Source organism: Sturnus vulgaris, chromosome 1 (genome assembly GCF_052056855.1).
Source record: "Sturnus vulgaris isolate bStuVul1 chromosome 1, bStuVul1.hap1, whole genome shotgun sequence".
Classification (NCBI taxonomy): domain Eukaryota; kingdom Metazoa; phylum Chordata; class Aves; order Passeriformes; family Sturnidae; genus Sturnus; species Sturnus vulgaris.
The window spans coordinates 99,194,957-99,266,893 of record NC_142243.1 but is presented as its reverse complement, the minus strand read 5'-3'; the positions used below and the strand labels follow the sequence as shown (position 1 = coordinate 99,266,893).

Sequence of the window (71,937 nt, the reverse complement as noted above, 5' to 3'; positions counted from 1 at the left end):
TCAGCACTTTAGATATGTAGAATAATCTGTAGTTGACATATGCCATCACTAGAGGGAAATCATCACAATGCTGGTAGGTACACTGTTCTCTAGAGCTGCAAGATGTGCAACAGGTTTCAGCTGGGATGCAAAAGTCAGCACCTGCCCCAGGTCCTGCTCCAGTCCTCACATCCCTGAGGGTGATCTACCTTCCTATGAGAAAGATAGAAATGAAAGGGAAATGCTCACAAGGGAGCAAACCTCATTTTCAGTGCTGTCTCTTTGGGATTTTATAGTACATTTTACCTTTGGCTTCATTTGGTAGAAGTCAATATGAGTCAATGAGAGAATTTCTAGTGTAAACATTTAATTTCAAGATAATTTTGATTTCTGTCTCCAGAAACACCATTGACACTGTTTTTACAGTGATCCTTCTGAGTTGAAGCACTACAGAAATAGGTATTGCATATGTGTCTAGCATCAATTAGGTATTTAGTCAAATACTCATTTTTAAGGGAAGAGTTGCCATAATTCTATTCTTACTTTTTTTTCCTTTTTAAATAGTTCTGTGTTCCTTACCCTTCAAATATTTAATCTAAATATCAAGATATTTCAAACTCTGAACTTGATGGTATGAATGAAAGAAATAATAAAGAAATATCTGAGTGATTTCTTGATAGACAAATCCTTACTTTCCAATCCATGCTTTCATGGTTTATGTTTTGCTTTGCTTTCCTCTCCCTTGCAATACTACATAGCAGTAACTACTTTGCTGCTCTGGCATCCTACTCACAAATGCTGAAAGATGGAATAAATCTTTGGATTGACACATAGTTACATTGACTTATACTGGGATCACCCTAAGCTCTGATCAGGTTTCTATATAATTTCCCAATTATATTGTTCCTTTAACCCACTGCAAAGTGATTTTCATCTTCTTACACAACTCTCTTTGAACGCAGCTGAGCATTACATTTCAAAATTTTCAGGCTTCATGGATGACTGCCTGAACCTAAGCCTCATTAAACCCTCAGAGATCAGACTGAAGAAACACTTGCTATAATTCTAGTTTCAAACAGCTGTCAAAATCCATTCAACTTTCAAAGTTTCTTATTCTGTTCCAAAAACCGGAGTAGCTCTGTGCTTGCATGTTGAAAAACCAACACACAGTAATACATCATGTGTCCTAGGAGGCTTTTTCTCCTAATGGTGTTTCATTTCCTATGAACAAATACTTCAGCAGTCATGCTACAGCCATTTAAAAAGGACTGAGATGGGTTTAGGGCTCTCTTCCTAGATAACTAGCAGAGAGAAGATGAAGGAGAATGAATGAGAGATGAATAAAAAAACTAGGGAGATTGCAATCAGGTTACCAGCAATGGTTGATCAAGAAACACTGGTGGAGACACCAACAACCTGCCTCCACACTGTCTTGGGCCACCACCTCTGTCTTGTTGCTGCAGGTCACTTTTTGCTGTGCAGGCAAGCAGGACTTCTAATTTACCTGTTTTGGAGTGCAAAATACCAAAAAAACCCCACAAGAATTCAGGACTGTTTCTAGGTTTTTTTCCTCCAAGAAATAAGTATCTTGGGAAAAAGAAGTTTAACTTGCAGAAATCTTCAAATTCACTCACATGGGTCGGCTGCTCTCTAGCTGATTTAATTGCTTTTAATGCTTTAGAATTTAATTCAGAATTTAGAATTTAATTCAGAATTTAGAATTTAAATGCTTTGGAATAGCAAGATAAATAATTTTCTCTACTCACTGTTTAGCCAAAGTGCCCCATGACAAATTTCATGGTGATGCTTTGGTATGAAACTTACATCCTTAGCCTGGAGCCAAGGAGTAACCTCTTTCAGTAATTGTCTGCATACACATGTATGCATGTATACACATACACAACCTCAGAAAACCTCAGTCAGAAGTCAGTCCTGATCTCATTTAGTCTGATCCCTGCTCAAAGCAGGGCCAACCTTGAAGTTAGAGTCAATGTTAAAATTAGATCAGATCGCTCAGGGTCATGTCTAGTCAAGTTCTGATTATCTCCAAGGATGGAGATATATGCTCTTTCCATAATAAACAACTGGCTTAGATTTAGAGCACAGACAGCTCAAGGACTTAACTTTTGGGGGTTTATCTGCAAAATAAATTAAGGACACTAGTGGAAGGGATCATGTAAAAGCATAGATACTCATCCCATTCACTAGGCCCAGACCTGGGCTTCAATTATAATCTATTGTTCAGGTGATTAATTTTGCTTTTTCAATTCCAGCGTTTTACTCTCACCCTAGTATCACAAAAATCATAAGTATCTTTCCCCTTAGGAGAAAAAATTAATTACATTATATACAGGTGTGCAATTTAAGGGCTAAAATTTAAATTGTATCAAGATGTTTCCTTTTAGGTTCTCTCTAACCGGCAGATGCTAAACCACTTTCTTTTACTGATTAATACATTCTGGCTATCAAACAGTCCAAAGTTTTATTGGCAGGACTGAACTCTTCTGCACTTTATTAATGATGAACCTTTTCAGAGAGCTATAAAAGTAATTAGTTAGGGTTTTTAATAAATTACCTGGGAGAAAAAAATCTTTTTCACCACCCCAGAGTTGTCAGTAAGCAAAATAATAAAATAAATTGGGGAAAAGAAAGGTTTGTTTCAAGGTAAGATTCAAAATGTGGCATTTGATCATTTCCACATTTATTTTGGAAAGCTATGCAAAATGTCGATATTTTACATTATAAAATATAATATAAAATAAATTATAATTACTTAAAAATATAACTGTTTTGAGAAAAAATAGCACAGATAATGTTTTAAACATGCAAAATATTAAATAGTTGTGTTAATTTTTTCAGATAGGTAGGACCCAAGTGAAATATAGGATGAGACTGGAAAACAAGGGCTGCTGTAACTTATGTCAAAGTAATTTCAGATGTTCTTTATCCTGCTAGGATAAAGGTCTCTCTGTTCACCAGCAAAGATTGCTGAGCCCATGGAGACATTGCCATCTCCATTCTTCATCCATCACAGTCATGGCCACTGCAAAACTCTCACATATGAAGATGGGCTTGTACTAATGTGCTGATTTGTAAACTGGGTTATATACCAACCTGGCACGAAGCTGACACCTCCAGCAGAATGGGGCTAAATCCACCAGTCCTTGTCTTTCAGAGCTATTAGGATCAACAGTATGTTTTAAGGCATTTTTCCCCAAACGAGAAAAAAAACTCCAGATTCCTTCTCCCTTTACCTGCCTCTCATCTCTTAGAAGAAAAGTTTAGCTCCACCTGTGTAGCACACTGAGCCTCAGCCTGCCTGTGCTCTCAGAAGATACCAAGACCATTCCTCCAGATCATACCCTCAGGGACTTTACACAGAAGAACATCTATTTTATGGTCCCTATAATCAAGGTGTCAATCTGCTCAGCCTGGTTATTCCTGGGAATTCTCTGGATACACATAAAGATGCTGCTGCAGTCATTCAGAAAACTTAAGTCAGATGGGAAAGGTTTTTTTAGATACTTAGAGGAAACACCTAGGCATGATTTTTAGGACCTTTAGTTTTGGAAATACAACAGGATCAAGGCCCAGGCCCCCACTGCAGAGCCCTAGTCCAGGCTGCTTTTTTCTCAGGGAGTGTGGGTGGCACTGCACCCACAGCAGCAGCCAGACTACCTGCAGAGAATGAGCATATCCAAGGAGGTTGGACACTGCCCACTGACACAGCACTCCCTGGAGTGCTCACTGCATGCTCACTCCTTGGAGCAGTGCCCAAGTGAGACAGCTTTCACAATGAGATGACTGCAAACCAGGGGAGTCACTTCTGTAACCCCAGCTGGCTTCTCTCTGCTAGCCTGGACCTCTTGTGAATTGGAATTGCAATCAGCTTCTCTTGTCCTGCTTTCCAGGCAGAATATCAGCACACCAACACATCACTACACTGAGAAGCCTGATCCTAAATCCATCCTTTAATAAGGCCTCGTCTCTCATTTACCTGAATAAAGGCAGCACTTTATCTGAGAACCTAACCCTAGCCCTAGCTCCATCTGTGCCATACTGTCCTCAAGCTGTTTGTGTTCCATTTTCCTCTTGGGACATCAGAAGGCAGCTATAACTCACCAAATCATTTGTCATGTGCTTGATCTCCAGCTTCCTAAAGCTAAAACCACAAATGCAGCATCAGTTATAATCTTACTAAAATATCCCCCACTTAGAAATTGGGTTGATCAAGAAATAAAATGGGTTAAAGTTAAGAATGCAAGTTACTGAAACAATAGCCAAGATTGTTATTAAATGAATTATTTTTTCCCTCTTGCACAACTTGCACAAGGCTTTCCTTTTACTTTGTTTGATTTGTTGCTTTAACAGCCATTTTTCTAATAACCAAGTAGCTACACTGAACTTGCATTGCTTACCTTCCAAAGGTATAAACATAGCTTTTATACAGAGAGTGGCAACATGCAGCTCTTGTGTGAGTATGAAACTTCTACAGTCTTAGCAGAATGATGCAATGCAGGGCTGGTATGAGAGCAAAGGCTGCAAAGGTGGGCTCCTAAGAGGCGCTGTAGAGGAGTACAGGAATGGGATGTTGGAGAAAGGGCATGGGCTGATGGTGAGTGCTGCAGAGCTATAACCAGTGGTGAGCAACAGAAGTGCTGACCTGGAAGCTGAACAAAACCCATCTAAGGAGTAATGAAAATATTTTTAAAAAGTCCCTAACATAGCAAAAAAGTACTATACATGGTAAATTCAGATATAACATCAAAATGCAGATCAATGAAGGAAGAAAAAAGCACAAAAGGTATTGGGAAATATGAGTATGAACTCAAGTGGATCCTAGAGGAGGAAGAAGAAACCACCACCACCTTCACCATACTTATGCCAGTGAAGGACTCCAAATGCTGTTGCCTGGCTGTACCCACTCCCCCCAGGCTGAAGCCATTGGCCCAGAGGAATGGTGGAAAAATGAGTGGGACACCAGAGGAAAGGGAGAGTGCCTACACTGCGTGTGCATTAGAGTTTTGACTGTATTATTATTACTGAGGCTTTTCATAAATAATTTTGAAAAACAAACAAACAAACGAACCTGCAGAGTAACAACTTTTCTATTAGTCTGATAAGACTTCAGTTACACTAATGCCAAATTCTTGGCTAAAGCTGGAGTCAGAGTTTGGTTTAAGGTTGGATTCATAGCTCAAGTTTGGAGGGTTTTTCCAGAAGAGCTTAGGCTGCAAAAAGGCTGTCAGGTGTGGCTGAGCTAAACCCATGTCATTCACTGTAATCCCTTCACATCTGTAGCTATGTTTTTGCATGTATTCCCCACTCTAACAAAAGCATTGATCCCTGTTCAGTGGCCCTGTGCAGAGGCAAAACTCAGCGATCCTTGCAGGCATCAGCTGACAACTTAACCTACCAGTCTTTTTTAACTTATTAGCTGCCTTGGTATGTCCCAAATTCCAGCTATGGCCAGGTTGTGGGTAAGGATGATGGCTCAGGCTTGCACATACCTGAGTAGCAGTAGGCTGGAGCCGAGTCTAACTGGTACCACCAGCATTCCCACAGCTTCCCAGCTGCTCTGTTGCTTCTGCCTAAATCTGGAGGCTTGGAGCTTAGTAAAGGCTGATGCTGGGCCAACAGGCAGGGAAATGGAGAAAGGCTTCCCATGGAGACCCCAAAACAGTTCACTGTCCCCAGAGCAGTCTCAGTTTTCCCTTGGGCTTCCTGCTCTCTGGTGTCTCTGAACTTGGCTTAGGTCTGAGTGAATACATAACTCTGAACATTTTTCCTTCCAATTTGGATACTGGACCATGACAATGGCTCTTAGGCAACAGAAATAGTTAATTAAGCAGTGAACCTCTGAATGGAGTTGTCATGCAACAGGGTCAATTTAACTCTTTTGCCTTGGACTCTGTTCCGAGACTGTTGCCTTCACATAGTCCAGAAGGACACAAAGTTTAAGTAAACAAAAGATTATTGGTCTGCTTGGGCAACTGAGAAGGACAGGAAAGATAAACTGCCTGGATAACCATAAAAAGATTGATTGTTGCCATTAGTGCAGGGCAGGGATAAAGAAAGGATAAGAGGTTTATTCAAGTTTAATCGTGACAATAGATAGAGAAGGCAAGAACAAAGCCTTTTCCACTTTTATTTTAATGAAAACTATTCAACACATAGACACTGAGTTAAAAAAATTACTGAACATGTAGGAGGGAAAAGTTTCTTATCATTTCTTCTCTTTTTAAAAAGAAATCTCTTTTTTAAAAATCAAAACCAAATGTAAAGATCATGCTTACTTAAAAAAAAGATCAATCACCTTATATTCTTTTCTATTTATACCCTTCAGGTTTAAAAATAATTTTTCTAAGATTAAAAAGTATTTTTGACCTATTATTACACTGATCTTAAGGGGTTTTCCCACTTTTTTTAACATTAAATATTTTTAGTAAATAGTAATTTTTTATAGAAGAAAACACTAATTCAAAATGTTAGCTTCATTATGTCTCTGCAGTTAAGCCCACAGCCTGACATAACTATATTCCTCATTCCCCCCAGAAAACCTTTCTGACAGTTAATCAACTTAACAAGACTCCTGCAAGGATCCCAACATATGGTCCCTTAGCACAAGGGACATCAACTTCGTGATGCCTTGCTTCTGAGGTCACTGGATTTCTCCTCATTAACATCTACTTGCGTGACACAGCTGATCCTGGCACATCTTCTAAAGAACCCCTCACAGCCCTCGGGCAAGTGTTTGCTCTGAGAGCTCAGCAGCCTTCCGAGGTGCCTGTGAAAGGAGTCTTGCAAATAAAGCCATGCTAGCAGAAAAGGAAGAATTACAGGAACACAAGAGGCAGCTCTGAACCATCACCCCTACAACCCAACCCACTACAGCAAGGCATATTTAAAAACCTTCAGCTGTAGCTTTTAAACCCTTGGCCAGAGAGGAGTCAGCAAATGCCTTCAGCCAACACACCAGCGCTGGCAAGCGTTGCGAAAACACAATACATGGTATGAACCTTCCGTGGTGGGCGTGAAACACTTTTTTCCTCCTCTGAACCATGAGTACTTAAACACAATAAAATCCACTAGGAATCTTCCAAAACCTCCCCTGGACACAGACCAAGCCCCTCCATGGCTCAGAGCCCTGTTATTTCAGCAAGGTCAGAGGGAGTTAGCCTGAACTTGCGGTCAAGAAGCATTCGGCCCAACATTTTTTAATGGCAGAGTTTCCTTCTGCCTCTGCCTAATTTTCAATTAAAGGCACAGCAATAGTGGGGATTCAGTGGGATGTTTATACAGATCCCCCTGCTGCCCCTGATGTGCTCTGAATCACCCTGCTGGGGACGGAAAAGCTTTGAAAGAAGAAAACACTACAGCAGAACTCATAAAAGCCATGTAATCCCATATGGTATAGATGTGAAGGAAAAAAATTAATGAATCAGCTCAACCTCTTAGAAAACCTTTTGTCCCTTACTGCTCACATTGTCTGGCAACAGAACAGCTCTATGTTTGGCCTCAGTTCTTTGTCTTGGCTATATTTTGGCACTGCTACAAAACTCAGACATAGATTTTGCTCCACAGAAGGCATTAAAGACTCAAAAGAATGTGGGAGAGATAATCATTCTTAAGTAAAAGTGTGAACAGAAGTTTTCAAAAAGAAAAGAACAATTCAGTGCTCAGTACTCAGAGATGAGCAGCTAAGTCTGAGAATTTGATTTATAATGAGAGCTTTCCCTTTTTCAGTTGTTAACATTTATTTCCATATATGCAACTAGATAAACAATTGGCAAGATTTCAGCAGCACAGAACAATAATCCAGCTAGGCTTTGGCATTAAGCAGCCTTAGGCCTGACTTTAGCTCAGTGAATCTGTTTACTTTGTTCAAGTGTTTCTAATAAATACTGTCTCTCTTTCATGTCTGTGCCTCCAAGAACTGCAGCTACCTTGGCACTAGGTTTCAAGAAGTTTGGAGCATAAATGGAAGAAAAAGGTGAGTGACCTTGTTTTACCAGCACAAGGCATCTCATGAATGCAGCTTCACTGGTAAAAAATATCTTTAAACTGAGCCAGTGGTGCCCATTTCAGAGGGACCAGCACGGTCAATGCAACAAAGCACTGCCAAAATGCTCGACATGAGAACATCTTCTGATGTCTGAGGAGGCTGTAGCAGCCAGAGCATGGCGGCTTAGCACAGTACAGGAGCAGTCAGACAGGAAGACTGTCACTGCCCAAAGGTAACTGCAGAGATCCTCTGCATTTGAAAATCAGCACCAGTGAAATGCCACAGGACATTCAGAAAGTGGCATAAGAAAAGCAACTCCAACTCCTATTAATTGAGAAGAATTTCTAAGAGTTTTCAAATCCACGTGCTTTGTCATTGATACCCATTGCCTGGAGCAAAACTTACTTTCATTTTACCAATTAAAAACTGTTAAAATTGCCTTTACCTTCCTTATTTTTTTCTGTTGCCAGCAATTTAAAGAGCTCTGGTGTGTCTCATGCACTTTTCTATTTTGCTATGATACTTCTAATTCCTGAAATGCCTGGTGACATGTTAACTCATAATTGAAAACCAGAGAACCTTTTGGATGCAAACCTCAGTATTTGAAGTGTTGGCCTTCCTTTTGTCTTGACAAGTCAAGTTCTCATCTTGTAGAGTCATAGAATGTACCCTATGAAATTTTTATTACTAGGGCAGAGATATAAAATGCCTGTACTCTGACTTGGGCACATTAAATTGTAGTAAGACTCACCCTATTTCATGAAATGGAGGAACTGGGAGGAGGATGAAAACCAGGGTATATGGTATACCTTCCACTAAGGTCTGAGCCACCTAAACAAAAGCCACCAAAACTTGGTTTGATAGTACTTTCTGTTTATAGTCTAACACAATGACAAAGATAGGCTAATTTTCTTGTACACACAGGAGACAAAATTTGTCATATGCTGAGCAGCTGCTTGTGGCCTCCACATCCTACAAGGATTTGTGTCCTACACATGACTGATTTATGCAGCAAGATGCTAAAAACACATATACCTAAGCAAATGTGTTTCTGGAAGAAGACTGTTCTTTTCCAGGGTATTTTGATGGCATGTTGCGGCATAGATGAGGGTGATCCCTCTGAAATGAACACTGTTGCATGAGTTTAAAGTTTCTTTGAAGTTTTAAATTAAAAATAGAGAAAGTATGTTTATGATATAGAATATAATTTTTGTGGAAATTATATTCCTGGTGACTGACCTCCAGAGTTAACATTGAGCCAGGATACGACCAATGAATAATAGAAATCATGATATTTGTATGACATTTGCAAAATCTCTAAGTCCTTTCTTATTGTGTTAATAAAACAAGTATTAAAGTAAATTTAGCCTTCTTCTAATAGCATTCATTGGATTCAAAATGAGAGTATTAAGGGAAGTTTTCCCAGAAGGCAGAATTACCAGAAGGCTGTGTGCCAGAAGGCATAGGATGCTGACACACAGTCCCCTGGCTTGCTTTTCAATAACACAGCAGAGCACAGCTGCAGTGCCTCACAGCACTCACACTCCCGGGCTCAGTCCGTGCTCAGTTTCAAGTCGAAGTTTGTTGTCTTGATTCATTCCATGCTTCCAATTTTTAATTGTGCTGGTAGATTGCTTAATAAACAAAAGAAAAATCTAACAGATGAAGAAATTTGTATTTATGAGAAAATTTACACTCACCTGTTTACTTGCAAGCTACATTACTGACACCCTTTTCAACAGTGTTACTAGAACTCCTGAGCACTCCAAACAAAATCAGAATCTGCACACGGTTTTCTTTTACACACAGGAGTGAAGTCCCTGCAAGAAGGGATTTAAAAGATGTGGATTTTTAAAGTACAAAAGGAACATAGGTTGATGACTTGCTTTTTTAACCCTATGCTGCTTTGTTATTTCTTTTTAATTGTATATCAGCAGCTGGAAGTAGGAAGGCTATCTATTTTTAAGGGAATCATAAAGAGCTTGTGATGACTTGAAGAACAAACTGAAAGGTTCCCACATGAAAGTGTGTGACAAGTTTGGAGCTGCATTCTCATGCTTCATGCAAACCAGAAGCGAGGCCCAACAGAAACCAGTGAGGTTACGCCTACAGGAATGATGCAGACATATCCAAACTCACTCTAAACTAGGCCACAGTCTGCCCAGGCTGTAAAACTTCGTCCAAGAACCAGGATAAATATTCAATCAGTTCATCCATTCCAGTAGAAACAACAATGCTGGATTCACAGCAGAGAGGAGAGAGTAAAAATCTCTGCACTTAGCAGTTATGGCACAGAGCTCGGAAGGAAGATTGTGGACAACAGTCCTTGTTTCAGAAGCTGTTTCTCTTTTCTTCAGCCACCGTTCCTGCTCTTCCTCACCTCCTCACATTTATTTGAAGACACCAATTTACTATATGAAAAAGCATGATTTGTTTCAAAGAGTCTGATCCTGTAGATGTGTGTTGTATGTGATCTGAGACAATCCCAAGATCAAGACTCCCCTGGGCCTTGAGGCAGGATGATCTTGTCTGCTCAGGCTGACACATCCAATAGATGCTGAGCTTCTCAAGCCTATGATTGTCTTGCCTTCAGCAAATGTGCAATAAATTATCTTGCATGCAACCAAGACTAAGAGCCCACCACCAGGAGCTGCCTGAGAGCAGCTAGTTAGCTCTAAATCTGCACACCCCAGCTTATATTCCACTTGTTCATCCATATCCTCATGCCTGAAGATCTCAACATGACAATATATTAAAAACCCTGCATTCTCAAATGCCTTTGTGACTTCCATAGGGTCAAAAAGCAGTTCTACAGAATCACTTAGTAGTAAAACAAGGTTTTTTCATTCTGACCCCAGAAGCTGTGACGGCTCAAATACAAACTCCCCTTGAGTGTTTTTCAATTGCTTATCCTCCTCAGACTGATAAAGAGAATGTTATCAACTGCAATACCACTCTGAAAATGGATCCAAAGGAATAAAAATTGTAAATCCACTCAGTTTACATATGAAAGGATATATTTTTTTATTTCCAGGGACCAGCCCACCACCCTGCTTCTAAGGCTTCTAAAACCACAGGTTAAACTCTCATGCCTACCCTCACGCACCTATGTAGAAAACACCTTTTACAGATATCTCTGCAAGTCATGCTGAGTGACACTAAAAGCATCAACTGCCTTCAGAAGCCTGTGACAGGAGAATGTTTCTTTGTTGAAAAAAAGTCATTTAGGAAAGCATACCCCTTGCTTGGCTTATCTTTTTCTCTCTATTCATGCCCTCTTAAACCTTGAAGCAGTTTCCAGAGCATATTTCCCACCACTGAAAGGTAAAAACAACTATTAATTTCAAACAATACATGGCTGCATTTATTCAACACCTAAATAAGTGGGATTCCAGAGACACAGTGGAGTGCCCTCACCCTGCAATGGGGACAGTCAGGTTTATCCACAGACCAGAGTCTGCAGAAAAAGCAAAAATTTCTGTGGTGGTTATGCTACTGGGTACAATTCCTGGATTCTGGAGGTCTGCAGGAGTTCTGTGTCCAGAAACACCAAAAACCCTTCCCTGAGGCTTTCCTATGTGTAACTCTTCTTGCCTCACAGTGCTACTTTCAGTGAGCAGAACTGACAGCCATGGGCAGTACTTAGTTTGTGTTTGCCTAAGTGCAGCAAACTAAGTACAGGCACAGGAATTACATTACACGGGATAAAAGTAAAAATCTATTCCCTTACACATGAGACTGCAGTGCAGTTGTGTCTATTCTGAGCTTTGTTTTAGCAGCATCAATATGGACCATTGCATGTTCCCACTTTGAGAAAGTCACATTTTATGTCTCCACTTCTAAAAAACTTGCAAAGAAAATGTCAAGGATTGCTTTATGCACACTCCTACATGTAGGAAGATTAAGAACAAGTCTAACTAGTTTTCAGAAATAACAGAAAATCCAGCATTAATCATCTACCAAGATTCAATGTTCCAACATTTTCTCATTAATTCACGTGCTTGTCTGCCCACCTACTTAAAAACTCAAAATATTTCAACACATAATGAATAAATCACAGGAAGAAAAGTAATGAAGCATGAAGTAAAGTGGAATTCAGCTATGTCATCCATCAGTTACTAGCTTCACCATAGCTGTGGACAGGCATTAAGAGGTTAGCATAGAGGAGCCTGAGTTTCCTCCTGCTTCTTGTTCCTCCTATGCCAATTCTATATGCAGGAGAAAATGCTGTAATACTACTAATGTTCTATATGTTTTATGCACACTGATATAACTTATTCATTCCCACTGAGTTTCAGTTAAGTCATTGCCAGCCTTGCAGAAAATACAGGAACAGTTTTGATTCAAATGCCCATGAGTTTATAAACACTGTTTTACCCTCAATAGTCAAACATACAGAAAATAAAAATAGCACCTTTGCATTTTTTTGTCTCCAAAGAAAATTTGTGATCAGCTTTATTGGCCTAGCTTTCACCCCCTTGCCAGCTTCTCTCCAGCATTCTGCAAAATTCTGACTCCAGCATAATGCCTAGGGAAAAGCATCGGACCAGCATGATGGAGCAAGGAAGCCAGAGAAAGGAACAGCACACAATTTTTTTCCTTGTCATCTCAGAGAGAGCAAGTGAACAAGTTGTGCTGGCTTTACTCCACAGACACCAAGAAGCAGCCAAGGCCATCTCCATTTAAGGGGGAGCTCCCCATCTCTATGCATTCTTGTGAACAACAGAGGACAGGCAAATAAAGGCCAAAAATGCAATGCCCAAATAATTTTAGGCAGTGTAAACATTACAAGATTGTACAAGTAGACAATAAAAGATGACAACTGATTTAAAGCATCAACCACTAAAGCAAGCCTCTTTAAACAAAAATTAAACAAAAAAAATTATCAAACAATTAGAGCAAATACTTTCAGATTGGATCTGTGGACAAAGGATTTTGTTCTGAGAAGAAAACAGACTGTCAATTCTTTTCTTTTTGCTATCAAGACTGTAAAAACATTGACTACACATAATTCACTTGCTTTTACAATAGTACAGCCATTCATTCCTCACCACACCCATATATATTTTCTCCTATTCATACTCAAAAGCTAAAGTAATATTCACACAAAAAGTTCTATATGACACCTCTAAGGAAAGCAGATCTAACCTTAAGAGAATTAAAAAGGAAAATAAGCCTGATCATTTTTCTAGTTTAGATCTATCTCCGTTTACAAAATGAGTTTACGTTTAAAAACCCAAAAGGAATGTGTATCTCTGAAGAACAACTTGTATCTGCACCAGTGAATGAGAGTGCACATCTACATTAAAATTTTTTACTTGTATCAGTTTTTGAAGCACTGCCTACTTATCTGTACTCACCATGCTTCTGGTTCACATTGTGGAAATTTCCTGCACATGCCAGCTTGAACACTTTTAGATGAGACTGAGCTTCCATAGTTACTACAGGGAATTGCATAAATATCCAGTATACAGGACCAAAGCAGAACTACATCATATTAAAACTCCAACATACACAACATAGGAAAAAAGCATTTCACAGCCAAGTGTTTCCCATTACAGATCCACTTTAATTGCACTGCTCTATCTGCTGATGTGGATACTTATATCTTATCACATATTTATCTGTCTGAAATCCTTGGAGGGGGGAAGCTAAGCTTTCTAAAGTTGCCCTTTTTATTTCTTTTGCCTAGTCTAGATATACGGACTCAAGTGGTTTTTAAAAATGAAACTTTATTTGTGATTCTAAATACCAACTCTGAGTTATTATATCCTTTTTAAAAGTTATCTATAAAAATATCAATAAATCTTGAAGTTTTAAACTGTTTCACCACATTCAGAGGAAAAACCACGGCACAAACAGGACAAAAGATAGTGCTTGATACAAAGTTGATGGGAGCTACTGTAAGTGCACTTCTGAGAAGTGCCCCAACAAGACATCCCTTTCAAGGCCTTCAAAGAATTTGGAAATGAAGGTGTTTGAGCCAGCAGGTATAAGCAATTAAACTTTTATTCATGATCATTTACATAAGACTAAAAATGTTCACAACAAAATGCAAACTTGTAGTTATCTTGTATTCAGCAGTGAAAACAGTTGCCTCTTCATAGTAAAGCACCAAAGCACATCACCGAAGAGTCAGAAATAAATTCATCAGTTTTTCCCCCTCACAATGTACTTGACAAAGTTGAAGATTTTATCAAAGCCTAAAAGTTCCAGAACAAATTCTACAGTCACCTGAGTGTTTGGCAGGTACTATTTAGTAGCAGTTACTTTTTTCTGCCTTTCTTGAGAAAAAGGGCTATTTCTCACAAAAATGAGAGGCATGATTGGGTCAAACATTGAGTTGCATATTTCACCTGAATTTTTCAATGGGAGACAAACAGAACGGTTTGCTAGTAGGAGAACCTACAACAACTATCAGAGCAGTTGTCAAAAAAAAAAAGGAAAAAACCTCAGCTCATTATAACTGCTTGGTAGGGCCCAATGCACTTCCAGGCACCTCTAACTCCACTCAGTTTTATTCATTACACTTAACTTGCATTTCATTCATACTACATTTAAAAAGACAACATGATTTTTTTAAGTTAAGTTGTGTACATGTACACAGTTTTGGTAGTCTTTTAAAGCTGTAAAATGTATACCTACAGAGAGTCCTAATGACCCTATTACAGATTAAAGAGAAATAACCAGAATCAGTGTTACATACAAAATAATATTCTACCACAGAAATCAATACAGTTATCAAATAATTCATTAGAGAAAGTGTTATACAAAAAGAGAAATGGTGCCTTTTTATCACTTCACAGCAGCATGTAAGAAGGCAACATTAAGAAAAGTGCACAGCAGAAAAAGAATGGTTTCATTTTCTGAAAAACTTGAATTTTTCTTCAGATATCAGGCTTTTGTCCAGGAAAATATTGGATTAGGATTGCTTATATTTTCTCCCAGAGAATGTATTCTCTTCTTGCATTAATTCTCAGTAAGGCGCTTACTCTGACATGTAGGAACGATACATCAGGGCCACGATAATCGCTGCTATTGCCGGGATCACCCAGTTGGACCATGAACTAAAAGGAAATTTTTGAAAAAGCAGTTTAGGAAGTGACAATCAGCAAGGTATAAAAAAACCCATAAAAGTCATGCTTAAAGGAATCCTTCCTCCCCACTCCAACAAATACTACAAATTCAGGGCAACAGAACACCTGGATTGGCCAGTAATACTCCAGACAAGGGAAAAAGCTTGTACAGCATGGCTTTGTGCTAGAGCTTACACGAAGTTTGCTTGCTAGAGAAGAGTAAAACCCTAGACACATTCAAAGTCACGGTGTGCTGCCCAGAATGTCATTCATTCAAAAGCCATTTAAATAGCAGCATTACATGACACTTCTAAGCACCCAAACTCCCCACTCAGAGGGTCATACAAGAATCCTCTGAGTTTCAGCAGTAGGCAATTGTCAGCAGGATATAACTTTACAAAGCTTAATTCAGTGGTATTCCGAAGTGTTTTTCAGCCCCTTTCCAATTCTGACAGATCTTCCTTCTTATGCACAGAATGCTCTTATTTCCCTTAGATGCAACAGCAGTAGCAAGGCAAATTTTAAAAGCAAGGCATCCATATCAGTAAAATAGTTGGCAATGGCACTAAGAGTCTTCCCTTCACGTGGCAGACTCCAGAAATAAAGGCCTATGCAAAACAAACCATTTGGTAGATAGTGACACCTGTCAATATGAGAAAAGTATCTACCTATTAAGCTGACACACTTGTAAAGTGGTATAAAGATGCCAACTTGGCCTTTACATAGAACAGAAATTTTCATGCACCACCCCCGATATCTCAGTTTCCAGCAGATAAAAGCTATTCAGCTTTTCAAGCTTCAGAAAATCATGAGGAAATTCGACATCAGATGTCATACTGTACCTGGAAGTAGACTCAACAGTGGTAATAAGAGTTTCCTGGAAAGCAAAGCAGAAGAAGATATTTACTTCAGGAAGACAACCCTCTCCATCTTAACTTGCCTCACAGTTTCTCAAAACTCATCAAGTGATACTAATTCAGAAACGACTCAATGTATGGATTTTGGAACCATTTTCTCCTAATTCCTACAGCAGTTCTGTTGTATTATAAGCTAGCTAGTAGAAGTTTCTACAGCCAACACTGCATCAAGTTCCTAAAACATTTTCAACAAATTTGCTGCAGGTTTTTATGAAGCTAACTTCAACCTCAGGTTACATTTGAAAAGTTTCAGTCATCTCTAGGACAAAAATCTTTTCCTTGATTAAAATCAAATTGAAAAAACTTGGAATTAATTCACAAATATTTTCTATATCAAAACTACATAAAGTAAGCTACTAATTTACATCTACAAGGCTATTAAACTCAGGGGGGTTTTTAGTGTGGTGTTTCAGATTGTGTAAGAATCAGTCAAATTGTTATAGCTGTTCCTGATACCGATTTGGACTTCTTGTTCAGTTTCCACAAAAAAAGCAGCACTACAAGGTCAAATCCCAGCTAGGTACATGTGCACAATTTATACGAAGACTTATTAATTTGAGTAACTCTAATTGTGTATGACTGTAAATTTACTTTTAAAATCCAAGCATTAAAACTCTACCTAAATTTAGTGGTACAAGATCACTGCAAAATTACTTGCTTTGGTATAAGAACATTTGCAATTAATTTAAAGAAAGAAGTATTTCCAAGGCCCTCTCAGAGATTCAAGCACACTACTTTTGCAAGCACCTAAATCATCCTAGGTTTGAGGTTTTACACGTGCAAATACTGTGTGTAAAAGAATGACTCAGATTACATCTGTGTTGCTTTTGTGAAAATCTCAATGAAAATCTAACCCCAATGCCAAACAGCATGGAAGAACTGATGCCTACATGACCAAGGCTAGCACCTTTTGTAACAGACTTAGCACATCCAGGCCCAGGGGATGGCTCCCCTCACATCAAGACAGTAACAAATATGGCCCAGCTCATAAAAACTTAATTTCAAACTCTACAATATTGGACACTTTATAAACAGTGTGAGGACAAGAGGAATTTGAAAGCCCAAGGCCTTATGACAGTTCCTGGAGAACCAGGGCACAGAACCTCCCTAACCTGTCACATACCCACCCAGAGTACAATGCAGATTGAAACTGGCTTTCTACAGCCAGACATTCTCCTGCAGAAAAGCACCCCAGCTTTCTTTTGGAATGATGGAGAACAAATGTAGTGTAGATAGCTATGTGGATACATCTTAACTCCCACCTGACCATGCACTGGCCAAACTAATTTTCTAAGTACTTCAGTTTGGCAAATTCCTCTGAGATTAGTCAAAGGATTATCTGCTACGACTTGCACTGCACAGTCTGTTCTCAGTTGCATTTATTAATACTGCTCTTAAAGCTTAAGTGTAAAGTGCCCTGAATGTCAAAAGGAATCTGAATAGCAGATATTGTTCTTGGAGGGATGAAACTCAGAATTTCAATAATTATTCAATTTCTTACTTTTATTAGTATACTAGTTCCAGGCTCTAATTAAAAAAAAAAAAAAATAGAAAATTTATATATATATATATTAAAATCAGCTTTCTTTCCTTTAAATGATTCATATCATTGGAAGATCTTACAAAAGTGATTACTTCCAAGAAACAATCTCTTAAAACAAGAAGATTAAGATCTTATTCTTACTAAGCTTAATTTAAAATAATTTCCAATTATTTCCTAAGCATGCTGCTGTATTGCCAAGTCCAACACAAACATCCTCTATGGACACAGCAGCAGCAACTGTACAAATTAATCCCTGAAGCACCTTCTACTTTAAGAGAAGGGACATATTAATCTTTTTGAGTTTGATAGCCGAGTGCCAACACAGATTAATTCTAATAAGGATGGGAAAAGCCCATTAGAAAATAAGTGCAACACTGCATTTACAGGACACTCAGCAGAATCTACTAAAATAGTCAGGAAGTAAACAGTAATTTCACCTTGAAAAGGGTTCACAATTGCAATTTAACTGATTTATAATACATTGAATGCCTCTACCTTCTCTATCTACTTGCATGGCCAATATATTGTTAAGCATCACATTTTTCCTCCCACAAACACTTAGCAGTTTAAACTGTTCTGCCAATAAACTGATTTTTCTTCTTCAACTGAACACTGGAACACCACTGACTGACTCCAGTCACCTTTTTGCTATAGTATAATGCCATCACATTTAGTAACCCCCGGTAAAGCCAAACAAATTAAAGAGAATAACGGTTAAAGGAAAGAACAATTTGAAGTAGTATCAACAGGTCTAAGAGATTTGGAACCTGAAGCATCACACTTAAACGGAATCATTTCTCTTTCTGAGGGTATATCATTCATACACAGACACTAAGACACTGTCTGTAATGTCCAAAAGAAAAAACATAGCATTTCAAGAAACACACTTACTGTTGGTTTCTGAAGCTTGCTTCTATCATCCTGCAAGAAAAAAAACAAAGCAAGTAACATTTAGACAAAATCTGAAAGCATTAAAAATAAAACCAACTCACACAATTATCACTCAATTCAGTTTGCAATTCATTCTGTTAATGCATAAGTATTTCTCCCTAGGTAAAAAATGACTTGCAAGAAAGCAGATGTCAGTGATTGATTTTGAGCTAACATAAACAAGATCACTTCCTTAAATAATACTTCCCAGCTTTCAACGAAGAAGTGAAACCTGAGCCTACAACAAATTTCATTATTCTTTGTGCCCATGTTTTTTACCTTTCGTTTATCTCTGGAGAATACATAACCTTAGCTTATACACTGTCTGCAACCATATCAATTCTGCTTACTGTACTTGTACTATCAGGTAAAGTCAACTAACTAGTTGTGGTCCCATGTCCACTGGACCAAAGGTCCCAAATTCTAGGGATCTTTCAAAAACTCGAAGTTCTGCTTGGCATAGTCACATTCATTACTAAAAAGCCCAACAGTATATAATCCTGTCAGTTCTGTATTTGTACATTAAACTACCAAGCTGCTTGTTTCATATCAAGTGAAAACAGGCACTTGCTGAACAAGTAAGAACTGGACCGATAGCCAGGTTAAGAACAACGTTAGTGGCACAGAAATAGATGGCAAGCCTGCAAAGCCACAAATGTGATTTGGCTCTGATGCACTTCTTATTAGGACAAGCTACACTAGTAATATTTATCAAGACATGATCTGAGACAAACAAGATTGGGCATCTAACAGTGAAATAGGCTACTCAAGACAGTGATTTTTACAAAACGCAAGACAAACATGAAATAAGAGGAAAAGAGGCAGGAATGGGCAGTAAAGTAGAGCAGGCAGGCACACTAGCAGCCTAAACTTCAAAATAGTGGTTTTCAACTATTAAGATGCAGAAGAGTTTAACTATGACCTAGCTGAAGAAAGCTAAGGCAGCAGCTCTGTAGCTAGAAAGAAATACTACTTGAGACAAAAGAAAGGTGCTCATTAAAAGTACGGGAAATAGGATGGACAGTATAAAAGAGAGGACATACAGATGATCCAGTGGGAACTGATCATAAACAAACCTGACAACCACAAGTAGAGAACCACGATACAGCTAAAAGGGGCAGGAGCCAGAGAGGGGAAGAAGACAGAGCAACAAATTAGAAGTACAATGCTTATAAATAAGCATTTTCTAAACATACATATGAAGGGCCAGGATTGCACCTTTCAATGCAGAAGGAAGCTTGGCAGATACATATTTACAATGGTGAGAGCATGAAAGTTATTAATCAGTCACTCTGCATTCTGGCATAAGGAAAGGTCTAGACATTCTGACATACCTTCAGGGGTTACAGAGTTTCATTACAAAGCTTACAGCAAATGACACAATTCCATATTCAGTTTATTCAAGCACTAAGCTGAACCAAAAGATGTGACCATCCTTATGCTATACTAATCAAATCCTTTCACACTGGGGGGAAAACTATCTAAAACCTACGTCCATCCACAAAAAGCTGCAGAACTGGCATCCAACCAAACTAGCAGCTCTTCTTGATTTTGAAGTAATTACCAGACAAGTAACTAGATGCAAAAGCAGTATAGTAAACACAAAAGTAAGGAGACACTCTCGTATACTCACGGGATGAAGTTCCCCAACAATAAAGGATTCTGACAGTGTCCTTGCATCTGTGGAATGGCCAACATCTTCAAAGTTCTCAGTAGCATCTCCTCCAGCTTGCTCCCTAAGGACCTCTTCACCTCCGGGGTGCTGCAATTTTTAATGAGTTTGAATTTGTTACTGAAATACATTTCACATTCTAGAAATGGAAATTGTGCATTTTTACATTTTTAAAATAAAAATAAAAAGAAAAGCAAAATCAGCTGCCAGACTTTCTAGAGCAAACATAAGCTTTTCTGAAAAACTAGAGAGCTTTATGTACTCTCTGAAGCCAAAACCAAGGAAGCCACGTCTCTATTTCATTGGCAAAGAAGCAATAAGAGGCATTACCCCTTGCAACCTTGCAACTAAAGCATTTAGAAAGTTGTGTGGGAATCAGGCTGCACTTTAACAGCCCAACTATCATCTGAAGTTAGATTCTTAATTCTTCTGCATTCAAAATGTTTTCACTTTTTTAAGAAACACGTGTTTTTATCCAAGCAATGCTTTATACAGCAGAGTGATTAAAGCCAAAAAGGTATAAGCTGCAACAAGAAGATTCCAGGAAGATAAAAAAATCTGTTCATAAGAAGCGCAGTCAAGCATTGGCAAAACAAGCTGGTGAGGTGCTAAGGAACCTGACCTTCTAGTTAATCCTGGCTTGAGTGGGGAGCTGGGCCAGATAACTTCAAGGATCCTTTCCAAAACAACTTATAGTACAAATATCAAGTAAGACAGCTCCTTTGGAAGTGATTAAGCACAACTGAAAGCTCACTCAAGACCCGAGAATAGCAATTTGGTTTTCACAGACGATGGAATCCCAAAACCACATTGTTGATAAAACCCCTGAGATACAGAGAAATCATCTTCCAGGACCTTCTAATACCTTAATTCATCACCATTCCCTTAATATAAAGCCCTGCTCCCCATTAACTACTATTCTTTCCCAGGATGCACTTTGGGGATTTTATGAAGTTTTTAGTAAGTACATTTTTATCTATCAAATAACTCTCCCTGAATATACTGCAAGACCTATCACATCTTCTAGTTCAGTGCATTTCCTCAGCTCCAAGTTACATATTCATGTAACAGGTAACATGCCACAAAAATTCATCATTCAACTTTCAAGCAGCAAAGTACTACATAAACATTGGAAATTATTAGGTAAACAAGTTAAAAGCACTTACTAGTACTGCTTTGGATTAAGGCAACCTTGGAATAGATATCAGCAGTTTACCAGTAGCAGATGAGCTAAAAGGCTTTGGAACCGCAATTCAATTTTCAATGCTTCTGAGTACAAAATATAAAATTATGGAAAACAGGCAAAATTTCTACAATTTATGGCCATCTGGTGGGGAGCACAGCTCACCAAAAACCCATAGGTTAAAGAAATAGCATTCTACTAGTCCAGGCAATTCAGGTTAGCACTTGCTTCAAATCCTATTAATCTCACATCAAAACTTCTCTTCTGACAAAAACATTTGTTCATACAGATGAACCAAACTACTACTACTATGAATTTCCAACAGTACCAGAACTCCACAACTAGAATCTTCACATTACAGGCAGACCTTTATTTTAACAGATTAAGGAAGCTGAGGAGAAAAAAAAACAAACCCACAAACAAAAAACCCCAACACAACACTTTTTAAAGAGCCAAGATACCTCTGTTATTAGGGTAAAGGATCCCTACCATGACTAAGCAAAAGCAAGATTAAGAAACTGATAGAGAGATTAGACACAGCAGCTGAGCCAAAAAAGGTCAGAAGAGTACAAGCAGAGTAAAGATTATGCAAGCAACCTGCAAATATGCCATGCTCACTAAAATCCTGTCCTTGAACCCATTTTGGTAATTATTCAGGGAAAGGACTGGACTAAAGTTGAAGGAGCACTCAAGTTCACTATTGCCTTGAAATGGCACTTAACTGAACTTGGGTCCAACCAGCACTCCAAGACATTACCTCAACTAAATCTTCATAGAATTTCCTCAGCAATGTGGGTTTGGGTTTTTTAATACCATGCTGAAGAATTGTGCCTCACCAAATAGAAAAACATAGGTACCAACTTCAGCAGAAAAGGTGGCACAACTCCTTGGAAAACATGGAAATGGAAAATGTTTAACAAACCAGGTATTAACAAGCAGCAGAAGGCACCAAAGTTAAACCACCCATAAAGCTCCACAGCACAAACAGTATGTAAACTCCTACTCATGCACTGCACTGAAACCAAATCCCACTCATACAAACACCTAAAAGATCAGTTTCTCCAGCAAGTCATCAAGATCACATGGTTTACACTAGCTCACAAAACAAAATTCACTATCCAGCCAAACAAGTTACCAATGTAACTGCATATACATTAAAGTTTCTTAATGAAGTACTTTTTAACAAATTACTCGCAGGTTGCCAGCTACAGAATGATCATGTACTAACTTGCATTCCCAAATCCCTCCCTTGTGCCACTACAAAGCAATCACGTAGCAGTATGGGCAGCACCACAGAGGCACTCCAGCTTTTCCCTGTAGAACTAGTTTTTTGTCTAATTAGTAACTGATCCCACTGTCTACAAAACCACAATGTTAGTGTCAAGACAGTGACTGCAACCAATCCTCTCTAGCAATCCTGTGACTATTACACATCAGCTAAAGAGGACAAATTCACCCTGATCTCTGCCACTACAGCTGGAAAACTGGTAATTTTTTTTAATGACATGAGCAAGGCTAAGTACAGAAAACCACACACAGAATTCCAAACTTAAGCCACCAGAAAATGTTAATAAAACTAGACATTGATGGGAATACTTTGAAACGAAACGCTTTGCTTTTAGATGCCACCTCTGCTTAAAAATATGAACTTACAGACCCTCTGTAAATAACTAGCACATAATACACACAATTAATGAAAAGATTTCATTAAAGTCTTTCATTAAAACCTCCCCTAATGAAAGAGAGCAACTGTAATGTCTCACACAAAGGGCAAGAACTGACTTTTCTATCAAAAGATGAACATCTTTCATGGTTGGATGAGTTTCCCAAAGCTAGTTTATACAAGGCCTTTGTTCATGATTCTGCCTGGTAAACAAAGCCTGCTACCAGAACTGCTACTTTAATGAAGATCCTCTGGACAGACCCTGGAACTGGAAAGCCCATAAGGCTATACAGATAGTGACTCCTAAACTAAAATCCTGTTGATAAAAGTAATTGAAGAGCTCCTGCAGGTAAAACTGTGGTTCAGGTGAAATGAAAAACCTTTAGATGATAAATTGAGAGGCTAGCTCATTCCTAGGATATTTTAAATAAAATAAATAATCTAAATCACATGCATAACAAATACAGAGCCAGCACTAGCACAGACCACAGACTAATTCCTAACAGCAGCACATTAGAAAGTTTTAGATAAGGCAAATATGCAGTTAATCTTGCTGCTCTCATCCAGGTCAAAAGTCCAGCTTACCTGAATGCTACCTTTTCTCTCCCTTGCTACATGCAGATTTCTCAGTTTCATAGTTCAAGACTCTATTAAAGCATAACTACTTTAATTTGCAGCTCCTGTGCCCTCTCCCTTCCTACACCGAGGGAATAAAATTTAGGGTCCAATTTTACTTTCAGGGACATCACCAGAGGTCTCCATTAGCAGCAGTCTCATAAACTCACATTTCACTTTCTGCATTGCAGGAATGAAAAGCAGAAAGGGAGGCAGTGACAGAGCCACGAACACCCAGAGAACCTCAGCTCTGTTATGCAGGACAGACAGACAAATGCTTGTTTATTTCAAGGGCATTTTCATGTAGCCTGAAGAGAGTCCTCCAAATTGTTTCTATCATCTCTTTAAGTTTCAGGACAGAAATTGTCAGCTCATGTAAAATGTCAGGAGCCTAGGCTAGTTATCCTATCACTAGGCTTTTAGACGAAATGCAAACAAAATACCCAGTAGCTTGGTGCCTGCCCTGATTTCAGATGGGATAGAGTTGCATTTTCTTCTTGGAGGCTGGTACAGTGGTGTGCTTTGGATTCAGTATGAGAATAACCAGTGATAACACGCTGATGCTGCAGTTCTTGCTGAGTAGCACTTACCCTAATTCAAGGACTTCTCAGTGTTCCATGTTCTGCCAGAAAGAAGGTGCACAAGAAGCCAGGAACGAGCTGATCTGAACTGGCCAAAGGGGTACTCCATACCACACAACATCATGCCTAGTATACAAACTGGGAGGAGTTGGCTGGGAGCTGCACCTTGCTGATTGGCAACAGACTAGGCACGGGTTAGCAACTCTTTTTGTCTCTCTTTTTATTGTAATTGTTATATTTGATTTTATTTCAGTAATTAAACTGTTCTTATCTCAACTCATATGTTTTATCTTTTTTCCCTAATTCCCTTCCTCATCCCACCAAGGGGCTGTGGGGAGCAGTGAGCAAGGGGCTGCAATGCACTGAGGTTAAACAATGAGAGTGCCCATTTCCTCACTTACAAAACAGTTACAGGTTGCAGAGTTTCACATAAAAGTGCTAAGAAGTGCTATTTCTTAAAACATTTTCAAATTCTCCTGCAAGCTTCATCAGAGCCTAAGGAAGCATTAACACTGGGTTTAATCCTCAGACTGCAAGGTTCTGGAGGAATAGTTCCCATGGTTCACTGGCAGACTCCAAATGTGCCAGTACAGGCATCTTTCAATGCAATCTGATCATGACTTTAAACATGGAAGGCATTATGCTACTCCTCCACAACACCACCACACTGCATGAACGTAACTTATTGCCACACAGAGGAGATAACATTTTTCATCCTGATGCAGTAGAACAATATTTGCTTTTTGCACTTTATTTGATCAGCATTACAAAACACATTTAGTTGGAGCTGTCCATTCTAGGAGAAATTTAGGAAAAGTGCTATGGAAGCACAAGTTCATACCTTACAGTAAAAAAAAATATTTATCAATGTTTTTGCTGAATTTTTAGACCACCCACAACTGAATTAACCTAAACAAAGTCTGTATTAGATTAATATTAAATGCATGCCATAGTCGGTTTCCTCTCTGGTTGAGATGTTCCTATACATGTCAGTTTTTTTGCCTAGCTTTGGGAATCCAATCAAGCTCCCACAAAAGCCTCACCACAAGAGTAAGTAAATCAAGACACAGATCATTCATTTTTATAGATTCATTTTTTTAGATTGATGTCAAGACCTGACTAGAGTGATGATCATATTAAAAGTATGGGGAAATACTATAGAGCATTGCCAATGTACTTTGTCCATTCACTGACATTTAATGCTTTTCCTATCTGTAATTACCTACAATACAGATATAGCCATACATCCTGCTGAGAGTACCCATCCATTTCTAGTAGTTTTTTCCCCATCCTAAGGACATAGGACCTTATCTTGATTTCAGCTGGGACACAGCTCATTTTCCTCTTAGTAGCTAGTACAGTACCGTGCTTGGATTTAGCATGAGAATAACGTTGTTAATGAACTGATGCTTTGGTTGCAACTAGTAGTGCTCACCTAAGTCAAGGACTTTTCAGTGACCCACGCTCTGCCAGTGAGGGAGCACAGCCAGGACAGCTGACTTGAAGTGGGCAAAGGGATGGATGTTCCATACCACAGAATGTCACACTCCATTCATAAACTGAGAGGAGTTGTCCATGAGCCACCAATCACTGCTCAGGAACAGGCTGGGCATGGGTCAATGAGTAGAGAACACGTGCATGGTGCACCATCTGTTTCTGTTGGGTTTTAATCTTCTTCTCTCTCTCCTTATCATTACAATTGTTGTTACATTTACTTCATTTCAATTATTAAACTGTCTTATATTGACCCACAAAATTGACCTTTTTCTGATTCTCCTCCCCATGCACCAAGCAGAGGGCAAGTGAGCCACTGCATGCTACATGGGTACTCCCTGGGGTTAAAATGCAAGACCTGAAGTTAAGGGAAACGTTTCCCAAATCTTCTGCAACACATGTCCAACAGCCTTTAAAGACAAATCACATAAAAGTTTCTCTTTGCAAGAATACTCTTTCTGGCTAAGACCTTTTAAATAATGCATTCCAAAAGCTAAGGTCTCTTGATTTCTTCTCCCAGACTTTGAAAATCAAAGAAAATTCAGAGATGAATATTCAAGCTATGAATTTTCCCCAATATCTGCCACTTAAAAAAAAAAAAAATCAACCCGATTAGAAAAAGCACTTGTGGAATCTTCATTAACCCCATGGATAAGATATCAAAGCACACAATTGTTTTCTCCTTCAGCACTTTTGCTGTATTTCATATGACCTTTTTTAAGCCTTGTCCTTTAGGAAACCAAGCTACTATGAGTCACACTACGCACTGCCTCCAGTCCCAACACATACATGTCACCATCTCGCAGCTCATTTCCTATCTAATTTCAATTAAGCGTTCAGAGGCTGATTGCTCCCCAAAACCAAACAAGTTCCACTAATCTGCAAGCTCCATGAACACACAACAGCTGTATGGTGGGAGTACACCCTTTATATACTGTAATGGAGTGAAAAGCAGCACCACACCTTCAATTATCAAGCACAAGAGCATCCAAGGTGTCCTCAAGATTGAAGCACAGTAAAGTTTTCAACTTCATTATTAATAAGAAAATATTTCCACAGGTTAATACAGTAGCTGAAAATATGGCTTACGGGTTTAAGAAACAGGACTGGTGAGCTTAGCTGCTGCTCCTATGTCTTCACTCCCCTGCAAACTTATGTACTACCTGGGAAGAGCATGAGTGAGGTGATGCTTTAGCAGTGCACCCTTTTTAAAGTGCACCTTATTGGACTTAAATGTGGGCCGCTAAAATGTAAGTCTTAAAATATGTTAAGCTTTTCTACTTCCGAAAGGATCTGCAAGAAATAAACCTGAGTTTAACCAATAATGCGATTGAAGCAGCTAACATAATCCCCACTTCGAGCAGGGTTTACTGTATTCTAGAATGAACCGAGGAGAGGCTAGCTCCAATTTCTCCTCCACTGTCCCATGCAAATGCCTCAAGGTGTCTGACAGTGTCAAAAGAATTAGCATAGCACTTGATAAGTTAACTAAGCACCAAAAGCATTAAAAGGTTTAAAAGCTGCCTCATGAAGAATCTTAATCGAAGAGTTCCATAACAAAAATCACCAACACAATGAATATTAAAATGTCGAAGAATTTTCCCTAGGACTGTAGCTTCACTTCAAATATTTTGGCTAACTATTTCCAACAATCTCATTCAATCTCAGAATGTCTTCGAAATTCCAGCTCAAAACCAGCCATGTTCTATTGAAAGCTGTTTAATGTGAGGTGGAAGTCTGACTCGTGTACCAGAGCATCTCAAGACACCCCTCACACTGTTCACAACCCAACTATTTAAATTATTAAAAATGGAATTCTTTTAATATGCTGCCAAATTATCAATTTTGTCCTGAAGGATGAAAATGAGGTGTTTTTTGAGAAATATACACAAGGTGAATTCTCTAAATATTTATCAATTTCACCACATGTACTGAAGGAAGAGGCTGGGCAACTACTTAAACTCAGAAGCTCATTAGAGCCTGTATTTTTTTGTTAAATGTTCTTGTTTTTTTCGTTTTGGTGGTTTTTTTTGTTAGGTGCAGTTACGTTTAGGGTTTTTCTTGTCGCTGCCTCCTCAATTTGGACAATATGTACAAACAATGCAATTATGTATCAATCAAAGCTGATCAAGTTTCCAAAAGCTAATTCAGTTTTGCAAACTACCGGGAAAGCTGTATTCTCCTCCAGAGTTTTTATATTTAAATTTGTCCTGACTGCATAACCATACAGCAATGCCCATAACTAATAAATGAAGATGACCAGGGGCAGAGCTAGATGAAAAATAATGAAGGAAGACTCAGTAGATCAGTTTCACAATCTGCCTTGCTGAAAAGCCAAACAATTTGCGTTGACACACAGCTTAAGAATGAAATACTACCTGTGCCAACACTGCCTTTGAAAAATTGCTTGTCAACCCTCCTCTGCAAAATGCTCAGTTTCTTCTTTGAATTACAAGTGTTTACAAGCACAAAAATCAATATGGGGCTACAGAACTATTGATACTTAAAATCTGTCACACCTCTAAACTGTATTCTTTAAGAAATTAATATAAGTCTATCATACACTTTTTAACTGGTTGCTTTTAGGAAAAATTTCTTCACAGAAAGGGTGATTAGACATTGAAATAGGCTGCCAAGACAGGTGGCAGTCACTGTCCCTGAGAGTTTTAAGTGAAGTCCGGATGTGGCAGTTACTGCCATGGTCTAATTGACCATGTGGTGTTTAGTCTGAGACTGGACGAAATCTCAGAGGTCTTTTCCAACTTAATTGATCATGTGATTCTACCTTTGTGAACTGGGAATACAGAGCAAGGGAAAAAACTCAAAATATCTAAACCCAGCACCATTCAATTACTGAAAAAAATGGTAGTTTTAGTTCTGCATTTTCACTGAAGAATGTTTTAGTTCAATAATTAAAATGCTTCTTTATTAACCATGACTATCAATGATTACACTAACCGCTGTCTGCCAGAGATCAAAACCATTAACCACTAACTGGGGAAGAAAAAAGCCCAACAAAACACAGCCAAAGGAATCGAACTTGACTGTAGTGCTCTACACTAGAGTTTGAACTGGTGCAGCTTTGCAGCATCACACTGCATCCCCGCACTGAACAGATTAGGGCAGCAATGAGAGTCACCCTAATCTCTGGGCCTGGCTGCCTGTATGAAATGCCATGTCCACCATTTCCTGCAAAAAAAGACCACCCAGGTCTTAAGGCTACCAGGTTATACTTATTTAGCACACAGGAACACAAGCCACTGTGACCAAGAAGCTTTACCAAGGACTGGATATAACGAAGAAAATTTTTAAAGTGACAGGAGTAAGGCATTGGCACAGGTTGCCGAGAGAAGCTGGGAATGCCCCATCCCTGGAGACGTTCAAGGATAGGGGTTGGGAGTAACGTGGAATAGTGGAAGGTGTCTCTGCCCTTGGCAGGGGGCTGGAATGAGATGAGCTTTAATGCCTCTTCCAATCCAAACAATTTTGTGATTCTGTGACTATGAGAGGAACCCCGAGATCTTTGATACTCTGCACGTTGTGGTACTTTCCTTCCACTTTGTGAACTTTCTTTCCTGTTCCACAGTACAACACACACTACAATAGTGTGAAGAAAAGGGTTGCTGAACTTTTAGATAACAAGATAATATAGCTCTGTGTCCCAGCTGAGTCTTCACTTTTAATTCTGTCTTCAATTGGCACACCAAAGCAAGAAGCAGATGGATTCAGCCCCACTCTTGGTACCCAAGATTCACACAGCCAGCCCGCCTATCTCAGCCCTCAATACTGACGCCAGTTTTTTCTCCTTGTCCTTATTTACTGCAAATTCAAATCAGAATTTAAACCCGAAAGTTTCAGGCGGGCGCGGGCACACAGCGGATGACACACACGGCAGCGTAGCCGGCGTGCGCAGCACTCGCGGCTTTCTCCGGCCCGAGAGGCGCCCGGAGCCCGGGCCCGCCCCGCGGCTCTCCCTCCACGGCGCTATCGCGGCCCCGAGGGCGGGTCCCGCCGTGCTGCACCCGCGGGCCGGAGCAGGCGGACGGGAGCCCGCCAGGGGCACAGCGCGGGGAGCCGAGGAGCCGCCGGCGAGCCCGCCTCGGGTGGCTCCGGTCCCCTCAGCGTCCCGGCAACGCGGGCACCCACCTCGTCCAGGAACTTGGTAACATCGTAGATGCGGTGGTGGATGATGATCCAGGTACTCTGGCTGTTGTTGTGCTTCTGCACCTCTTCCAGGCGGTAGTAGCGGCCCCGCCACGGCTCTTTCCCGGTCTCGCTGGAGCCCACCATGTCCTGTCCGGTCCTGTCCGGCACCGCACCCGCCACAAGCTGACACGCCACACAGCGCCAGGGCCCCGCCGCAGGCCCTATCACCGCCAGCCACCGCCCCGCCCCTCCCGCCTAGTCGGTCGCTCATTGGCAGACGGCAATGCCACTCAAAGCAGTCGGGCAGTCTGGCAGCGGCTGTGGCGGCCGGGGGCGGGACTTTGCAGTCGCGCCCCGCCTTCTCCCCGCCTCTCCGCCTCCCCACGTGACTGGCGGCTGGCTAGCGGGGCGGGGCGGGGTCGTGCCGTGCCGTGCCGTGCCGTGCCGTGCCGTGCCGTGCCGTGCCGTACCCGTGCCGGTGCCGGTGCCCGTGCCGTGCCGTGCCGTGCCGTGCCGTGCCCGTGCCCGTGCCGGTGCCGGCACAGCCCCGCTGGGCTCGGTCTGGCCGCTATCGGTGCCGGGGGCTGGGGTCCCGGCGTCTCTATTTGTTGACTTCCTAGGGTGGTCACCCCAGCGTTCGCCACCTTTGGCAGCGCCGGGTTTCGGGGCTGCCGGTGTGCTCTGCGACGAGCTAACCGCCGGCTTGCGGTGTAGAACTACATTGGTGTGGGATAACCTTTTAGGTTATCTAGTTCCAATTCCCCTGCTATGGGGGCCGCTAGACAAGATTGTTCGAAGTCTGATCCAGCCTGGCCTTGAACACTTCCGGTAAAAGAAAGACAAGGAACTGCTCTGGAGAGTGTACAGCACAGGACCGCAAAGATGTTTAGGAGTCTACAGCACTTCTTATGGGAAGAGACTCAGGGTGCTGTCAGACTCTTTTTAGTGAGACAGCACGACGAGCAATGGCCATAAACTGAAAAACAAGAAGTTTCACGTTAACATGAAGACCTTTACATTGAGAGTGGCAGGGATGGGCCGGTCGGGGCTGCCCAGGGAGGTCATGGAGTCTCCCTCTCTGCAGACATTCAGAACCGACCTGTACGTGTTCCTGTGAAGCCTGCTCCAGGTGACCCTCCCCTGGCAGGGGCATTGGACTAGATGATCCCCAGCGGTCCTTTCCAACCCTAACAATCTGTGATCCTGGGCAGCCTGTTCCAGTGCCTCAGCACCCTCGCAGTAAAGATTTTTTCCCCCTAACATCGAAGCTGAATTATGCTCGCTGTGGTAAAGCCGGCTGGCGCCCCGGCTCGGCCAAGAGCTAAAGCGCCTTTGCCACAAGAGCACCCGTAGCGCGGGCTGCGTTACAGCCGCACACGACGTGGCTGTACCGGGGCGCTGTGACCCCCCAGCAGCCTGCCCTGTCCCGCCGGTGTCCCAGCAGGCAGGGGCTGCCCGGGAAGTCGCTCGTCCCCGCTGATGCCGGCAGGCGGCGGTGCCTGAAGGCGGGAGGCGCGCGCTGCCGCTTTTCCCGCGCAGCCCGTGAGGCGATCCCGGCGGGAGCGGCTCCGCCACAGCCGCCTCCTCACAGCTCCTCGCCCCGCCTTGGGAGGGCTCTCCCGCGGGGCTTGGAGCGAGGCTTCCCTGAAGCTCTGTCCTGGTCTGCTGCCAGGTGAGCTGAGGGCGCAGACGGCAGTACCTTCCCCTTCTCCGGTGAGGCTCTGTTGCCGATCCAGCATCCTGTTTCCCTGCATTTTTGGCTGAGGTAAAGTATGTTTCGTTTGCTCTGGTCTCAGTTGTGTTCGATGGCGTTGTCTGTATTTCAGCCCAGTATGGGTCCACACATCCCCGTGTCACGTCCATACACAGCTTGGCTGCCTCGGCAGCAATAGCCCCATGTACACACTCAGGCGTAATTACAGGCTGGATTTGCGGGTTTTTTGTAGCATAAAACTTACCCAGCGTGACCTGTCACTCCTCCTGAAAGCTGGTGCTTAACTTCTGCACCCTGAGCCCGAGTGCAGGACAGCTCCGAACTTCACCGAGCGCCACCACCATCTCCAGATCCTGCCTCAGCTTTTCAGTCACCCTGACAGTAAGAGCAGCTACTCTCCCTCAGATTGATGTTGTTCCCACCTTTAATAAGGAGGTTCTTCAATCCGACCTCCAGGTTGTTACTGAAAATTGCAAATACTGTTGCCAAGATCTGGGATTTAGTTGCCTGTTCTGACAGAAAAGACAGCGATAGCCATTCCCTGACTGATGTGTGTTACACTTAGCAGGAGCTCAGCGAGGGTTTCAAGTGCCCATGCTGTGATTATTGGCATGTAAAGGTGCAATTTCTCCCACACGCGTAAAGTCCTCTTGTACAGAGGGCGGTTGTGTTTATTTCCCATGATTTATAACCAGTAGTTCTTTCTTAACTGGCAGTTCCGTGTTAACTGCTACTTTTCTCTTTGTCCTCTCCCCTGAAGGGAGAAGCCTTTTGCAAGCACTCTGTCCCATTAGCTTTTAAGATGTCTGCGAAGATTTAACTTAGATTTAATACAGCAAGTTGTTTCCACAAGGGAGTCATCCTCAAATAGCAAGCAGGGCACTGGAGCATTGCAGCATGTGTTTTACAACATCTCTGCCACAAAAAATCCCCAATAAATATTATGAAAGCTGAAGACTCAGGCTTTCTTTTCCATAGTTGCATAAGGACAAGATGTTTTTTCTCATTTATTTAAAACTGAGCTTTCCCTTGAGATATAGCTTTTGGAATTTTTTGATGAAGTGATAGTCTTGGCTGGCATTTAAAAAAACCCCTACTTTACATGAGTGCCAAAAAAAATTGAAGTGTGTTTTCCTTTAAGGGTAACAAATAAGAAAACATTATTTTCTTTTAAAGGCCAGTTATAAAACACTCACCTTATGATTTTTCTTGGATATGATGGAGGTTAATCTGTTTTAAGTGTTACACTGTAAGAAAGCAAAGCAAAATCAGAACAGCAAAGTTATCTTTGACATTGTTCCTCAAAATATGCTTCCAGTTCATAACTGTTTTATCACAATTTACAGAACTGTTTTTCAGGTGAATACCTGGTGAGTTCATAAAATTTGGGATCAAAATATTTATTGCTGTCCTCACTGTGCTGCTGAGTCCATTTCTCGAAATTGTTTTGGGATTTGGAGAGGGGAAAAGTATTAAATCAGCTTTTTCTGATGTTCATTCCTGCCTTTCTAACTACTTGTCTTTTTTTTGAAATACTTTGATTGGAAAAAGGTGCTACAGTTAAAAAGTGTGGTTTTCTTCAAATAATGAAATGTTAGATTTTTTTTTTGTCATGAATGTTCTAACTCATTACACCGAGCCTGGCCTGTGCTGCAGGGCAGAGGAGCACACAACAGGCATCCAACAAGATGGGTAATATGAATTCATGCTATTCCCATTCACGTGTAATTTGTTAGTACTACATCAAAGAATCATAGTCTGAAATTCTGTTTCTTTGGGTTCTTTTCAGTGGTTTTTAGGAAGGTCCAAAAAAGAACAGAGTTCCATTGCATGTGCTTAGTTAATATGGCCAGGATCATACATGTACTCGGTATTCTTTTGTCCTTTTCTTGAGGCAAGCCTTATTTTGGCTCTTGCAAATAATTATTTTTTCAAGTATAATGCATTACATATAGAAAAAGGGATATCCAGCTGTTTTAGCTGACCAAATTATATTTTCTCTATATTATTAATCAAAATATAATTTATTGTTCATTTACTTAATAACATATAAAGTTCTGTAAACAAATACCAGCCTTACAAAAATGAATTATTTTTTTATTTTAAGACCCAGGTACTGCTTCGGGGCAGTCAACAACATACCATGAATAGCTCCAGACACCAGCCTCTGTTCTTTGTCAGTCTGCCTGAGCTGCAAAAACTCTGTGCTGCTACAGTAACACTGAGTTCTCAGATACCAGAATCTGAGGCAAGGAGTACACAGATAAAGACTTGCAGGTAAAGGGTGTTGAGGGATATTGTTTCCAGAAGGTGCTAGTGGTTGTTATTCAAATATTTTATTAGCCATACCAGAATTAAATGTAATAAAATCAGCTAAATTTTTATCAGTGGCAAAAAGTACAAAATTGTTTAAAATAGCTCTTTTTTTCTTGGGCAGGGGACTTGCTGGCTAATGGGGAGCAAAAAAAATTCCATTATGTTTTAAATTTCATGGACTAAAACGAATCCACATACTTCAAATTAATAAATGGTTAAAATTAATCTGTGTTTACTTACAAAGCTGGGATGCTTCATGTTGACACTAAGTGAAAAGACTATTTGGAAAGCAGATGTAGGCTCCTTAGCATTCACCAAGCATTATGTTATTCCCTTTAAAAGAAAAGGGGAGAAATTATAAATTCTGCCAAAAGAACACTTTTGGAGAGCTCCATTTGTGTGCCAAAAGCCTGTAATCTTTGTCTTAGACCATTGTGGCTCATCTAGAGCAAATAACTTGGACTAATCCAATTTATTATACTGAACCAATGGAAACTGATTAAAAGTGGAATGTATTGTGTTTGCAAAAGATTAAGAAAATAAATTTAAGCTGAGAAAATGAAACGTTTTTTATTTCTTTCTCACCTTTTTTTCTAGACAATTATTGTTCCTGTATCAAGAGATCCTTTCTGCACCTGTTATGGGGACACTGAGTCAAATTTCAGTTGTGATGGCGGTCAGTATCACTGTGTAAATAAGTATTTGTAGTTACAGACTGCTGCAGATGAGCAGAGCGCACCTCACTCAAAAGAGAGAGGCAGCACTATGTTTTATTGAGGTAAAATAATAATTTGACAGAGTTTGATGAGTCTGATGGAATTTAGCAAAGTTTTAACAGTGTTCTGACAAGGTTCAGGATGTTTGATGCCAAGGTTTACCTTAATAATTACACATGGAAGAAAGATGAAAAGGAAAACTGAGAATGACTCAGAGAGAGACCAGAGATGCAAAGAGTAAAGAGGGCCCACCTGTGGAGACAAGAGGTTCAGAGTGGATCCCTTTTTGGAATTCCTTTTTGGAGCCTGTGTGTGTTTGTATCCAGTCTTTGTCTCAGACTTGGTCAACAATTCATGCCTAATGGAATTATCCCTTCAATGTTTATAGTATCTGAGTAGCTGCATGGATTAGTAATTCTTCATAGCATGAATTCAGCATGCTCTCAGTCACTTTATGCAGGTCACAGGTATGGTGCCACTCAACCTTTTGTAAGGAAGGATCTCTTAATTTCTTGTATGGAATCTCTAAACTTGAGAGGAGTCCCTGCTCAGTCACCTGCCATGCAGGCCAGCTATCGTATACAGTCTGGCATTCAGAGGGTGCTCAGACTGGGCCTATCCCGATTTTAATATTTAAAGGGTGAAGTAGTTGGCTCCTAATCAATAATACAGGCAAGACAGATGTGTTTGATTTAGTGCTGATAGCTCTTTCTGTACTTTGGTTATCTTGTACTTGCGGGTTTCAAAAACACCTTTTGAAATATTTTTCAAGAGCCAGGGACTTTCCAGCTTGCAAGCTCATTCCAAGGATGTGAGGCCTGTTGTTTCTTGATCAGTTTGAGCCAAAGTATGGCTGGGGGTCAATTATATTTGTCACACATACATGTTGTGTTTCTCTAAGAAGTTTTGTTTGAGGATCAAGGATAAGTAAAAATATTTCATTTAAAGCAGACTTTTATTTTTGCGCATTAGTGGTGCAGAAGGACAACTTAAGTCCTTTATTCTTTTGATGAAATAGCCTTTTCAGATGGTGAACCAATCTGTGGAATGAAATAGACTCAGTTGATAAGGTGTCACCCAGTTCACAAGGAGAGAAGCAGGTGCAGAGTTCTGCAGCTTTGTTTTGGGCAGTCTTTGGCTTGCTTGGCTTGCTTTTGAATGTATCTTTAGCTAGAAATCAGATTACACTATGACAAAAGCTTGAGCTAATTTTAGTTTTCTCCTTTAAAAGACAGGATAAAGTGTTTGCTCAACTATTCCCTTGCATGCTTTTCAAAGGCAAATTCACTGTTGTACCAGAATTTAATTTATGCTTAATACCAAACACTTGATTTATTTTTTTATTGTTACTTTTAGATACCATTTTACGAATCAGGAATATGTCAAGCCTATGTAGAGAGACACGGAGCTACTGTAAGTGCTGAAATATGACACAGTTCTTTAGACTGTTACACTTGCCTGTAATTGCTGTTGCCAGAGATGAGTATTTTTCATAGGCCCTGCAGTTTGCACTGCAGAAGCCGAGTTTCAGGGTTAAAAGGTCTGCCCCATAGACAAAATGTGTCCTGTGAATTGTGGCATGGTAAATATACTTTGTCAGACTCAATAGTTTTAAAAAGTTTGTGAGCAGTACCTCTAGATTTCTCTGCTGCAGTGGCATCCTGCTCCTACTCAGACACATTGGGGAGTGACCTCGAGACAACCTTTGGGCCACAGACCTGCAGCTCTCCTGCTGGAATCATCCCCTTCATCCAGTGGGAATGTTCAGGCAGCTGAACTGTCTCCCCATTCACCTTTGGGTTTACCCAGCCTGTACAGAACAGTCTCAGGAAAACAAAACAAAAGCATAGAGAAGAAATGGAACCCCTGAGCTTAACAGCTGATATATTTTGAGACCATTATGCATATGATTTACTATCTTCTAGTATGCAACATCTATGGGGTTTATGAATGTATGTGTGGATGCACTAAAATTGCTGAGTCAGAAGACTGATTGTAACCAAAGCCAGTAGCTCTCATAATTCATTTGCACAGCCAGCTGGGTATATTTTAATTGGTTCCAAGAGGTGCATGTGCATATACAGATTAGTAAGACATACACTGTTCAAATATGCTTACCTTACAGAGCTGCTTTATGTGATATGTGTAGGTGATCTGTCATTGTTAGCTTTTCAACACCAAGCAGTTCCTTGCAGAGTTCCTTAGAAACCTCCCTCTGGAGGTGTATTACTTAACTCATTTTAACCTGCTGTAGTTAGTTTATTGGCTTATGCTGATGTTCAAGGGAAAACTCTGCAGGACAGGCGGGCAAGTAGGGCTGTTGGGTGAGCAAAGCTAAATTTATCTACTGTGATTGCCAGAATATGTCTGTGGTCTTGACTCTGACAGCAGAGGTAATGTTAGCTTTGGATGTTGTGCCTGTTGTCTGGAGGGAGTTGCATATCTAGTAAAGTACTCCACAGGATTCAGTTAATCTTTTCCCCAAGTCTATTATCAGCCCTGTGAAAGCATTCTAGGAACTGTCGAGCACCTCACTTTAATGGCATGTGAAATCCAAATTCCTACATCAAATATTGTGCTACCTTCCTCTTGTAGCTAAGTAGGTGAACATGTGTGGCATATTCTAGGATTTTGCTCCAAGGTGAAGTAGCAGTGTGTTTGCTTAAATTTTGACTGAGACCTGTAAAAAATCTATTAAATTATTAAAAATGTACGTTTCTTTTTGTCTCTGTTGTTATTAGCTGGAAGCACCACAAACAGTTACTCCAGCCCTTCTCCAGACCTGTCTCTCCTACACACTTTCAGCCAGACTTGCGCCCAGATGGAACAAGGCTGGTCATCTCTTGGTGCAAGGTATTTGACTCACTTGGGTCAGGGATCAAGCATTTAGTTTTCAGTTCTTTATTGTAGCATTTATTTTCCATCATTTAAATTCCATAATTATTTCATTCATTATAATAAACTGTTTTATTTCTTTATCCTATTACTCTTTCTTTATTTGCTCTTTTATTGTTTTGTTATCCAGGTTGATTGACTCAAGTTAATATTCTGAATGGAAATGCCATTCACCTTTTCATCTTCTTCCTTATCTTTGTAATAGATCAAATAATTATGTCAACTGAATGCAATGTACCAGATGAAACCAAATATTGTTGGACAGAAAATGTCCAACAATATTAAAAATTTGGCCTGTTTTTTGGATTCATGCTTTCAGCAGTGACACTTCTGCATATGATTTATAGGCTCTTCTAAACAGAAATGGTTTTCTGTCAGACCCTCTCCTTCTACCAAGCTGTCTTTTTTGGATCACAGTTGCTTTGCCTGACATCTCTGCTAGCTCCTGTGTAGTATAAATGTGATGTACCAAAGGAGAAGAAACTGTATGCTTGTAATAATTAGAGCAATTATATATATAATTTCAAATATGTGCTGAGGAAAGTGTGCATGTTGTTACCTTATTTCCAGTTACAATAACAACAGTATCCTGTTCCCAGTATCTTCATAATATATGCATCTCAGAATGAAATCAGCTGATTCAGGAGTAGCAGCTGGAAGTAGAGGGTTAGGAGGAAAAAGTGATATATAAATTGCTGTCTACTTTTACATATATACTTTTACATATCTCTCTTTCTTATAGAATATGTTAATGAATCAGTGAAAAATTAATTGATAGAGGGATTTTATCTCCTTAGAAGGAACACACCTTTCAGCACTTCTGATAGACACAAACAAAACTATGTGATTTCTCCTGGTTTTTCTTCACATAAAGACTTTAGACATATGGTTTAGAAAGTAATGTCTGTCTATTCTATTTATTAAGGGAAAGACTTTTTGTCTCATTCAGGAAGACAAAATGCTGTTGGTGAGTACAATATTCTGTTAATGGTAAAGTTGAGAGAGCAAGGTAAAGTTAAGCACTTTCATACTGCCACAATCTTCGTATTACCAGCACAAGATCTTTGATTCTCATTCTGAAATAGCTTCTGTCAAAATACACTTGGTGACAAGTGATGTTCTGTCTGTAATAGTTGTCAGCTCAACTGAACCTTTGAAAAATTACTCACAAAGAAGATCATTTTTATACTATTAATCTACAGCCTTAGACTGACATTTGCCATTTTAAAGTTATAATTATTGCAATTAAATGCACTTGCCTTAAATTATGAGTCTTGCAAATGATGTGAAAGTTCCATAATACTAGATAGGAAAATGAGCTATAGTGACTATGCAGTATGTACGCTTTGCTGTTCACAGAAGTGAAGTCACAAAGCCTGCTGGTTAGCTATTACAAAAATTACATAGTAATATTTTTATTCCAGTATAAAAGTTAAAGATTACATTTGGGGATATTGGAGGCTAAATTTGTAGCAGAGATTTTTTTTTGAGGAACTCCGAGTTGAGTGGAAGTTCTGGAGGTATGTCCATAAATGCTTGCCTTGCTCATTTAGTCTTTCCTATTGACAGCTCCTGGATGGAAAATACTGGGCTGAATGACTCAGTGCAGCAAATGGTTATATGAGCTACATTTGCTTTGAAAATGGCTGTTTGTTTGTCAAGGATATGAGTATTAAGCACACAGTTGCACAGCCAGCCTTGAGTTTCTGAGATCCCATATGACAGTAATTAATTATTATTTTTACTTTTCACAGTTAAAATGCACCTAATTTTAATTTCCGTGCTGAGAAAGTCTAGCTTTTTGATTTTCAAACACAGCATTTTGACTAACAATTACCTTAAATACATATTTGGGTTAGCTTTCTGCCTAAGAGATGAGCTGTAATTCAAAGCAGGGCATTGTTCTTTTTTCCAATTTAGTTATAGACCTTAATGTGTCAGAGAGACAGCTTTGCATCAGTGTGGAGCCTTGCTCAATTCGGCTGCCACCCCCCAAGGTATAAGCCACTTATATTTCCTATGACTGTGTTTGCTTTATTAATCTTCTTTTCTGCTAGGTGACTTCCAGTTAGTGTAATGGAGATAGAAGTGCTTATTTCTGATTGCATTGAGACATTAACTATACTCATTGACTATCTGCGTAGGTTATAACATCCATATTGCATCTATATTGATACATTCTAGCAGGCATTGTAAAACTGAGATTCAAGGCCAAGGGAGCTTTCAAAAATGCTAACAGAGTATAGCAGTGAAATGTCTTTGTGGCTCTAGATTTCCTTCTAGCAGTGTTTTCTAGAAAGCTTTCAGTCACACTGTGGTACAGAGACAGTTTTGAGGAACAAAAGAGCAACTACAGGTGAGCTGTCAACACATTCAAAGTCCTTTTATATGGTTATTATGGAATCTGCTTAATTTCTTTCCAGCTTCCAAAATACTGGCACAGCCAGGACTATGCTTAATTTATGCATTGTTTAAGAAATCATAATTGAGGCTGAAAACTTATTATCCTTTTTGACAGCCATGTCACCTGTGGTGAATATATCCATACCTGCAGGGCATATTTATCAGGCTTGCTACTTTCTTATAAAATAAATATTTCTAATCCAAGCTCTTCTTTGTTGAAATAGAAGAATAGGATTTCTTCTGAGACCTGCTTGGGACAGCATAAACATTAAAACCATCTATAAGAAGCCAGTTTCCATATGATATAGACCAATGATGGAAAAGATCATGATGTGGCTTTTTACCAGTTTGATCCTTTCAATACTTTTCTAAAACAGAAGTGGCCAGATTTTCTTCTTAGTGAATAGATGCAAACCCTCATAGATTATAGAAAAATAAAATGTTTCTCCAGTCTCAGTCTTTGATTGTCCCTTACAGTCAGATTCTGACATTGTGAAAAAGTGTGATGTTTTTTGATTTCTCAGAGGATGAAACTGCATGTCCCTTTAATAGAGTCCCTTGGATATTTGCATATGCTTAGGCAAAATGACATAGTTATTAGAATGCTGAGCATGGCTATCTTATTTAAACTTTTTTAAAATGTGCATGGAAGTGAGACAGCTCTCAGTTTGAGAAATTCCTTCTATACTCTTATTAAACCATTTCAAATAAAGTTTAAATCTCACTGATTTCAATAAGCTTTAAACCTTTTATTTGCATGGCTTGTGGAAGTGTAGGCTCTAACATAAGATAGTGTGCAATTTGATTATGTGAATATCTTCTGAAGTAATCAATATGTGAGATCTCATGAAAGAATAATAATATATCAAGTTTCAGTGTGTCATGATGCACAATTATTTTTGAAATTTTAAATTTGTACTGCTGTGGAATTATTTGCAAATAAACTTTCTTTTCTGTTTTAAGCTGGGAGATTTTGATATTTCAGCAAACACCATAAAGCTGTTTGACAGCAATGAAAATACAGTTATTCAGCAACATTCCATATTAAGTAACTGGTGCTATGTTTTGCCAAGGTAGGACTCTGTTCACATTTCAGCAGAAATAAACATTTGTCGGAATGTTTGCCCTACAAATTGTGAATTTGATACTACTGATGAGAACACTTCTGTTTTACAGTCTGTTTTAAATTCAGAAATCTATTATTGTTCTTGTTATTTTAATTATCTGATTGTTAAGGAAAATAAGAAAAATTAACCAACAAATCATAAATTACACATTTAAATACTATTTCAGTTTTACTAATCTTTGTGTTACTGATGCAAGAGCATCAGTTTTTCTCAAATACAATATTAGCAGAAAGTCAATTTAAAGAAGAACTATTTCCACCTTTGCCATGAACTACCTCGATTTTTACCTAAGATTTTTCTTCATTAAATACAAGAGAAGTAATGATGATATTTGCTTTTGTTCTACATTCACTGCTAGTGGGTCTTGAAGAGAAATGGTACTTGTAGTTGTCGCATTCTTTACCATATTTCAGGAAATATTGCTATGTCATAAACTTATGACCTAAAGTTATTAGTTCTCAAAACATAAAAATAATCACTAAATACTTTGAAAGCCAAAAATAAGATTATTTTCCCCAAAAGACCAGTATATTTTCAACTGGATTTTATGACACCCTTTCTAAGCCTCCCTTCTTTACCTGTGCACAGCATGAAAATGGGTCAAATCATAAACATCAGCCATATAATTCCTCCAGAATCTCCTTTCCATTCATATAAGGATTTTCAGATGCACTGGAAGAGTCTGGTAAGAAACACATTGTGCTGCTTTCATTTTTCCCTCCCTTTTTTGTGCATATCGAGTTTGTCTTTGTAATGCCTGTTTGTATTTGGTTTATCTAAGTATGGATATATTCTTCCTGAGGATCTTGAAGAGACAAAAATATACTTGAGTGTTTACTTCAAACCAATAGGGGAAAGGTTCTTCACGTATCCTTTCAGAATATATTTGTTACATTTCCTCTCCTACACTTCTAGCAAAGCTCTGCTTTTCATTTTTAAGTGTGCCACATTTCCTTCTTTCATAATTTCTTAGTAGTCAGTAGAGAAGTGTTTTACTAGACAAGTTGAAACTAAATGTTTAGTCAAGTCTCTCTCCCAGTATTGAATAATAGGAAGTCAAATAGATCAATTTGCTTCACTGTTTCCATAAATGTGATAATGCCATGTTAAACGTGATGTAAGAGAAATTGGTGTAAAAGAAATTGTGTAAAAATGTGGCCAACAAAGATTGCTTTTAAAGAGAAGTTTCCTGCCAGGAAAGACTAAACTAAAGGTCACTTATATTGAGTAATCTTTGCTGTTATAGGTTAGTGTGGTAAAATTCTGCTGAAGTCCTGTGACTTTATAAACTTCAGGCCCATAAGGAATTAAGTGCTTCTGTTCACTTTTTTAAAAACATTTAGACAAATCTTCTCAACAAAGATGATTAATAATTATAGAAATGTAAAGAAACTTTTTATGAATCCCTGAACGCTTATTCAGATACCCTTTAAGTTGTATCCGAAGTCAGCCAGTGCAGTATTTCCCCAGAACAGATGCAGAAAGTGTAGTGAACTCTTTTCTTGCTGACATGAAGAGCAATTTTTCACAGCTGTGTGGATTTCCAGTAAAGATGACAAGTAAAGCACTCTATGCTATAAAGGAGCTCTCCAAGGCTTCAGTGCATGTAAGGCTTCTTTTATAAACATATTAATGGCACATACTTTTTCATTGTATGAAGTGGTCTTTATCATATTCATAGCACAGTAAGGGCACATAACTATGCTTTTCACAGCAAACTATCAGTCCTCTAACTTTTATTTAATGTGTAAGCTACAGTATTTGCCATTGTAAAGTTATTATTAATATTATAAATACATTAAAAATGGATTTGATATTAATTAGTTGCTATCAGTATTTGCAATTCTACAGTTCTTTTTTTTTTTACTGTTGGATATCCAGAGCTTTTGCAAATCTCTTCCATAATAATAATAAAAATAGTAATAACAACAATAATAACAGTAACATTATTAGTATTGTTATTATTACAGGGGCATGTAATGACAGGACAAGCAGGAAGGGCTTTAAACTGACAGAAGGTAGATTTAGATTAGATATTAGGAAGAAATTTTTGCTGTAAGCATGGTGAGGCACTGGAACAAGTTGCCCAAAGATGTGGATTCTCCATCCCTGGAAGTGTTGGAGGCGAGGCTGCATGGGGCTTTGAGCATCCTGGTCTGGTGAAAGTTGTCCATGCCCATGACAGTGGGGCTGGAACTAGATGTCAGGTCCCTTCCAAGCCAAACCATTCATGATTCTATTATTATTATTGTTATTATTACTAGAAATAGTATTAGTGTTACAATTTATTTAAAAATAAAAAGAGGACTGTGTGGACATAAGCATTTTAGAACACTCAAGCTGTAAGATTTACTCCATGTCTGGGGATGGAAAGGAAGCAAGTAATCAAAACCCCTATAATTTGAGGTTGTGACAAAGGCTGAGGCTCAAATTTCTTTGTTAGTAGTGCGTGAAAGAAGAAATGAAGTAATTAATTCTGAACAAAGAATAGTGACAGAAGTTTCAGAGGTTCTAAAATACCAAAATCCTCTTTCAGAAAGCAGTTCCTGTTTATGTCTCTCCAGTGATCAAAGCTAGAATGGGTCCTCTGTGTCATCTGCAGTTTTTATAGACATCCAAACTGTCTTTTGCTCAGAATACAGATGCTCTTAGAAGTCTTAAGAGATGAGGAGCCCTGTCAGTCAAACCCTCTGCAGACCCCCTTAAAAGGGATAGACATTATCCAGTTGGAAAGCACAAAACCAAGATAATTACTGTAATTTAAGTCTTTCCTTCTGAGAAATACGATATTCTAACATAGTTTATTAAAAAAAAAACAAATTCGAGGAGGATGAAAAAATCCTCTTAATTTATAGTAAAAACTAAACATTCTTTTAAAATATAGTCATTCTAATCCAAAATACAAAATTGTATGCTTATATATTGTGATGTTTATTAGGTTGATATCATATAGCGATGCATTAGGTGGCACTATCAGATCGTTAAATCCAGTTTATTCAGTTTAGCAGCTCTTGATGTGTTGCAGGACATAAAACCTAAGCATACGAAATTGGACGGTGAGATGGTTTGTGTAGTATCTCTAACGCAGGCTCCTCCAAGAAAACCGACTTTGCCTGGAATTCCTTCACCCTGCAGTACGGAAAACAGCCACTGGATGGAGCGTTTGATCAAAGAGCCAGGAGCACTGAGTTTCTCGAGTAGCAGTAAGAGTACAGGAGGGGTTAGCTTTGAAGTAACAGAGACATCAGTTAGCAATAAGCAAATTCCAGGCCTACCAGAGTTACCAACTGCAAAATCTTTAGGAACACCTGTAAACGCAGCCTTTGAATCCACACCCTCAAAAGTCAGCAAAATTATACCAATTTTCAAAGGAAAGTTGATGCAAATGAATGGACAGATCACAAATCAAACAGATAGGAAGAAAAGGGAAAATGCTGAAAGACATTCACCAAGAAAAAATGTGGGTGTTTCATCCTCTATGCTATCTGTGCACAAATCCAGCATAACTCAGGTTTTCAAACACATTCAAAATATGCCAGTCAAAACTCCCACTGACAGCAGCATGCTTCAGGTAAAGAATACGAAGACACACACAAAACAAAGTACACCCATATTCCGGTGGAAAACCCAGTCTAGTGAACAAATTGCTAACTCTGATTTTTCTGAAAACTCGGCCTCAGGTGGGAATCCAAGTGAAGTCAATCACAAAAAGGCAAATACTCCGTTCTTTCTTAAGAATGTTGGGCCAGTGCTTCAGAAATCAAACACCAGTCCATGTCTGAGCACACATGAATCTCCTACTTCCAGTGCAAGAAGGGGGAAAAAGTTTGCAAGTCAAAATACTACTCAATTTCTTGAGAAACACCACCAGTCAAAGGAAGTGCATTTGCAGATTTGTAAATTAGACAATGAAATGACAAATTCCAGTTTGTCACTGCAACAAAGAAAGAGATCAAATAAGGGAGCTGTGTTAAATATTCATGAATCTGTCTTCAAAGTTACAGTGTGCGTGGCCAAAAATGAAGGAAACAAAGCCGCTTGCCACTCTAAGGACTGTACTGCTGAGACAACCAGTCATCATTCCAAACCTAACTTTGAACAGGTACAGTAAAGAACAGGGCTCATTCTCACTGCTCCTCACAAATTCAAAAGCAACATTAAGCAATAAAGAGCATGACTTTCATCATGTTCTGCCATCATTCTCAATATAGTTCTCTAAAATTCTACCATATAACTTAATGTTTTCAGCCACTGCTGCTTTTTTTTCTGAAAGGGAAGAAGATTTACTCTGTCTTGTGAAATAAACACTTCTTTAATTTGGGACTTTTATGGTGGGGTAATTACTTTTCCTTTGTTTTAGACAGTTTATCCAGGTCTGTGTGAGGTCAACATGTCAACATTTTTTGGTGTTCAGTTTCTGTCCATATAATACCATATTAATGGAATAATTCCTTCCTCCTGGAAGGAATCTCAAACCTCATCAATTGTGTAGTGCTGACAGCTGTTGTGTGTAAGGCATTGTGCTGTTTGACAAACATGGAGGTTTTGCAAATACAAGTTTAATTACAATTTCACAAAAAGCACAAGTTGCAACAGAAAAAAATTCCCACTGAACGTGAGACAAAAACCTTCAGTGTGAGAACAGCTAGTCAGCTAGTAAAACAAGTTGCAGAGGGAGGTTTTTGGGTATGTTAGCCTTCCAGATTCTCAGAACTTGACTGAATGGGTCCCAAAGCAAGGTGATCCATCTTTGAAGTTAGCTCTTTTCTGAGTAAAAGTTATGATTATGTGACAGCTAGAAGCACTTTGCCACCTAATTTTTCTGTAATTCTCCCTGCATTTGAATTAAATAAATAGTTGAGCTGACTTCAGTGCAATTTTTATGAGGATGATATTCCATATATTGGGTGAATGATGAACTGTCTTGGGCTTATCACATTTGTCATCTATACAGTGTAATTTGGTGGGTTATCTCAGCTTTGTATGATGAGGGCACCTTTTGAAAAAGCAGGTAATTTTAAAAGTTGGAGATCTTGTTCAAAATGTTGTGGGATGTTTTTCTAATGAAGTTATGAACTTCTATACTTTAAGACGACTGCAGGGAACAAGAATCTGACATGTGAAACACTGACCTCAAAAACAACTTTGCCAGTCAAGGAGAGCAACATGGAAGCATCTATAAAGAAAGGTTGTGGCAGAAAAAGACAGGTAAATCCCCCCCCACACACATACATACACTCCTTAATCCAGTCGAGAAGGACATGAATTAAGAGATAAAAAATATATTTCAAAGTTTTTAGTATGTTGCAATTAAGATGGGCAGGCTAAGAAATCTTACTGACCTCACTGGATAAAATTAACCTTAACCAGGATAAAATTAACAGTAACCATCAGATATTATACTGTCACTTGAAGAGTTCATTTTAAATGTTTGTCTCCAGCAAAAAATGCTACTGAAATGTTTAATGATGTTACTGTTTCTGAAGCAGATTTTCTGATTCTACAGAAAAGTTCTATCCTGCCCAATATAACTCTGGGAATTCTCAGTGGCTCTCTGAGTTTTTAATCTCAAGGATTTGAATTTAGCAACATTCTCTAGAACTGACTTTTTGTTTTGTTATGCTTTTAAGGCCAAATACAAGACAATTCTGGACGTTTTAAATGTAATTAAAAGAACACAGTCTGTGCACTCCGTGCAGATCAGAAAAGACCAGTGCAGCAACCCCAGGGGCCTGCTGTAGGAACACACTCATACATAGCCCAGAGCTCGAGCTGCAGCACGGAGGAGAGGAGTTTGTGTGGGAAGCGCCAGCCCAGCTGCTCTGAGCTGGCTCCATCCAACTGCAGCTGGAAAAGGCCCTTCCATAGGGCCACAACCGAGTCACTGGTTACAGGCCCAGCACTGCTGTACTGCAGCAGTAGAGTCACTCTCTCAAAGAGAAGAAAACCAGCAACTAAAAATAGCTGTTCATAGGAATAACAACCCCAGGGGTCTGGGTATTGAGGGGAGATTTCTACCACAATACGAATTAATGAAGTCCTTTGCCTGCCACTGGGAATGACTCAGACACACCAGGGCTTGTGAGCATGGAGAGCTTGTAGCTGGTCTGGCAGCACTGCTGGAATGGGAAAGGGGCACTGCCCTGTCTTAGTCAGGAGTCACAAGTGGCCCATGCATTCTTCACTCTCCAGGCAGGCTGGGAGTAGCACAGGTACCTGCCTGAGCCCTGCAAGCTACTTTTGGGAAGTGTCAGTGCACAGCAAGTTCTCACTGCCACTGCAGTGCTGCCACTGCTGGACTCAATGTATGCATAGCTCTCAGGAAGTTTCATTGGTGTCTCAGGAATAGAAAAGAGACTTATCTGTTAATTGGGGTAGGGATGGACTCTCTGATGCTTATTAGGCTGATTCCTCCTGTCCCCACATTGAAATGTAATGGTGCTAACTGGAGACACTGCTAAACACATCTCTGAAGAGTAAACCTTTGTCATTATTGATCATCAGAAATGATAGTTGGTTTTGAACGTCATGGTTACCAGCACATAAAGAGTATTTTCAAAGTAGCTGTAGTCCTAATTATTTAGCCACTGTTTTATTTATAAACATACTTTAAATTATTTGTGTTGGAAAACACAAACTTTTATTACTTACTTCTTATTCAACCAAGCATTTAACTTAGAAACAAATTTTTTAGTTGAACTTTTAGCTTAGTATTGCTGCTTCATTTGCTTTATTGGTTTTTGCCCTTTCCTGTTTGTTTTTGTAAACAGAAAGAAGAAGGCTATTCAAAGTTAAAGAGAGCCAAAGGAAGTAAAACTACTTAATGTGTTCTGGAGTATTGAAAGAAAATTCTGGGTATGTTTATTACAAATCTATAATATTTTCTTTTATTAAAATAGTATCACGTGTCTATAATAGCTCCTATGCTTTTGGATCATCATGATGATATCAGTTGTCTACAAAGGAATCACTTCACTAAAGAAATGGTTTCTAGAGCAAGTTGATGAGGTAACAGATGCAAAGGACACTAGCAAATAAAACGTGTTTTTTTGTGAAACAAGCAATGTTTCAAGAAAGGCATTTTGTACTTACTGCACTTAGAGTTTAACATAAATTTTTACTTTGATGTCTCTTTTTTTTCCGACTAAAATAAGCCTGGTTTTTGGGCTTCAAAATTTCACTTGAATCTGAGCTGAAATTAAAACCTAAAACCATTGAAGTGGAGCTGTGTATATTATTTGATATTATCACAAGAAATGTGGCTAAATGCTCTTGAGATTTGTGTTGAGATCTAATCACAGGACAAAATTGTCTTGAAAAACTGTCATGAAAGCTGAGTAAATTTAGTTTTGTGACAAGATATTTCAACCCACATTGTGGGTGGTTGTCAGTAATAGTCTTGCAGGATAAAGCAAGCCTTTCCTTTGAACATTCCTTTGAATATCAAGAATATAGCATTAGTATATAGTGTGGGCATTTTGTCTCAGAGGTGCACTTTATGTCCTTCCTTTCCTTATTGGGATATGTTTCCTTCAGTGAACAAATATATCTATTGTTTGCTTTTCCTAAAGAAAGTCTCTGGTATGGATGGAAGCTTTCCATCTCTGGCCTTCACACCATAGTATTCAGCTTACTCTGTTCCTGGATTTAGCATTTCTTCTCTCCTGCTTCAAGCCAGGCAGTTCAGGCATGGTCCTTCTTCAGAGGTGATCTGTTCTAGTGATCAGCACAGATATCCACAGGTGCAAGGTCTGTGACTGTCACTGAGGACTGATGAGCAGAAGTGGTGTCTTTGCAAATGAACAGAACTTTACTTTTTTTACTCTGATTTTTTTCCTTATTTATGAGTTAAATGCCACAGCATCAAGTTGATCATGGTAGACTACACTTAAACCTCAGAGAGAAAAACCATGTCTTCCATACAGTGTTTAAAATATGATTTCCAGAAATCCCACTGGTAAGGGTTCTTCATTGATGTTGATGATTTAAAAAGAAAACTGGAGCTAAAACAACTTCTGCTGTTGGATTCTTGCCTAAAGTTTTGATTCTGAAAAGCTGGACTCTAAATTCCTTCATTATGTATTACTACACATGCATTCAGAGTGCATGTTTTCATTTGAACTCTTGGGAATTACTTGTGAGTTTTCGAATTTACTCTGTAGCAAGATTTATGTGTGAGAAGTCTTACATTGGAATTCAGTGATGTAGTCAGCAGAAAGGACTTTGTTCTATAATTCATGGCCAAAAAACCAAAACACATTTTTTACAATTATCTTGCAAAAAAGGTTAGTTTCTATGACTTATGTGCCAAGTTGCACAGCCTCTTGACTTGTCCAGGAAATCGCAGCATAATCCTAACATTTTCTTCATTTTGTAGGAGTGTGTTAATAAAGCAATGTGAGAGAAGTATTTAACATTTTAAGAAAGTGAACATTTGAATCTAATACTAAGAGTCTCCATGCTTAGTTCTTTATTAATGGAAGTCACCCTGTCATTTTCAAGGTCAAAAACTACTGTGAAAGAGAAATTTTATTTCTAAGACAATTCAGAAGAGCAGAGCTTCCAAAAGACAGCATGCACCACTATAGAAAGATGGTTAAAAAGAAATATTTGCAGCATGGCAAATATTGGTGGGAGAACAGACATATTAAAAATGGCAGCACTGAGTCTTCCAAGCTTTTTCCACTGATCTGCAAAACTCTTCCTGTTGTTCTGCTCCTGTGTTGTAGTGAGATACTGACCTTTGCTTTCAGTTGCTAAATTTCATTTAGCAAATAAGAAGATACAAATTCATCACAGACAATAACAATAGCAGGATTTCACCTGAAAGTATTTGCTGCTATTAAGGATAAGGATATTGCTGCTATTATGATATATATGCTGCTATTAACTGTAAGGATATTGTGTGAATATAAGAGTAAGGTAGGAGGTCCACACAATTGGAATTATATATAAAATTCTCAGCAGTTTTGGACTGAGATCTATTGGTCTGTTTCTTTTAAAAGATGAATCCCTCAAGCCGACATTTATGAATTTATCTTATAGTTCGAAGGCTATTTTACAGAAATTTCACCAAAGCTGTCTTTCAAATGCTTTCTTCATGTGAAATAGTAGGCTAAAATAATGTCTTTGCTATGCACTGAAAATATTTAATTTCATTAAAAAAAAAGATTCTGAAAATGTTCAATCGTTCAATGAAAAAGCAATTCCTTTTATGATGGGGGAAAATATGCTAATCAAATCTAGTAGCAAAAATAACCTTTGGACTGTGTACATCAGTAGGTTGTTGGTACCTAAGTAATTAAGACATACCCCAAAAAAGAGTTGCTATTGTAATATTTTTTCCATTATCCTATCCATTTTACATTACTATGGGGGATAGTTTCAGGTTAGGACTTAATTTATTGCATGGTTGACCATTTATAGATGCTAAAGAATGGTATCTTAAGATTCCATCTCTTGCTTTCTTATAGAGTTAAGAATGTGGTTTGGCTGCCTGACCTCAGCCAAAGGTTAAGAAGGTGTGAATAGACCTGCAACAGAAGTTCCTTCTTCCAACACCACAACTGACTTTTGTGGGCTTTAAATTTAAAAAGCCCAGCTCTAAGAGGATAAATCTGTGCATAATACCACATATTAATGATGGAGAGAATTCTTTCTGGTTCTGTAGAAAAATGCAGACATTTAATTTGAATGCCCTGAACCTAAACTTTGTAAAGAGAATGCAAATACAGATGCAGGAATACGGCATATTAGCCATAGAGTTCTCAGTTGTCTTTTGTTTTCTCCCATAATGTAAACTTTTTCTATTTTTTCCTCCATTCAGGTTCCCAAGAGCGCAGTTACAAACTTGAGAATCTCTGAACTTTGTGTATTTTGCTGTTTGTCATTTGTAGCTGTTTCTGGATGAAAATTTGAGGGTTAAATACAGTCAAGTGAATCCATGTATCATCAAATTCTTCAGACAGTTCAGGTTAATAAGCCTCTAATGCATTTGAAAATTTAACTAAATTGTTTAGTTTTTCAATCGCATTATGTATGTCCTGCTACTTGCTTACACAGTTAATCATTCTTCCAAATTATTTTGTTGCTTCTATTTGGATTTTTAAAGATAAAATATTTAATTCATTGTTACAGTGTCTGGGCCAGTTTGATTCATCTGTAAAAAATTCTCAAATAAGTTTTCCTTGTCAAGTCAATTGATTGGAATATAAACAATTTTATTCCTACATGAATAAAGGCTGGATTTGACTCAAGCTTCATTAATTCTTGTTGTAATTTTTGATGACTTTTCAGATATGAAACCGCTCTATAAAAGATTTTTTTGAGTTTAATTGACAACCCCATTCTTTAGGAGTTCATGGAGAACCCGTAGTTGCCCTTGAAGTAATTTTGTTGCCCTAAGTGTGAGTTCAGTGACCTACTTCAATGTTCAGATACAAATATATACACATATATAAGATTGTTGCCTCATAACCACTGCTTTGAAGCAAGTAAAAAATACCTGGAAAATAAGAATCAAATGTCACATTAGCTCCTAAACTCAAACATTACAGAACTGTAGTTTAACACTTGTTTTGGACATACATTTGCAAGTCTTTTTTTCTAAAGAGGTTGATCCAATGAACTTTATGCCCTTCATGAAACTTTTTATTTTTAGGTTTATATTGCAGTAACGGTATTTCTCTTCACTTCATTTTTCCTAGCTGGATTTTGTCCTGCTACTATGACAACTTTTGTTTTGTTTTGTTTTGGTGTGTTTTGTTTTGTTTTGTTTTTTCCTTGAATGGTTACTGTCAACATAGCTCTAATTTCATGGTGCCAGTGTTTAAAAGGAAGTGAGTTCTTCAAAACATGTCATTTTCTCATACATAATACAAAAAAAAAAAAAAAGAAAAAAATAAGAAAAATAAACAAGCCAAGACAATGAAAGAAGTTAGTGCAATATGCTCAGCAAGAAGTCAAATTATAGTTACATTTTGACTGGAAGCTGGTATACAAGGCTACTTTTCAAATGCTGTGGTTTAGTTACCTTTGATAGGTTTGAATGTATGCAACTGATCTTTCTCCTGTCTTACATGGAAAAGCCTGTAGAGTAGAAATTAACAAAGCTGTATAAATTAGTGCTTTGCCTGATCTGTTTCCTAGTGTTGCTTTTAAAATACTGGTGGTTGCCAACATTTGTCTTGTATTATCACAGAAGTAATTTTGCACTATTTTTGCATTTTTAAATCTTTATATCATTTTGTATTATCTGTTACAAAACTCAAAATACAGAAAAATTTCTTTATCTCAGCTCCAATGTGTTCCATTTAAATAAACTATTGAGTTACTCATCTGTGCTAAATTGCCAGCTACTTCCTGGTCTAAACCCTGTTACTCCACCCCACCCACACACTTCTTGTAAATGCATGGGAAGGTGTTGATAGTGAGCAGAACCATGCTGGGTGCAGGAGTGGAAATGCCACTAGTGGAAAGGAAGGATTAATGCTGCAACTGCCTTGGGAGTATTTGGTGATGCTGAAGGGAGCCTTGCTGCTGCCTTACTCTTCATTGTTTATGTGGAGGGCTTGCAAGAGCCCGCCTCAGTTTCTGCTTTTAATCAGTTCTCACTAACTGGGCAGAACATCCTCACTTGTGGCAGCTGCCAGAACCTGTCAAAGTACAGGAACCCTCAACATCCAGGATCACATGGAGCTTCCACGTGTGTTATCTGCAGGTTTGGTTTCTCAAGATTGAAGAAACAGACTACTCCACAGGTCCCAAAATACATAAATGTGTAAGGGACAAGTAAAAATGTAAAAGATTAAAACAATTCCAACATGGGAGAAGCTGGTGAAGAGGCCAACTGGCAAAAACTATCATTTATCCACTGATACCTGATGGATTTTGTAGTGTTTTATAGCTTTGCCATTAGTTCTCAAATCATCTGATTCTACATGTAAGTCGATTCAGATTTACATTTGCCAAAGCTTTCTTTGGCCTCTGTATTAGAGGATTCAGCAAATATTTGTTGAGTTGAAGTATTCATTATGAGTTCACAATATTTAGTAAATATGCATTTCCAGAGAGTGATCTTTCCTCACATATATTCCTAAACTGACATTGTTCTTATCCTCCCTTGTCTTCACAGATGTAAGCCAGAGGGAATTTTTATGTACTTTAAATTGGCATATGCTCAAGCACTCTGTCAAATCTCAATTTAAAAGTTTACAGATTATTTTATAGGTGCTTATAACAGCAGGAAAGCTTGCTGTTCAGTTCCTTTGGTGCCAGCTTCATACCAGCTTGCTAAAACCAGATGGTTTAAAAGTAGTCAGATTAAGATCTCTGGAAGTATTATGTCACTGTATCACAAAGTAACTTAGCAAATACAGCGCTTTAAGAACTTTGGGCTGCACGTTTCGTTGCACCAACATGCTCATCCTACCTTCATAGAGAACCAGGTACTGAAGAATTATGGAATCTCCTCAACTACATCAGGAAAACATCTTACCCAGCCCTGAAAACCATACACAGTTCTTCTGTCTCTTTGCAAATCTGAGTGGTTCTGTTGACATATGCACAGTACAGAGCAGCAGCTCAACCTTTCACTTAAAAATTTGCAGCCAGGATGAGCAAGTCTATTTTTCCTGGGATCTGTGCAGAACTCGATGCAAACTCTGAACATCTTAATCCCCCCCAGGGTAGTGTTAGAATCTGGAACAAGGCAGTCCAACTTTGCTGGAAAATATGTGAAAATTGTTTTCAAAGAGCATGCAGATCCACCAGGAACACACATAGCCTCTTGCAATCTTTTTTTATTGTTTAAAACAGTGACAACAAATTTCTTATTTAACACAATATGTAAAAGGGATTTAAACTTGTTCCAGTGGGAGAAGTTCAAAAGTATTGAAGGCTAATATGTCTGATCTTCTTGCAGGAAGCTCCTTGTCTGGGATTAAATAATCACTTTCAGAGAGACACTTCTGTTCCATTGTGTTAACAGCTAAATATGTGTGTATATTTATATATAAACATGCACACACATATCTGCATGTATTAGATCACATGTATGAATATGCACATACATACATACAAATGTCTGTGCTTCATTAGAGATGTTTTAAAAATATGCTGAGTGTGTGTAATGTGAAAAATGTTATTCTGGTACAGACAGTTCAGATTGGACAGCAGTGTTGGGAAGTTCCCTGTTGCCAAGTACCAGGGGGTGGTGCAAGAGGGATAATTTTCATCTCCTTTTTCTGATTCCCCTGTCCACAGTACAAAATTTGATTTGCAATGACAGGAGAGGCTGCCAAAGCTTAGCTGGTTTTAACTGTGCTGAGCTTAATTAAATACTATTAAACCATCAACAACTATCTAAATAAATCAACAGTAAGAGAAGTGTGCTAGTAGCTGCAGATTGCAGTAGGGTTATGGCATGAAATTTTGGGTGCCAGCTCAGTAGCAAAGGTAAAACTTTGACTCCTCTGTGTGCCAGGACCTACCTGTTCCAACACTGGTCTGTGCACTGCAGGTGCTTGGGAGTTGAAAGTGGTCACCTGGGTGGGTGATCCAAAGCTGAACTTTAACATAAATAAACACAAAGCATGTTGTTATGTGCTTCTCAGCTTCCACAGTCCAATAAAATGCATTTCCCTTAATTATGCATAGTATCACAGCACAGATTTTGGCAAGAAGGAACATTTGTCTTGCAAAGCAGTTGGCCACCTGTCTCATTGCAGCCAGTGAGAACCAGGGAATGGTGACCAGCAGGTTGAGGGAGATGATTTTCCCCCCTCTACTCTGCTCTCATAAGACCCCACTTGGAGTGTTGCACCCAGCTCAGGGCTTACCAACACAAGAAGCAAGTGGACCTTTTGAAGTGGGTCCAGAGTAGGGCCCTGAAGATGATCAGGGTGCTGGAGCATCTCTGCTATGGGGACAGGCTGAGGGAGCTGCAGTTATTCAGCCTGGAGGAGAAAAGGCTCGGGGGTCACCTCACAGCATCCTTCCAGCCAAAGGGTGCAAGAGTTCAGGAGAGGGACTGCTTACGAGGGCATGGAGTGATCAGACACTGAGTAATGGCGTTCAACTGAAAGAGACAGGTTTAGATCAGATGTTAGGAGGAAATTCTTCACTGTGAGCATGGCGAGGCACTGGAGTGGACTGCCCAGAGAAGCTATGGGTGGCCCATCCCTGGAAGTCTTCAAGGCCAGGTTGGATGGGGCCTTGAGCAGCCTGGTCTAGTGGAACATGTCCTTGCCCATGGGAGAGGGGATTGGAACAAGAGGATCTTTATGGTCCCTTCCACACCAAAACATTCTATGATTCTATGAAATCAGCTAAAACTGCTCAGTGCCAAAGCGTTTTCCAGAATAAAAATAAGACAGGTTATTCTCCTGGGAGGTGCAAGCAAGAAACCCCTATATCTACACATCCAAAAAAATGTACTGATTTAATTTTATGTCGCCTTTTTTATTACATTATCAGCAGAAATATTTTTATTGCAACTGAAGCTTCACTTGTCTGGGATATTTCAAAGCACATGAGCTAAATGAAACTAAATTAAACCTCTGCTGAAGAGGGAAAAAAGGGGCGGTAAATCATAATTCAAAATAATAACATGTAGTGCTTAGCCTTCAAAATAAAAAAAGATCAGAACATTAACTTCATTTATTTTCCATTTATATAATGGAAAATAATATGGGAAGAATTAAAATAGAACCCTGATAAAGCAGATAACATTCTGCAGCTTACTGTGCAGCTTTTAATGTATTTAGCCAGCACTGAAGTATGTGTAAATTCAAACATTTGTTAACCAGGAAAATTCTGTAGCGCTCCTTGTATTGCAAGAGAGACTTAAGTAAGGCTCAGTTCTATGAGTTTGTGTTTTCTGGGAGTTCGGATGCTTTGAAGACTGACAAAAGCTTTTCATTGTATATCAGATTTTGCAGCTCCTGTAGGAATGCCCTCATTGAAATGCCACCCAAAGTGAGCACGTTGTCCTAGGTTATTATTTTCAGTCTCACACTACTAGTTGAATACTCTGCCCCTGCAGGTTTTTTATTTTAGAAAAAATACCAGTGAAATCCAAAATCTGCCCATCAGTGAAAGTAAATGCATTCCAGTAATGGAAAACACATAGCTCCCAATACCTGGGCACCCAGCCAGCCCAGCTTGGTATTAATCATACATATTCATTAATTCTCATTTAGAGATGAGTCAATTGATGTTAGCAGTATAAGTGCACACAGTGTGAGCCACCATTCAGCTGTAAAGGGAAAAACAGCACCAGTTTGGGGATTTCATGTGCGCTGGGAATACTGGATAAGCATACACCCCTTAGCCACTGGCATGTCTGCATCTGCTGAAGTCTGAGGCTGCAGCTGGGTGAGGGGTGCTGAACTGCCCTCCCTCATGCCCTGCACTGCCTGGCACAGCCAGATTTGCCATCCTTTGTACCAGAATGCCAATTTTACCTATTTTCCCAGGCCTTTTCTGGTCTGGAGGGAGACAATTGGGTGGGAGTGGGCAAGAAGTTGAGTGAAATCACAGACACTCCTTTACAAAGCTGATTTACGTGTTTGATATATGACTACAGAGATTAATTTCTTTTAAATAGCTCAAATTAAAGGCTAAAAGCTATGTATTTGCTGCATTGTTAGTGATAATAAGCCTGAGGAAATTTATTGTAACAATTATGCAGGGAGTTTCAGTGCTCTGAATGCCTTAACTTTTGCAGCTTTATGGAGAAAAGTTCTCATCTACTGGGATCTTTTCAAATATTAATGGAAATTTTAACATGTGCTATAGAAAAAGATTTCTTTTGAAATATTTGAGTTTTTTCCAAACTTCAGTTAAAAAAAAAACATATGCTATTATATGGAATTTTAAACCCAAGATGGAGATCTAAAGCAGTCATATTGACAATTGGAAAGGAGAAGAGAGATCTCACAGAAAGGCTCTGTAGATTAAATAGAAAAAGATACAGAGAAGGAAAGTTTTTTGGTGAACTAAGCCCATTCCCTGCTGAGGGGGAATACGCCCCCCTGAATGAGGACTCGCCTAGCTGGAATCTCATCTGAACCTACTGAGTTGTGCATCGGTAATGAGATAGCATGGAAAGTATGCATCATTAATTTTTAAGAGAGCTACTGTTAGAAGAAAACGATCAGACTTCGTGAAGAGTGTAATAGACCTGTCAGGACCACGTTTTAACACCAGAACATTTTTATTTTCATGTCTCCGAAGAGTCAGTATCTGTTTAAGTTACAGCAACACTCATTTATTGTGCAGTTTCTCACAGTACCCAGGGGAAATTTGATGCAAAGTTTAGCTCCTTCGAATGAACTGTACATGCCTGCTACTGCATAATCAGGGCAAGTATTTTAGAATAATGCAGAATAATGACAGTAGCCTTTAAACATGTTCATTACAAAAAAGAAAAAAAAAAAGTTTAGCGTAGAGTGCACCAGGGATTTTTTTGTATTTTTCTGAACTTAGGCTAAAATGCTTATTCACTAAGTCACTATTTTATTAAAATACAATATGTTGCATTTTCAGATATAACAGTCACATAAGCTCAGAAGGTCTGTAAAAATTTATGATTCACATAACATCAGTGGATGTGGCACTTGCAGTTCTGATGAGCTTATATTCAAGCAGGACAGACACAATTTTGGAGGCACAGACTGTGGACAGGGACAGAGAGCTGGTGAGTATCAAAATTTACAACAGGTTCTATGTCACAGTTCCTATCAAGCTCCTTGCACATTTAATCAAGTCTCTCCTTATGTTTATGGTGGTACTTCCATTAAAGGCAATTAATCAATCACTGAATTCTGTGAAATTTTTGTCACTTCACTATCTCACGAGTTTATGCTTGCTCAGTTCAAAGGTGCAGTTCTCTGCCTCCATCCAAATGATGGTCTTCCCACCTCTGTCTCATGAGCTACAATGTGCTTAGACCTACAGCATGAATAATGCACTTTTGGGAATGCTCTACAGAAAGTAATTAATGGGACTGGCTCTCATTCCTAGTGAGTCATGTTTGGGCCAGTAACAATTTTCATATGGTTTAGGTTGCTCAATCTTGCTTAATAAGACAGTTGTGATTAAATGCATTCAGAATGTCCAAGCCAGGTGTCTTTTGAAAAGGAAATCTAACAAGAATTGAAATAAGCTTTATTTTTCCCATTTTGGTCTTTTGAGATTGAGGTGCTTTGTTCATCGCCAAACACATTAGATTTCTTTTACCTTTTCCTTCTAATGTTTCTTCTTGGAGGGAAAGAAATATTTTGACTTAAAACAAGACTGTTTTTGTTCATGTCTTTGTTCATGTCTTTTTTATCCTAGGTCTTTTTGCACCAACTTCTATTGCTTCTTGCTTACAGTGTGTTGTCTCACAAAGCTGCCAACTCCCATTTGTGATAATGTTTTGCCGCTCACTGCTTTTCCTCCTGCTCTGTTCCCAAGTGGGTCACCCACAACTGCAGTTCCTTGGGGTGTCCCTGCCCAAGGTGTCCCTGTGCCTGCCCCAGGGTGTCCCTGTGTCTGTCAGCATCTCTCTGGCCAGGAGTGCCAGCCCAGCTACACAGTGCCAAGACCATCATCTCCTGTGAGCAGACATCCCTGGGATGGCAGGGTTCTCAGGCAGTGTGACACAGCTGCAGCCCTGGTCAGACAGCAGAACCCTGCCTTCTGTGCCTCAGAATCCCCTTGTATTCAGTATCAGAAAAGATCTTAACAAAAATGGTCTTTGTTTGGATGCAAACTCATTGCTCTAAAGTGATCTGATCCCACTTGGTACTCAGGCTATGGCCAGCTGGATGCCTCCCATAATGCTCTGATACCCATCCCTCAATTTCCCTGTCTCAGGCTTGAAGTGATTATGCAGTTTGGCTGATGGTGCTTCATGGGTTGCATGGTGATGATTCTCTCCTGGGCCAGGGAGGGCCCAAGACCAGCTAATTCTGTCTGTAAGTACATGCCAGAAATCTATTTCTGAGCAGCCCAGTGCGTGCCAGAAAACCAGACAGCACCAGCTTCTCCCACAAGGCTTGCTCTCTCCCACAGTCTTACTCCAGTCTGATGTTTTCTTAGTTTCTCAGACAGAAATCTCTGTCACTAATCAGTGTTTTCTTACCCCTGTCTGGGCTTCCACAATTGTATCTGTCCAAACAAAGATCCAGGGAGGACCAAGAAGTTTTCCATTTTTTACTCTCTGAATTTACTTTAAGCAGACTTTTGAAAGAGGGAGTTTGAGACATATCTTTTAGACCAGTGGCTTTTCCAGCACTCAAGATTAAGGGAATGTGCTGCTGATTTCAGCCAGATAATGTTCTTCTGCTGACTGCACCACTACCTTTCTTCCAGATCCTACAGTCTTTTATGCCCAATGATCTGTGATCACTGCCAAAAAGTCTGTTCTTCCAGTTGTGTATCTGGATATCTGGAAACTGATTTTCTGGCATCCGAAGATGAGGTCACATGCCAGCACAACCTCCCCATCCCTGCCAGAGCTAGAGCTGACACAGAAAGCATGTAACAGGGAGGTTCCTGGTGTGCTGACTGCACAGCTTTAGGCAGCACCAGACCTGCCCAATGAGCAGGTGCACAGAGGGCATTAAAGGCTTAGAAGCCCCAGAAGAGCTGGATCCATGACTGACACTCATCAGTAGCCCTGCAAGCAGCTAGTTTTCTATACATAAAATTTGTCCCCTAACTATTCTTAGTACTTGGGGTGTACGTTTTATTGCTTAGAGCTTGTGATTAAATGGGGAAGTCAGTTCTCATGCCCCTTTGTCTCCCATTCATCAGCATGGCTGCATCAAAACTAAAATAAATGACCTTAGAAAGGAGAAATTTATGTTACAAAAACAACCTCACAGAATGTATGGAAAGCATGTGAATATTTCTGAAATATGATCAAAACAAAACCCAGATGACTGTAAGAGGTTGAAGTAACATTATCTTTCCTTTATTCAACCCAACCAGAGTTTAAATCTGCTGCAGGCAGTCTCTAGAAATAGCATTTAATGCAATGCCAGAGCATCCTGCAAAAAAGGTACAGCACATTAATGTGCATGGATTGCCTTTGATTTCCTTTAGCTCTATGAAAAAGGGACAACTGCACTAATGGTAATCATGTAATTGATTCATTCACAACAATTACTTAAGTGCAGTGTTGTTCTTCTGTGGTGGGGAACAAAAACAACAAGTTAGACCATTGAATCAATTATTAAAATAAGTCTTGGCCAGTTTGGTTTGTAGGGGTCTTTGAAACTTGAGTTAGAAAGAAGACAACACCTTTCAAAAGCAGTTCTTGGGAGGCTGTTTGGAGAGTTTTTTAATATTTTTACTTTTCCTGCCCTTGCCCCTGGACTCTGCCTGATTTGACATCTCTGTGGGCTCTGAGGCTGGTAGATTGTCTTAGGTTGTTAGTATGTCTTTATCTTGCCATCCTTCCTAACCCAGACTCTGGACACAGAGCCAATGGATCCACCCCACAACGGTGGTGTTGACAGGGCGTGACATTGACAGTCCTTGAATCTCAGGGCACGGTGAAACAGAAATATTTCAGTTGAAGCAGTAAAGCATGTCTTAGCAGTAAGAGCAAAACTTCCATCAGTTCCAACAGATGCAGACATCGATTTTTTTTATTATTATTCTTTTATCTGCTGTATGTTTAGTATTTTTTAGTAATTCCCATTTTTTTCTGAATATCTGAGGACTCCGTTTCTCTGTCCCTCCTGATTTCAGAGTAGATTTTGCAGAGAAGAAATAGTGTTCTAATGAAAATATAGTTATTTAGTTATTGAATGCTATGGCTGGGTTTTTAAGGGGCTTTTTTGGCATGAGTTTTGTTAGAGATAGGTGAAGCTTTGAGTTTTATTTCATTCTCTTTAGTCAGCCAGTCATCTGGAATTTCTTTTGAGTTTTCAGTACCATTCTGACCTACTCCTTATGTAGTGGATTTCTCTAACTTCATAAAACAGACACTTGAGGTAAAAAAGAATGCAGATGTTCATTATACAAAGCAGAGGAACAAATACATAAGTTTTTTTTATTTTGTCAGTTCTCAGTAATACCTGCCTAGAGAAACATTAAAATAAAACCATATGCTTATGGAGCATTCAGTGCCTTTTAAAATTCAACATAAAACACTAATCTTCTGTGTTTTTGTTTGTTTGTTTTTTATTTCAATTAATTTAAATAATATGCAAAGTTTTTCAATTAAAAGTGCCAACAAGCATTCTTGCAGAGCATTTTGCTTGAGTGCACATAGCATGCCAGTGCTGACCCTGCTTTACCCAAAGCTGTCTTACTTCATGAGAAAGACATTGGAAGAATAGGTGGCTGGAAGCCAGCATCAGGCACTTAATTGAGAAACAAGTGAGGGTGATTAGCCACTGGAACAAACTGGGAAGAGAAGAGAAGGGCTTTCCATGTCTGGATGTCTTCAAATCAACAATCAAATCTCACATGGAAGAAATGAGTAATCAAACAAACAATTTTGAGGCTCAACAAAGAGTAATTGTATGAAAGCCTGTGATCTACAGAAGATTACAATATTTAACAATCCTTTCTGGATTTAAGCCTGAGTTCAGGGCAAATTAAAATACTGATAACATGAGTGTGACTTTCTGAACCCTGAATTTCCTTTCAGAGATCTTTTTCCTCAAGCCTGCCAAACTCTGAACATCCAGCTATTCAGTGAGTATGGAAATAATTTTCAAAAAGGCCATTTTTGAAAAGTTGCCAAGAAAATCATGGGCTCACATGTTACAATAGACATCTGTAGGTGAAAACTCCTCACAGCAGAAAGAAGCTGTTTTTATCCTGACGGGCCACCAAGGAGCCCGACTGAGATATTTTCTGCTTGCTTCTTTGGCCCAGAAACCCTTTTGGTGACCTCAAATGTCAGACTGAGATAATTGTATTACTCAGTAAGTTGGTCTGGATGGACATCAAATGCAAATGCTGCTAGGATTTGATTGTCTTCATGCTTGACAAGTCTAAGGACAGAAAAATGGATTGAGCAAACTGACTGGTAAGCTCTCACCAGTTCTCCCAATCACATTTTCCATCTGAGCATTGACTCGTGTGATAAAAGCATTTCATCATTTGATAAAACTGAGCTGTCAGGGTTTGAAGTGCAAGAACAGCTTACCACATGGCAAACAATTAATTCCATGCACTCACTTCATCAGATGTTTGTGGTGGTGGAGTCTGTGCTCTGAGCCCAGCCAACAGACACCCCTCAGGACTGCCCTGGGAATGCTGCAGTGAGTGTGGGGAGCACAAGTAATCCAATCACCCCTCTGTGGGAATAGCTTGGATAGTAAGCACAACGTCAGTATTTCAAATATCCATATGAACAGTGACATATCTTCTGTCCATACCTAACAAATTAATAGTAATTAGAGGAGGAAGAATTCAGTGGCTCTTCCCTTAGCAATAAATTATAATCGGAGAGATATTAAAAGAGCTTCATCTCTTTCAACCCATTTTTTTACTATTTCTCTTGCAAAATAAGTAGATACATGCTTTAATTTCAGGCAAGCACTCTAGCCAGTGGGGTTTTGTTGTTTTTCAAAATTAGAAAAATTGGTTCCTTTGCTGAGTGGATTCGTGTGATGTAAAGCTGCAGTGCCTGTTATCAGTATGCAGCTGCTTGCTTTAAATCACTAACTTCTGAAACACTTTCTCAAGCATTCCTGAAATAGAATATTTCATGTGGAAATAAATGAGTTTGTGAAACCCTTTTAATTATTTTATTTGAGTAGAAAGATTAAAATCTAAATCTCTCTCACTCCACATCCGTGTTGTAACTTAGAGAATATAAAAGAGATTTATCATTTTCAAATACCCAATACAGAACAAAGTATATTTTTTCCTTTCCCCCACACAATTTGTAAGCCCTCAAACCCCCCCACCCACCTACTGTGCATGTGAGTTGAACATTGTCAAGTACAAATTAAGGATGTGATCTAGCAATTTCCTCCGAGCATAGTCTTACAGAGCTGCGCTGGCTGCGCTGGGGAAATCCCAGGCTCGATTCAAAGCCTGCAGAGCACTTCCCCAGTGCATGGGGGATCAGGCAACTCAGAGGAATAAAAAGGCTCTGAATCTGCAATTATGAGCCATATCTAATTGTGTATCTGTCTCTTTCTCTATAAATATGTATATAGCTCTATCAATTGCAGGAAATTATTTGCAATCATTTAGCAAAGGATGGCCTGATGTGTTTTTGGAGGGGAGGATGTACATGTCTTGAGGGGTTGTTTCAGACTCAGGTTGGTGAGAAAGTAGACACCAAGATTTGAGTTCATACGGTCTTGCAGTGCCATTTATTCCCAGGGAACATAGTAAGCCTCCTGCCTCGCTCCCAGGGAAGCTGTTCACTGGGAATACATTAGGGAACAAGGGCTTATATGTAGCCTGGGCTACAGCTGGTGAATGCCCTGCCACTCACTGCAGAGCCATGAAAACCTTGATTGCAGTTTGGATCGCTGTAATTAGCACTTTGTATTTGCACTATGCATTTTAAATCAGGTGCGCATTAATACATCAGTTATCAAGAATGAGCAGCATAGAGCATCAAAATTTTTATAAAGACTTATTCAAAGCTAGATGATTTTTAATGTGTGTGATTAGCTGCAACCAAAATTACAGTAATAAATAAAATTATATACAAAACAGAATAGGAGGCTTCTACATAAGAATGAGGCAAATGGTACAACAAATGCCAAATTGATTTCTAATGCTAGTTCAAATAAAATGTTTATAGGAATTGCTTATGCTTTGATCTCAGTACCGAAAAATCTGAAGATTTTGTTTATTAAAAATATTTTAAAGCTATTAAACTCTGCTAATGTAGGGCATCCAATTATTTGTAAATGCCTTAAAAAGTGACACTAAAATTAAAAGTTTATTTTATGCACCATGGTGATGTCATTGACAGCAACAGAGGAATCCTAAATGTTATGGAGAGTTCTTTATCTCAAAGTCTCCCTTTGCTCAAAATTTCCAGTTCCCCAATGGTGGGTCTGTTCTCTCAAAATCATTATTCAAGTTGGGATGTCTACAGTGCCAGTTTTGCAAAAGGGTTTTAGAAACTATGGAGAAATACCCTTTGAGGCAGCTCACAAACTGGGGCTATTCTTAGGTATCAAAATTTAGGCATTTGCAAGACTGCTCCTTTTGCTGAGAAGCCACAGATCAACAGATTTTAGACATTAGGCATAGTAGGTAACTTGGACCAAAAAAAAAAAGCACTAGTTCCATGCCACTTTTGTATTCTTGTGGACATATTTCAAAGCAGATACTGTTTTCTCCCCAAAATGTTTGCTTTGATTAATTTGAATTTCTCATTCTTTAAAAAGTTGCTAAAACATTCCCAAAAGCAGCTGGCTGTGGAAGCTTTACACTAGAAATGATACTGAAGCACCCTTGAATCCAATCCTCATGAGCACTGCACTTCTCTAGAGCAATTTATACCCAAAGCCTTCTGTAGGGTCTCATCAACTGTTTTGTTTTCCCTGGCTCTGCTCCACACCTTGGAGTAATTTCTGTTACCAGCTCTCTCAGTGGCTTCAGCCTGAATAGATTTTCTGCTCAGTTTCAAATTTTTCCCATGTCTCTCAGCCATTGTGGGTTTCCCAGTGGAATTAGTCTGTGCCCCCCAGCTGTGATTTAGCTGAGAGGAAAAAGGGTTTCTGTTCTCTGTATTTTGTATTTGATGTTTATTCACCTGTTTCTCCATTTGTTGCATATATATATTTCAACACATTTCATCACCTGCTTCCCTCTGGAACACTGCCAGATGCCACCTCACCTTTCCAGCCTGGAAAGGAAAGGGAATGAGCTTGCAGTGAGCCTGCTCCTGACCCCAGGGAGGCTGTCCTGGGTGCCTGGCTGCCTGAGACACAGCCTGCCTGGCTGTCCTCTTCCCCCTTCCTAAAAGAGTGAAGGAGAGAGGCACAGGCGTCTCCATGGAGATTCCCACCACCTGATTTCCTTCCAGTGCTGCAGACCATGGAGATGGTTGGTGCTTTAGAGCTGTCAATGCCAGCACTCCCTTGGGCTCCTGTGTGCTTTGCTGGGCAGGCAGGATGCCAGCCCAGGGTGGCAATGCAAGGTGTGGTAGTGCTGGAAGCTTCAGGGTGAAGATGCTGTCCCAAAGGTCAGGGATACCTTTTTTCCTGTACTTTTTGTGGGCTGTTTTTGTTTCTAGTTTTAAGGAAGGCCAAACCCTCGAGGAGTTCACTTTTAGATGTCACCTGCACATTTCTCATTAATAAAAATGAATTTACTTTTCTGCCCTGAGGTAACCAGTAACAAATATGAAATAGTTCATAACAAATGCATATCTCAGAGCACAACTTGACTGTGTAATTTCACTTGCAACACTAGACGAGATGTTAGTCTGTCACTAGAACCATGCCAGATTGCAACCAGTGAGGATCTGACTGCTAATTTTTCTCTCCCAATAGTATGTACTATTTTGCAAAGAAGTTTTCTTTAATGAAAATTCCATTAACATTATTCTCTTTCACTCCCATTACCAAAGAAGGCTCCACTTACTTTATCAAAAAATGTTTTTTCAAGTATACTTATTCTGTCACTTTCTTGTTCTGGTGGTGAGAAAATCTCTGAATAACGTGAGAAGAATAAAAATGTACTGCCCTTTTTTTTCTTCCATAAGTAACATATTGTAAAAGATACTTACCAATTTCACCAGAACTGTTTTTGTGACAGTATTTGTGGCTTTCCTGAGAGCAGGGCTGCTAGACAACTCTTTTGTCTGACTCTAGAGTTGCTGACACGTCTTATTTGATAACTGATGCAACTGCACAGCCAGTTTAAAATGCTCAGCACCAGGTCCTCAGACCATGTGAAAAGCCCCAGCTCCATTAACTTCATGGAGATGTGTCTATTTATATCTGCTGGCACAGTGGGAAATGCAGCTATTGTCCAACGAGGGAAGGAGATAGGAAATGCCAGACAGGCAGCCACTGACAAATAGATTATTTCTGACAACAGAAGGGGAGCAGAATGAAATTCTCATCACTTTTTTCAATACTGCTATTAAATGCTGATCCAGTAAGTAATGCCCCAAATCTTTTTCCTCCTACAAACAGCAGGCTTGCATCACAATTTATAACACGCTCACAATTTCTGAGGGGCCTTCCAAAGAAGATCCTAAAGTAACCCTCAGATATTTGCAACAAAATTACATCAAAGATCCTCAAGTTTTCATCCTGGATGTTAAAAAGTCAAAATGCTGTTGTCAATGGTCACAAAACAGCTTGTATCAGAATTCCTGGGAAGCCTGTGCACCTGCTGAAGAGAGTTTGATATGCTTCTGTGCTGCGGCCACTCCAAGTTCTGGTTCAAGACAATAAAGCCCCAGGGTGCCCCAGAGATTCAGCAATTCCTGCCAACAATTTCCAGCTGCTGACTTGGAGGATGACAATATCCCTAATTCTCAGCAACAAACCTTTGCTCTCTCTCTGAGCCCACTGATTCAGGGGAGCTGGGTTTGTTTGCTTTTAGCAGACACCATTCTCTGTTTCCTCCACCCAGAGGCAAAGAACGCATCACCAATTAGGAAAGGAGGGGGCTTACTGCCCCTTCTCTACACATCTGATAAGTTATGGCAAGGGATACTTAGCCTTTATCCTTTCTGCACTCTAATGAGCTGCCTCGATGGTTTTTTAGCAGTCCAAGCTGCCCTCTCACTACAAGGGAAGGATGAAGGCAAGGCAGGAGCATCTGTGCCTACAGCTGAATGCCCTTGCAGCTTCAAGCAGAGGAGGAATCCCAATCTGCCTGAGCTTATTCCTGCTTAGAGAGCCATGGGATGCATGCAGTCCTCTCCCTCGTCTCATATAGGTCAGATTTATGAAGAATTCGTGTTTTTGCAGCCTTGAAGGGGTCAATTTCAAGGTCTCCAGAACTGTTTTATTAATGAAAATCTAAATGGTAAAAAACTGCTAATTAGGAGATCTTAACACCCTTCGACTTAATCTTCAGATCTGTTCAGTTATGTATGAGGAACTATGGTTTCATGCCATTATAAATTAATGAGGAGTATGTTATTAGTGACAATGAACTCTTTGTGGTTTATGGTTTACTGAGGAATGTTTTTAAAAGAAGACTTTGTGCTCTCAGGGCAATTTATGTTGGAACAAGAGTGTGTATAAACTGCAGGTGTCTCATTAAATTCTGCTGGTGATTAGAAGAAGCAGCCATGTGCAGAGATCTTCATCAGGGGCACCGTGATTTGTGTTGTCATGCTCAGTTTTTCCCTAATAGCTACACATTACTTAGCATTGATGCTCAGCTGCTGTGAACAGAGCTCTGCAAAAATAGTTGGTTTCCATTCAGAAGCAAATGGCATCGAGCCAGCTATTGATTTATAGACTGACACATCCCCCATTGAAATTACTATGTGAACACTGGCTACTTACCTGTTACCTTTCTCTAGAACTGTGTTAAAAATAATTTTCCACTTGATAAGTGGAAACACAGTGTGTGATATTTATACTGGTCATTTTCATAGAGAGCTCTGAAAAGGGCTACTTTATACAACTGCACTGGAGAGAGAGAGAAGGGTTGAGAAAGTTTGTCAGTATTCCCAGTTCTGGTTAAATGGTTTGGCCTGAAAGCAATATGGATACATGCCCATTTCTTCCCAGCATCGACATGTGTTTGAAAACAGCAACTTGGCATAATGTTTTAAAAAAAACCAACACTAAACACAAAACAACAACCCCTTTGTATCTGGAACATATACTGCTTCTTCAGGGGAAGAAGGCAATAATATTCAAGTTTATAACAACAGTGATACATTATTTAGAATTGTGCTATGTCTTATTCATCTGAACAACTAAAGTATATTTATTTTCATATTCCTACAGAATTCATTTTATAATTCTCTGTTAGTAATGTGACAGCTACTTTTAAATTTTTTTGTACCTTCAGTGCTTGGCTGGTATTTTGGGGGGTTTTTTTGGTTCCTAATCTTGCAACTGTGCTTGGGATAAAGGAGGAGCACTGGGTTTTTCTCAGGACTGATGTTCTGTTTGGCAGAGAGAATCTAAGCCACATGAAAGAATACACCAAACTGTTTGGGGTGATTCTGATTTTTCCTCATGTTTAGGTCTTGTGGTGGACATGGATTATACTGATATGAACCTGCAGCTCTGAAGGGCCAGAGAAGCCCTGACATGAATGGAAACTCAGGCATTGTTTATTACCCTGGTCCTGCCCAGTCCCTGGCACAGTGAGGCCCTTATGCACTTGGCCTGGGACAGATACCAAAATATTTAAACCATGATCATATTTTCCTAGAAGTTCAGATGGAGATTGTTTTGGGATCCAAGAATTTTGCAGAGGATTCATCCTATTAGCAATGCAACTCTGCTGTTCCTTGGCATTCACAAAGCCCTTGTTCTTCCCATTCCTCAGCTTCCTCAGCTAACTTGAGTTGGCTTTGGCTAGGCCAGGGTGTGAAATCTGTTCTTCAGCTGAGAGTAGAAGATGCCTGCAAACTGAATAGGCCACCTGTTAGATGGAGACCAAATAGAGGCTCTAGGCTTCTTCACATGAATAAGAGCTATGGTTAAGAGAAACATTTAGGTATTTTGTATAACAATAGTTTGCAAAGGCCATTTTGTTTCTCTAATTTTCAAACTGCAGTTGACATTTTTGAAAGGCTTCATGCTGGCACTGAGGCACAAAAGCCACCTAGTCCAATCTCCTGCTCAAAGGTGGACCAGTTAGACTGGATTTCTTAGGGTTTTGTTCTGTCAAGCTTGGATATGTCCAAGGTCATAGACTCCAGAACCTCTATGGAACACTGTTCCGGTGCTTGACCCTTTTCACTGTATAAAACCTTTTCTTAATACCAAGTCGGAATTTCCTGGGTTCCTGCTTGTGCCTGCTGTCTCTTGTCCTGCCATTGTGCACTTCTGAGGAGAGTTTGGCTCCATTTCCTGTACATGCCTCCATTAGCTGTACACAGGAGTCACAGAATAAGGTTAAGCAAGCCCAGTTTCTCAGCCTCTCCTCATAACAATCTTCCCTGTTCCTATACAAGACAGAGGATATGAAGTTTTTTGTAGGGCTTGCTTCTTCTAATGAAAAGGCACTGTTATCCTCTGCTTTTAATAGCAAGCACTTCACAGTACCAGAAGAATCTGCAGAGATTCTGCACCCTTTCAAAGCCCATACCTATTGATCTGGCATGGCTCCAGCTGTGCTCTTCTTTCCAGTGTCTTTGCAGCTTGAGAACATGCACTCAGAGCAGCCAGTTTAAATATTTATAGCTGTGTAGTTGCACACTCCAGCTACCAGACTTTTATCCAAATGCCCAGACAGGTGTGTATGCCTGCATTTAAATCCCTGGTGCTTACAGAGATGGCATCTAAGCTGGCTGACAGCTTTGTGAACTCCTGGACTAAAAATAAGACACACCCTTGCTGTGCTTTGTCATCTATAATATAAATGGATGGATAATATAAATGGATGGATAATATAAATGGATGGAGCCCAACAAATTCTTTTTCTCCCTTTATACTTAGAAAAAGACTGCTGTATTTTGTACTGATTATTCAGGCAATCCTTCTCAGTTTTCCACATGGAAAAGCAGATAGCATTAAATACACTCCCACAATTTTTTTGTATCAGTCTACACTTTGAGAGTAGGTCTTTCTCAGCAAAGTTTGTGTAAAGGCTGTGGGATAGGGTGGTATCAATAGATGAGGAATATTCATGGTGCCACATTTGTTTTGTGTTCTTTCACTGCCATTCTTGGCATGAATGTGGTATTCCTCTGAAGTGCCAGTCTCATCATAGAAAAAGTAATTTCCTTCTCTCCTGTAGCCAGAATAGAAGGGTGGCAGGGGTGAGCTCCTCACCATTTTGCTGGGACTGGGAAGGGTCCCAGCTATGAAAGAGACTTTCCTGGGTGAGACACTTCAGTACTGGGAATGATGCTAGAGATTCATCCTCCGGCACCCTATGGAGATCCTTTAGAGGAGTCGTTTTTATTTCCCAGTGAGCTGGGATTGACACAAAGATTGGGAGAGTGAACACTTATAACCCACTGCCTAATGGTCAGTGCTGTCAGAGGAGAGGGGCCAAGATTCAGCCTTCAGCCAGCAGGGCAGTCTGATCTGTCTGCTCATTTTCCAGGTGCAGGAGAGAAGAACTCTCCTGAGCTGCATCACCAAGTTCCTTGTCCTGCCCCAGAGCCAAGAGGAGGTGCCCGTGGTGAGAGCAGAGCCCAGCCTCCGAGCCAGGCATCATTGGTGAGCCAGTGTGCATGGAGGGATAGCAATGGGCTGTGCCACACTCCTTGAGGAAGATCCCTGGATCGTGTCCGAGTGGGTGCAGCCATGTGTCAGCCTTTCTACAGAGATTCCTGCTATGGAAAGGAAAAAAGCACGGGGCTATGAATAAACATCTGCATTCTCACTTTTATTAGATGAGTTTATTGCTAAAGTCACTCCTACTTCTGCCCATTTAAAAATGCAAGGAGCCCCTGCTCTCCTGCTGACATGAATGAAGAGCACACACTTAAAAGGCACTGAATTATGTTAGTGTAAATCCAGCCTGAGCCTTCAAACATGCCAGTATCATGTGTGACTTCATATTCAGGGGAAAACGAATGCAAAATGAATGAGGTGGGACTGAAGAACTGTCCCTGCATAGACCATTTCCAGGCTTTTCAATGGAGCTTATCGCTGTCCTGTCCAGCTCTTGGCTTCATTTCTTCACTTTTGAGAGATATCTACTGAAATGGCAATGGAAATTCAGGCAGAATAATTGCATTATCTAATGCCTCTTCAGTGATATTGCTCTGGCTAATATAACACTGTTTATCCAATATTTTCTTAGAGTTGTAAACTGGAATCTGTTCCAAAAAATGTAACTCTTTAATAACTTAAGAAAGCTCAGTGAAATCAATGGGTAAACCCACAATATTTGATTAAGCATTCTGTTAATTTTTCACTATTTTTGTGCACCGTGTGATGTTCGTTCATGTTGCTAATTACTCTTGCGTTTCCCCAATTTATATGGAATATAATATGAAAAATAAAGCCCCAGGCATTTGTGGTCTGCCCACTGAGCATTTATGACATGAAGTTACAGTTTAACAAAGGAACTGCCGAGTATCTGTGTGCACACTATCTTTACTGCACAGAAAATAGAATACAAAGACTAAAGGAAAGACCATGGCTATAACATTCCAAGGAATGGTTTATTCCTCCATGCTCTGGTCACAGTTTTGCCAAGAGTCAGATGCAGGCTGAATCCATGTGAATGCACATCTGGACATAGGTTTGGCAAAGCACTTATATACGCATATAGAATCAGATGGACAAATATTGGTATCATTACATTAAAAGAAATTCTGAACACTGGAGTAATTACTTGGATATTTATTTAGCTATTTGATTGCATTAAATAGGCCCTGGTTCATGTAATAAATATTTAGCCACTGATAACTCCCTGTAATATTAGATTGGTACTTAATAACCCTTTTATAAGAGAAAACAAAACAAAACAAAACAAAACCCCAAACAAAGAAAAAAAAACCCAACCCCTGCCTTTTCCCAGCTATTCCCCTTCTTGGGATAAGAGAAAAAATCAATTTCCTAAGGACAAAGATAAAATCTGCAATGTCTGACATAGAAATGTCAAAGAAGTAATTATCATACCCGTGAAATTTGGAGTAGTAAACACATTGTGCTTTTAAAATTTTCTTTTGAATTGGAAAGAGGCAGAGGGCTTTGAATTATGCAAATACAGAGGAATGTTAGCTCATGGGATATTGGTTGAAATATATATTTTTTTCAGCTACTTTCATTCAACTTCCTCTTTAGAAATAAAAACTGACCTCTGTTCTTTCCTGCAGTTTTGCATGTCGTACCTTTAAGAGAATGAACCCATCCTGAACCCAA

The 71,937-nt window shown here is 39.5% G+C and overlaps 2 protein-coding genes across 4 annotated transcripts; one reads left to right on the top strand and one right to left on the bottom strand.

The window, feature by feature from the left end:
• Nucleotides 1-13,975: 13,975 nt before the first annotated feature.
• CYB5A (cytochrome b5 type A) lies at nucleotides 13,976-30,058 on the bottom strand. The gene is made up of 5 exons (XM_014870921.2): nucleotides 29,805-30,058; nucleotides 20,084-20,212; nucleotides 18,412-18,441; nucleotides 15,903-15,937; nucleotides 13,976-15,051 (listed from the first exon to the last, which is right to left on the bottom strand). Exons 1-5 carry the CDS (start codon nucleotides 29,946-29,948, stop codon nucleotides 14,973-14,975), a joined length of 417 nt encoding a protein of 138 aa, XP_014726407.1. The 5' UTR covers nucleotides 29,949-30,058; the 3' UTR covers nucleotides 13,976-14,972.
• Nucleotides 30,059-31,374: 1,316 nt separating this feature from the next.
• On the top strand, nucleotides 31,375-52,270 carry C1H18orf63 (chromosome 1 C18orf63 homolog). Of its 3 annotated transcripts, none has more exons than XM_088172503.1 (14): nucleotides 31,375-31,569; nucleotides 33,626-33,795; nucleotides 34,432-34,510; nucleotides 35,907-35,963; nucleotides 37,292-37,403; nucleotides 39,366-39,442; nucleotides 40,812-40,921; nucleotides 41,564-41,660; nucleotides 41,757-41,842; nucleotides 42,398-42,581; nucleotides 44,001-45,077; nucleotides 46,067-46,183; nucleotides 47,746-47,830; nucleotides 50,802-52,270. In XM_088172503.1, exons 2-13 carry the CDS (start codon nucleotides 33,662-33,664, stop codon nucleotides 47,797-47,799), a joined length of 2,184 nt encoding a protein of 727 aa, XP_088028629.1. In that variant the 5' UTR covers nucleotides 31,375-31,569; nucleotides 33,626-33,661; the 3' UTR covers nucleotides 47,800-47,830; nucleotides 50,802-52,270. The 3 variants fall into 3 exon arrangements, with proteins under 3 accessions (XP_088028629.1, XP_088028633.1, XP_088028637.1); XM_088172507.1 differs by having other exon boundaries at nucleotides 50,449-52,270; XM_088172511.1 differs by lacking the exons at nucleotides 41,757-41,842; nucleotides 42,398-42,581 and having other exon boundaries at nucleotides 31,378-31,569.
• Nucleotides 52,271-71,937: the final 19,667 nt, after the last annotated feature.

What these genes read in the sequence shown, in the direction of transcription:
- C1H18orf63 (XM_088172503.1), top strand. Translation starts at nt 33,662, where the DNA reads ATGAATAGCTCCAGACACCAGCCTCTGTTCTTTGTCAGTCTGCCTGAG. An exon ending in TTCGGCTGCCACCCCCCAAG is followed by an intron (nt 39,443 to 40,811) that starts GTATAAGCCACT and finishes TTCTGTTTTAAG; the next exon opens with CTGGGAGATTTTGATATTTC. An exon ending in GTTGTGGCAGAAAAAGACAG is followed by an intron (nt 46,184 to 47,745) that starts GTAAATCCCCCC and finishes TTTTGTAAACAG; the next exon opens with AAAGAAGAAGGCTATTCAAA.
- CYB5A (XM_014870921.2), bottom strand. Translation starts at nt 29,948, where the DNA reads ATGGTGGGCTCCAGCGAGACCGGGAAAGAGCCGTGGCGGGGCCGCTAC. An exon ending in GCAAGCTTCAGAAACCAACA is followed by an intron (nt 15,938 to 18,411) that starts GTAAGTGTGTTT and finishes TTTGCTTTCCAG; the next exon opens with GAAACTCTTATTACCACTGT. An exon ending in ACTGTTGAGTCTACTTCCAG is followed by an intron (nt 15,052 to 15,902) that starts GTACAGTATGAC and finishes ATTTCCTTTTAG; the next exon opens with TTCATGGTCCAACTGGGTGA.